We start from the raw sequence: 71,335 nt of genomic DNA, 5'->3' as shown, positions 1-71,335 counted from the left end.
CCTGACTAAACTCTTAGATGTTTGAGGTCATTTTTGTAATAGTTTTTGTATTTATTTGGGTTGTTAATTTAAAATAAATAACTAATTATTTGTTTTTTTAGAAAGGACCATATACATTAGCAAAGTATGGAGGAATTATGACGGTGTTAAATTGATAGACTTCCCAAAAATTCCTTGAAATTCCTTCAAAGGTAACAGGTCAATGCTTTTTCAGGAGCCTGGAGTCTTACATTGAACTAGTTTTAGACACCCACCAACAGTCAAACAGTTCAAAAGGCCATGATATAACAGTCCATAGTACATCATGGTATCTCAAAGGTTTCATTCCACAGGTGCAGTGTGTGTCCAGAACATACTACCATTTGAAAGAACTGCACCCATTTCTTGTAAGAGGTGGATGGAGGGGTGGGTGGGACTTGACGTGTGGAGACATGCCTCCTAGTTATTCCAGAGGGGTGGATACTATGAGAGAGGCGGTATTCTTTTCTTTAGGCTCAAGGTTTCAGTGCCTTGGCCTTGATAACATAACTTTTGAAATGATTAAACTAAACCCATGGGTCAAATTGGGATTGGTGAGGGTGGAGAGCCCTGGTCCAGTGAGGTCAGGGGTTAAAGACCATACTGCAGACAGTAGAAATAGGGACTAATTAGAGGTTACGATCAGAAGAGAGAGATAGAAGAGCAAAAACGCAGAGAAAAAGAGCAACTGGAGAGGAAACTGCAGGAAAAATATGAGAAAGAGAGGTAGGAAATCTAAAAACAACTCCAACAACAGAGAGAGAGGGAGAGGCATGAGAGAGGGGAGGAGAGGAAGAGGGAGAGGGACATGAGGGAGATGAGGAAGATGAGGGAGGAGATGGAGAGGGAGTGGAGAGAGGAAGATGAGGAAGATGAGGGACAGCAGCAAGTACAAGACTGCACAATTCTCTGATTTAGTTTTCCTGTCCGATTCTTTATTTGTGTGCCTGTTGGAACACAAATGTTGTGGTCCACTCCACTGTTATCACGTAGACTTTCAAATGTTAGTTGTATGAGTATACACACCAGGTCAGAGGTACTGCTGGAGCAAGACAGCTGCCCTCTCCAGGTATCTGTGACTGATGTGTGCAAGTCATTCAGGAGAGTGAATGTGCATAAAGCTCCAGGACCTGACAACATCCCTGGCCGTGTTCTCAAGGCCTGTGCTCCTGAACTGGCAGAGGTGTTCAGTGAAATATTTAACCTCTCCCTGTCCCAGTCTGTCGTCCCCAATAGCTTCAAGAGGGCCACCATCATCCCAGTCCCTAAGAAACCATCAGTGAGCTGTCTCAATGATTACCGCCCTCTCGCACTCACCTCTGTTGTGATGAAATGCTTTGAGAGGTTAGTCAAAGACCACATTACATCCTGCCTGTCACCTGCATTCAACCCACAAGAGTATAAGGTCCCGTACCAGCAGATACAGGGATAGTTTTTACCCACATGCCATCAGGATGCTGAACTGTCCTTGAAATATCTTTTTGCACTACAATTTTTTTCTCTTTTTCCTACCCTTTTTCTCCATTCATCAGTATTTATTTATGCTGGATACTCCATTCTCCATTTATTTATTCTCTAAGTTGAACGGACATTGAGCACAAAGAATTTCATTACTAATAAATGCTGTTTATGAGTAAATGATAATAAACTTGAACTTGAACTTGAACTATACTTTGCCGAGTTTGGAGTATGGAGAGCAAAATGTCTCAAAATGATTTGTAAAATGCACGGACCATGATCCACAAATCCACGATCATTTACAAATTGGTTTTTCTATCCACAGATACATAACTTCTTTACTTGTGACTCATAAGTTCTCATTTGATTAAACAAATTATTTTTTATATATATATTATAAATTATATATATATTTGTATAAAATAATGTCTATTTGTGAATATATGTTATTTGTAAAAATACATCATACTTTGAATGTGTATTTGTCGTGAAATGCCATTTTTCTGTATGTGAAGTGTTAAATCTGCATTTGTGGATCATCCAATACACACATTCATTCCAGCTTCCACTGACATCCACACACAAATAGGTCTTGATCCACAAAAAATGCCTCCTCCCCTCCAATCAAAGACAATGAATTGACCACTAGATGGCAGTCTTGTTCTACTCAGGCAGAAGTGTAGCCTTCGGTTGTGGCAATGTTTACTTTAATAACAGCAATTTTTTTATATCTGTAAGCCATCATGCAAAGCAATAGATGTATTTTCCAGCAGTTATTGCCATGTAGTTAACTTTCAAAGAGGCAACACCAGCTAGCTACATTGTTAAATTATTTTTTCAAAATGCAGAACTGAAGATAATTCATGTGTTCCTAGTAGGCTAACTGGTAACCAAGCAGTCAACTGTCAAGCTTTCTGATGTGTAGCACTGAACTGAAGCCAATACAAATCCTTGCAATTGTTCTAATGACATGGAAACTTTAACTGTTCAATACATTTTAAAAACTTGTTTGTTGGGTCTGATGGCTCCTCATTACTATTCAAAAAGCACAGGTTGTGCAGGGAAGGCACAGCAGGACAAAAACTACTGGTGCAAATGTTCATTTCCTGTTTACCCATGTACAGACACACTCTCCTTTACCATACCTATTCAGGAAGGACCAAATATCTCATGAGTGGTAGGGCATACATCTTGTCATTCTGTGAATGTTTAATTTCCATAAGCACATATGCATTGTCAAACATACATGTTTTATTTTCTTTTACTCAAGGGTCTTCAAGAAGATTGATCTCCGCTGACTAGGCGTCATCCCTAAGGCCCACTTCCCTTACACACCTCACCTTTGCCAGGTGTCTGTTCCTGGCCTGCACAACCTTCTGATCAGGCTCACTATATGGTGTCATTAAATAGATGAGGGAAGTAAGGCAAGAATAACCTCCAGATCCACCTCCAGATGAGTGGAATGTATTGCACATTTCGTATGAATAAAATAAATACATATAATAAATATGATTTGTTGGTGTAATTGTACAGTGGTTGTTTTGGTGATCCAGGGTTATTGCACAGTGCCACAGTGAGATAGCTGTTCATTAGTGAGACGGCGAGGGGGAAGAAACTGTTTCTGTGTCTGGTGGTTTTGGCGAACAGTATTCTGTAACGCCTACTAGAGGGGAGAAGTTGGAATAGGTTGTGTCCAGGGTCTGAGGGGTCTGCAGTGATTTTCCCTACCCGTTTCCTGACTCTGGAGGTGTACAGCAGGTCTTGGATGGTGGGCGGGTCGGCACCAATGATCTTTTCAGCAGACCTGACTGTCCGTTGGAGTCTATTCCTATCCAGTTTGGTGGCCGATCCAAACCAGACAGTGATTGAAGTGCACAGAACAGACTCGATGCCTGCAGTGTAGAACTGGATCAGCAGGTCCTGAGGCAGGTTGTAGGTTGCAGGTTTCCTGAGCTGTCGCAGGAAGTACATCCTCTGCTGGGCCTTTTTGATGATTGTGTTGAGGTTGGGTTCCCACTTCAGGTTCTGGGAGATTGTGGATCCCAGAAACCTGAAGGATTCCACAGCCAACACAGTGCTGTTGAGTATGATGGGGGGGGGGGGGGGGGGCAGTGCTCCTCCTGAAGTCCACTGTCATCTCCACAGTTTTGAGCGTGTTCTGCTCTAGGTTGTTGCGACCGCACCACAGGGCCAGCTGTTCAATTTCCAGCCTAAATGCAAACTCGTCTTCATCACGGAAGAGGCCGATGACTGATGTGTCGTCTGCAAATTTCAGGAGTTGAACAGATGGGTCTACTGAGGTGCAGTCGTTAGTGTAGAGGGAGAAGAGCAGTGGGGAGAGCACGCATCCCTGAGGTGCTCCAGTGACGATGACCTCGGACGGGGGACACCCACCATGTTGTTATCTCTGCTGACATAATGCTTTGGCGTCAGAGAAATGCTGACTTCAACCTATATAAACCTTGTGTGATGTGTTTAACTTTGCTTCTCTCTCATCTGCTGTAGTCTGGGAGTGAGCCCTGGCCTTTCTCGTCCACCGAGATGAGTGAGCCCGTGCTTCTCTCTTCTCTGTCAAGACATGAGTGAGCCCGATATGCATATTGAATGAAAAGATCGGATAAACAACGGAGTCCGAGGTTAACTTGGGTGTTAATTTTCAGCTAACAGGAACTGGTGACAAACACAAGGGACACAAATCAGAGGGTAATAAAAACAATAGAGGAAAACAATTACGAGACAAAGATTAAGTTGACAGAAATGTCTGTGGACCAGAAAGATTAAAGCAAATTCAATTTCCCTTTCCATGGTATCTCATCATGATATAACAGTTCATAGTACATCATGACATCTCAAAGGTTTCATTCCACAGGTGCAGTGTGTGTCCAGATTATATGACCGTTTGAAAGAACTGCACCCGTTTCTTGTGAGAGGTGGATGGAGGGGTGGGTGGAAGTTGACGTGTGGAGAGGTGACTCCTAGTTATTCCAGAGGGGTGGATGCTATGAGAGGTGGTATTCTTTTCTTTAAGCTCAAGGTTTCAGTGCCTTGGTTTGAAAAAAATCGTTGCCTTTAGAAATAGTGTTGTACTGGCACTCCCGCATATGCAGACTACATGGCGTCAGCACCTAATAATCAATAAAGTTACACACACACAGAAACACAGAAAAGCCATACAAGGTAATTATTAAAACAAGGCACTTGATTTATATATTCTTCAGTCATTAACAGTGTTTCAAAATTATCTCTATCATGCTATCTCATCATGATATAACAGTCCATAGTACATCATGACATCTCAAAGGTTTCATTCCACAGGTGCCGTGTGTGTCCAGATTATATGACCGTTTGAAAGAACTGCACCCATTTCTTGTGAGAGGTGGATGGAGGGGAGGGTGGAAGTCAGTGACGTGCGGTGAGGTTCGTGGCTGGTGAGGCACTGACTTTTTCAGAGTCAAATTTACAAATACATAAACCCAATTTAGTAACGGCGCCTATTAACGCCCGAAACCTATTAACAGACTCACGCAGGTACATGTTACTTAATAATGATTTCTATATCAACCAATGTTAATGGGTTCCACCTCCTGTATCAGCTAATTTTGCGTGTCGGTCTACACAACGGAGAAAAAAACTGAAAACACGTTTCAGTTGAAATCCAAACAAGTTACCAGTCCTAATCTAGACACCCACCGCTACTGAAATATGTAAGATTGATTGATTAAAGATTTTTCGATCTATAAATGTTTTTAATAGCTGGGGCATTAATAGGCGCCTTTACGATAGAGTATCTAAGATCACCATTCAATCGGCAGCTTTCACATTGACTACTGGTTGTTTTTCATATCAACATTCTTTACACACACATAGGTAAGGTGCATACAGTAGGCAGCTGCTAGCTTGTGATGAACTCATGTGTAAATATTAAGTTGCACAAGCACCCTGAGGGTTTCTACCTTTTCCCATTATAATTTTAAGAGTTAAATCGAGGAGACTATAACATCAGCTAGATAACCAGCTATCATTTCATGCAAATTGAACTCTTCCGATTAACTCGTAAGGTTATTAAGTGTCCTTAGCTAGCTAATTAGCTAACGTAGCAACAGGATAACCATTGCAACCAGGAAACACAACTTACCTACAATTTAAGTTTAATTTCTCAAAATCAGCTCACCAATAAAAAGCAGTCTTGGGTTCCAAGTGATCATAACCACTTGAGTGATGTTAAATGGCTTCACATAGACATAAAACAATCCCAATAGAAATAATGGGAAATCAACGGAGCTGCCGCTGTAAGTTCAAAACCAAATTTATTCTTGAGGTTCCAAACATGTTCAAAGCAATTTGGCTTTGAATGTGAGAAGTCGATCGAGTTATCTTCTGTCCCGTCGCTTGAAGCATACCTTTTAACTCCGGCATTGGTCTCCCATTATTAATCATTTCACGTTTGGACTGAAAGTCCAGTTTTGAGAACTGCTTCAGCTTAGCAATACAATCTTCCATTTTCGCCGTCAAGTAGAAGTGTAGAAGAAGAGCAACGTTTCCCAGCATAACCCCGACAGGTGCGCTCTCGCACGCCCCCTTCATTGAGGCAGAGGTACTGTGTGCCTCACCTACATGATTTTTCAATGCGTTTTGAGCTCAGCTCAAATGTTCTACGCATGCGCACGCATGCGCAAAACCCAGTTTGGAGCGATTGCGCAATCCTAGGTGAGGCACCACTGTGTGGGTTTTATACCTGCTAGGGTGCTCATATCTACTAGGGTACGTCATAGACGCCATTTTGTCTGTCGCGGTTTGACGTATCTGTAAGTAGACGATGGGTTGACTCAAAAACGATCCGCATACGGATGCAATTCTAGAATGTTGATTGGTTAAGATTAGTTATCAGGCAGGAACTGGCTAATAGCAGGACCTCTATTTTTTCGCTGAGCTTCAACGTCGTTTGCCTGACTTTTAAACGATCGTTTTTTATTTTTATTCTGTGAAGTTATAAGTTTTAATACACAGCTGTTTTGTTAACCGAATTTTTACGAAGTCATACGGCTAAACAAACAACCGACTTGTTAACCGAACTTTTCAAACGTGGAAAATACATAGCAGCAAGCTAACGTAGCTAAACGATGCGTTAGCTTAGCCTGGTAGTCAACCTGTTGACATCGTATCTTGGTCGCATCGGGTTTAATTAATTAATAAACACGTCTCTTACCTTGAACGTCTACTCCTCATGTCACGAAGTTGCTACACTAACTGTCTGTAACACTATGCGCAAATGCAAAATATATCCAAAACAAAATAGCACATCAATGCAGCAACCTAGAAATGCTGTGTTTTCTGTTTGTGAAAGTCAGTAAAAACGTCTTTTAACATTTGTATCGTCTTCTAGTTTTGTAAGACTAGTTTGCCAGATAACCTGCTAGCTAGCTACCTTGTCTGAGGTAATATAAGTCTGAGGAGTTAGTCGATAGCGAGCTATTGAGTGAACCAGCCTCATCACTCTCTAAATTGAAAAGACATAGCTAGATCATTGACATTGTACCCTTTGCAAAACCGCGACAACTTCGTTGCAGATGAGACTCATGGGCTTTCCATTAGTGAAACCGGGTAAGATAAAGGCAAAGTTGTCTCCATTTATCTTTATAAGCTCCGTTGTCAACTTTCCTCTTCAGCCCTTTTGACAAAGACATCGTATGCTTATTTCTCTCTGCACGCTATTTTCCTCAAATAATAAACAATATAACATTGTAAGGAGGCGCATCAACCAACTATTTCGAAATAAAAGTAGCCTAAGATAGACGCTAAGTAGTAGCCTAGGTCTAATTAGGAGGCTCAATGTTGAGAAAACTCTATCATTGCTATTCACAATAGGCGAGACTATATTGACAGAGGGGCATACGAGAGAGTTCGTTAAAATAATTAAATTATTCAAACAGACAACGAATGGGCTCATTCACATGGTTTATTATCATTAGGTATTTGTAGTAGACCTATCCATTCTCCATGTAGGCCTAGTTGTTGCGAGTGCAGGTAAGGGGCACCTATCGCAGTGTCTAAATAGGCAGTCATTTGTTCTACAAAACATCTAAATATGTGTAAGTCATGACATGCAAATGGTTTAAACCAGCTTTATGTGTCTACCATATGCTTCATCAGTTTCAGTGACAATGTGTTTTTGGTAGGTACAGATTGGCATTTTTTTATGTTTGTTAAATTAATTATTGTGTGTTTGTTTTCCCCCTCAGGTTTACCTACAGAGAGGCACACCTAGGAACCAAAGCAACATCCATGGACCCACACCTGGCATACTAAGCACCTGAAGAGCCAACACAAAGCCGATCAGGACATGCCCCCCACTTTACTCCGCTTTTCCCCCTCACTATGGCTCCCTTGAAGTATCCCTTAGAACAGGCATGCAATTGTTAACACATTTAATACCCATTTGTTTACATATTTACTACAAACATGTTCCTACCTAAACTGACATGTAAAAGAAGGGATCCTTGGAACTGGGGTACTCTTCTTTTTGCTGGACCACTGGTCAGGAACTACCATGCTTACTGTTTCAGCAATAGTGAGGTTATGGCTGCAATATCAGTGGTACACTGCTCTACGGTGTCCTCGACATCGCCCACGGAGGAGTGTAAATGGAAGAGACTATGCTGCTGAGGTAAATGTCCCTGTGATCCTGATTTTCATTACAATATTATGTCTGGTCCACTGTTTTAATATTGTCGCTCGGCCAACCTGTGCTTTTATGGATCCTGGGGTTAGGGCTGGCCCTGATAGTGTTGTTGCCCTAGCCAAGACTTTACATTGCCCCCCCCCCCCCCCCCCTAACTATGACACACTATGCTCTACCTCCAAATGATGATACTGATCTCACTTCTATTGAATACTAAGATACTAATTTATATTAATTGATGTTTGCATGCTCGTCCATGAAACATGACCTGTTGTATTTCATTTGATAGCTATTTCAATGTTCAGAAAGGGTATGGGTTGGTAGTAGAGTAGTTCAGTAAGAGGATGACGGTAGTGCCAAGTATCCCTTCCTTTTCACATTTGAATTTCAGGAGGACATAAAAATGTTTTTAGACGATTGTGTGTTTGCACAAGGCCTCACAGCTGCGAGCAGATTTTTGTAAATCAACCCATGGTAAGGAGGAGTGCAGTGAAGCAAGGGATCCTGAGTAATTGTTGGTTCATGACCTCAGCATAGAGACCCTCCACCTGAAGACCTAACTTCCTGCAATCACCCGACACTAAATGTCTTACATTGAAATAAAAGATAAAACAACTCTGTACACTGTCATAGTTCTGCAATGTGTATATGTGTAATTTTTTTCAAATGTAATGTAAGCCAAGTTGCATTGAAACAGAGGTGGTGACATGGTTCTGTGCAAAAGTTTTAGGCAGGTGTGAAAAAAATGCTGTAAATCATCAAGTCTGTCTAGGATTACATGAAGAGACAGAAGGATTTGAGGAAGCCTACATCCAAGAAGATCTGTGGTTAGTTCTCCAAGATGTTTGGAACAACGTACCAGCTAAGTTCCTTCAAAAACTGTGTGCTAGTGTACCTGGAAGAATCACACCAAATATTGATTTGATATAGATTTCTCTTCTGTTCATTCACTGCATTTTATTAATTGATGAAAAAATTAACTGTTAACACTTCCATTTTGAAAGCATTCTTAGTTTACAGCATTTGTTTCACACCTGCCTGAAACTTTTGTACAGTACTGTATATCAGAGACAGTTTAATTATCAAAGAAAATGAATTGATATTGGAGAAAGTATTGATGGCATACGTGTTGTAAATAAACCCAAGTGTTTCGACATTCAGAGCTAATTGTTGGCCAAGCCTCATATTCAGACTCACGTAAAAACACGTTAGTTACATTTTCTTAATCTACCCACCGATGTATTTATCGAGTGAATTATACCGCTGTATTTAAAATCAGGTTTGGTAAAAGGTAAATCTCGTAGCTACAGCCGCTAGCTAGCTAGCTAGCATCAGGTAAGTCTCGTAGCTACAGTCGCTAGCTAACTAGCATCGGGTGAATAAGCTAAACTTTATTTTTGTATTGCAACGGATGATTAGTTTGTGTCGTTGATTACAGAAAAAACGAGTGTTTCGTGACGGGAATCACCACTTTTCTGAATAGCTGAATCACTTAGCTATTAGCATGCTAAGTAGCTACTGTACAGTTCGCGATTGGTACTGTATTACTAGATACTGGTAATTAATTGTTTACGTTTACGGGGTCCTACCTACCCGGCAAAATAATCGGGCAGCAAATAAATTCTGACCAATGAAGTAGCGGAATGTAATACGGAATGTAATACTCCGTTGACAAATAAGCAGTCGAGACGTCACAATCGCGACAGACTCTATGACGTACCCTAGTAGATATGAGCACCCTAGCAGGTATAAAACCCACAACTGCCTCACTAGCTCCCATAGACAATACATGGTGCCTAACCTGACCGCACGTCCCTTGTTTTCTCCCGTCTATTTGAATAGGACATGCGCAAATTCAGCGAATTCAGCGATTTTGATTAAAAAAATGCTCGAAATGATTGGAATCATGCAGAAATTACACCTATACCACAGATTAGTAGAGAAATATCAATATTTATTTTATTTTATTTTATATATATATTTTTATTTACTTTTCTAGATGACAGGTGAGGCTCTGCCTCACCTGCCTCATAGGACCGCACGTCCCTGGTGGAAGTTGTTGTGTGGAGAGGTGACTCCTAGTTATTCCAGAGGGGTGGATACTATGAGAGAGGCGGTATTATTTTCTTTAGGCTCAAGGTTTCAGTGCCTTGGTTTGAATTGGTTTGAAAAAATGTTTTGTCTCTATAGATAGTGGTGGACTGGCTCTCCCGCATATGGAATTACATAACATAGCATTTTAAACGATTAAACTAAAGACATGGGTCAAATTGGGATTGGTGAGGGTGGGGAGCCCTGGTCCAGTGAGGTCAGGGGTCAAAGACCATACTGCAGACAATAGAAATAGGGACAATTTATTCAGTAGAAAGACGTTAGAGTGAAAACTCTACACTATGTGTTGTGGATGGGGACTGTCCATAGTACCATGGCTCTGCTTCTAGGAAGTGATGTTGCAGTTGGATTTTTCTAAATGTCATGTTTAAACTAAATTCCATTCACCTCCATGGCCCCTGTTTGAAAGAGGTCAGACAGGAGTTAGAGTGAGCTGGTCGAGAGCCCATTCATGATATCTCATGATGCAACGTTAAGGTCACTAATAAACAGTCTGGACAAAATACTGCTCTGTTTACTTTACATCAAGGCATTCCAAAGGAATTTAGCTCCAGCAGAATATACTACCATTTGAAAGAACTGCAACCATTTCTTGTAAGAGGTGGGCTCAAGGTTTAAGTTAAAGATTCACTCGGATTTTCACAGTGTAACTGTTTGTAGGTGTGGTTTGCTGCATGAAGCCATTTGATAAAGAGAAGAAGCAGCAGAGAGACTCTGAACTCTGCATCTCTACCACCAGCACCTGCTGTCTGCAACCCAAACATGGCCAGCACATACAACGAAGGTGAGTCATGATCCTACTGCACTCATGTTGTTATGGATACACAGAAACAGCACCACCAAATCCTAAAATGTGCCCTCAGCTCAGCATTAATACTTTGAAACTCGACTATCAAAACATCTCTTTTCATGTGAGCAGCAAAACAGTCGTAGGGAAAGGGCAAGGTGTGCTTGTAAATGTTATCTTGCGATGTCAAACATTTTTAAAATATGTTATGAGGAAACATTTTTTTAATTTTTTTTTTATTGACAAAACCTTCGTAGAAATGTGTCAGTCTGTCCAAGTGGACATTTTCCCTTTCAGCTGACAGAGGGAGTAATTTAAGAGTAATTTTGCCTTGTCCTATGAATGCTGAACTGAGCAGTATGTACTGTATACTGAAGACATTAGATCACGGAAGGGGAGTCAGAGAACTACTTACGTGCATGAATTGGTCTGAAATACAAAATCTGCAGAAGAACCTTACTGTGAAAATTGTAATTGGCGTCACATTGTAGACATTAATGAATTCACTCCCCCACTGCCACCTCCCTTTTCAGCTCTGTCATAGCAGCTGAATAGTTACTTATCGTTCATCTCTGTAGAAGCTGAATTTAGTACAATGTACGAACAACCTGATGTTGATTCTTAATCAGTCTTGCTCGTTTTTCTACACAGGATCTAGCAGGACAAATAATGAGCTGAGGATTGTGATAGTGGGGAAGACTGGAATTGGAAAGAGTACCTCTGGAAACACCATTCTGGGACGACACTGCTTTGAATCCAAGTTCAGTGCCAGGTCTATGACGGTAGACTGTTCTAAATCCAAAGCTGTGGTGGATGGGCAACAGGTTGCTGTCATTGACACCCCAAGCCTGTTTGACACCAGGTTTCACGAGGATAAAACAGCTAAAGATATTTGCCAGTGTATCAGTTACGCTGCTCCTGGTCCCCATGTTTTCCTGGTGGTCATCAGGCTGGGGAGATACACTGACGAGGAAAAACAGACGGTGCAAAGGATTCAAGAAATCTTTGGCCAGGCTGCAGACAGATACAGCATGGTTCTCTTTACTGGTGGTGACCTTCTTGAAGGAGCCTCTATTGAGGAGTTCTTGTCTGGAAGCCCAGACCTGCTGGAACTCGTGAACAGATGTAACGGCGAGTACCATGTCTTCAATAATAAGCTGAAGGATCCCTCTCAGGTCACTGAGCTGCTCCAGAAGATCAATATGGTAGTCCAGAAGAATGGAGGAGGCTACTACACCAACGAGATGTTCCAAGAGGCTGAGAGGGCAGTCGAAGAAGAGAAACAACGTATCCTGAAAGAGAAGGCAGAGCAAATACAAAGACAAAAAGAGCAACTGGAGAGAAAACTACAGAAAAAATATGAGATAGAGAGGCAGAAAATCCCAATACTCCAACAAGAGAGAGAGAGGGAGAGGAATGAGAGAGAGGAGGAGAGTAAGAAGGAAAGGGAGATGATGGAGAGGGAAAGGGAGATGAGGGAAAGGGAGATGAGGGATAGGGAGATGACTAAATTAAAGGAAAACCATGACAGAGAACTGACAGAAGAAAGATCGAAGCAACAGAGGAGAACAGCCATAGCTGATAATTCAAATTCAGTTTATGATCTGGTGAAAACTGGAGCTAAAGAGCTGGGAAAGGCAGGTTTGCGCTTGGCCGTATTGACGATGTTTGAAACCGACATTGTGACCGGTTGAGATTTTTTTATTTGTTTTATATTAAATTACCAATGTTGTGTAATACATTTAAAAACAAATTTGAACCATTGCACCGTTTTTTTTTTATTTTTTTTTTTTAATTAAACAGTTGGTCAGATTTCTTTAGGTTTTTTGTAGTCATTTAATTATTTGATTTTGTTTTCCTTTTGGTCAGAGTTTGTCATGAATATATTCATTTCATGGGTTATGTTGATTTATGCCAGTCAAGAACAAATATGCATCCATGTGCTGAGCTGAACTACAAATATAGATATTTAAACCTTGAAAAAAATGTTTGCCTCTAGAGATAGTTGTGGACTGGCCCTCCCACATAAGGAATTACATAACATAGCATTTTAAATGATTAAACTAAACCCATGGGTCAAATTGGGATTGGTGAGGGTGGGGGAGTCCCTGGTCCAGTGAGGTCTGGGGTCAAAGACCATACTGCAGACAGTAGAAATAGGGACTATTTCATCAGTAGAAAGACATTATAGTGAAAACTATACACTATGTGTTGTGGATGGGGAATGTCCATAGTACCATGGCTCTGCTTCTAGGAAGAGATTGGACTTTTCAAAATGTTTAAATGATGTACCACAAGCTAAATTCCATTCACATCCATGGCCCCTGTTTGAAATGGGTGAGACAGGAGTTGAGGTGAGCTGGTGTACATGATGTATCTGTATCTCATCATGGTGTAACTTTAGGGTTACTCACAAACAGTCTGGACATCCAAGACATTCCAAAGGAATTTAGCTCCAGCAGAATATAATACCATTTGAAAGAACTGCAACCATTTCTTGTAAGAGGTAGGCTCAAGGTTTAAGTTTCACTATGATTTTCACAGTGTAACTGTTTGCAGGTTTGGTTTGCTGCATGAAGCCATTTGATAAAGAGAAGCAGCATTGAGAATGCTGAGAATTCCCTCTGCAATTTGATGGACAATTCCATGGAAAGGTTTTCAAGGGCATCAATGATTCTTCTAGAACGTGGTGTCAGTGTGGATAAAAGGGGAACTCTATTTAAAATGAACTTTAAGATATGTTTGATAAAAGCAGCATAACATTTCATCCTCTGAAAAGTATTTAAAGTATTACAAACATGTTTAATAAATGTGTATTCGATGGGGTGACATTTCTTGCTGCTTTTCAGAAAGGACATTGACATTGTATAATCCGCCAGTCAGGTATCGGAAAATAAATTCCGACGGGACGAACAGGACCCCAACGTGCAGCAGAGGACTTTACATTATCCCTTACCTAATTACATTTTTAATTCTGATAGAAGTCTGATATGACAATTTACTAGGTCCTTATAGGAGTGTGATAAAAGAAAAATTAACAGTGCACACTGAAGTCTACTTAATTTAAGTATACTTCATATACTTGCATGCACTAATGACTAATGTACTAAAAGTGTGCTATTGTTGAGTACTAATGATATGTCATTAGTGCTAATAAAGATATACTTAAATACAACTAAGTGAACTTCATTGTACTATTTTAAGACACCATTAAGATGCATTTGGATATACTTAAGTACATCCTTTTTTTCTGTGCTTTGCTTTTTATAAACTTTGTTTCAACTTAGAGCATAATTGAATCCACCTGTCAGATAACTGTTAATATACTTACTTAGTATTGAGTCTATAAATCCTTTGACAAACAACTGTTCCTCCATGCACCTAATGTAAAGTGAAGTTGTGCCAGAACCCCTTCTTAATGAACGAAACAATAAAGCCATGTTATTCCATGTTGTGTATAAAATAAAGAGCAGGAAACCAAGGGGAAATATAATCCTGTATTGTTGCATAGTGTTAAACCACAGATTGTCCAACCATCATAGTTTTACACAGACAGTATACCCTTCTATAGCCATTTCTATAGACAGATATAAGGAGGTCACACCTTTACGATATTCATGCAAAAATGCTCCCATTTAAGGAGTGATATTTTTATTCACAAAACCGTTGATATCAACATTGTGAGCATAATCTTGTGAAATGATAAATTATTCTTGCCTGGTCTGTCCTTAAATAATATGGCATGTGTGATTTGCTCTTGCAAGTACTTTAGAAGTCATAATGAAAGACTCAAAACACACAAAAATAGGGTAGGGGTTCTAAAGGATAATAAACAACAGAAAATATAAAAGCAGGTCCAAATATGACTGAAAAACTATGATGCCAATCCGATCAGAAATCCTCCAGCAAATCCCCCCATCACGACAATATTGTTCTTCACAAAAATTTGAACCTATTGAGAAAAAAGTAAAACATGTGAAATACAACAATGACCATTTTTGATATAAAAGACATATAGTAGAAATCAAGTTTAAAATAAAAAGAACATAAGTTTCTCCACACCTCTTCCACCTTCGTGGTGACTTCTCTCGGGGGCTTGTCTACATTGAGCTTAAGCTGCTTCTTGGCTTTGTTGACATCCCGTTCCACTCTCTTCCAGTCCACTCTGATGTAGCCCGTGTGATTGGCAATCTAAAACAGGAAAGCACAGCAAAATGATGAAAAACCCTACTCTGTATACAAATAACGGAGTGCCCTAATTTCCCGACAATTAACCGCGGTATAACCCTGCGGTTACTACTTGGATAGGCCACTCCTGGGTTCAGAGCAATTCCAACCACTTGTGGATGATGTTAAATATCTTCACATAGACATTCTGAGAAAAATAATGGGACATCAGTGGAGTAAAGGCTTACTCTGATACCAGTGTAGTGAATAAAGGGGGTGAAGTCCCCCCTGCCCTTCTCAAACACGTTAATTCAGTGGTTGCCAGGGGATCTTTTAAGGACTGGACCTAATAATTTAGTGTCCATTCCCACACCAACACCATAACCATAACACTAAATAAACTCTTAATAAACGCGTGGTTTTCACTGTGAGTGGGAATGAAGTAGCCTATGTGTGTGTGTGTATGTGTACGTGTGAGGAGAGGATATAACATTTTTGCTTGAAATGCCCATCCCTAATTCACACAACTTCTAAATGGCTAGTAGCACTCGCACTACAACTACATGGCATTTATTTTTACGTGACAGAATGACGCAACACTGAATAAACAGCGGTTAATACACGGGTGTAGTCAATACACCGGTTTGTTTTATGAAATTACATGAAATACTGTAATGCAGTTTATATACGGTGCAGTTTATACTGTAGAAATACTGTAACACTAGACTGAATCTAGAGGTATGCGTATGTAAACCTCTGTCATCAAAGCACAGAGCCTCTGTCTTTCATGCCTGAAGACATAATGCAGTTGACAATGCAGGTTCTATTGGTGTCAGGACCCAGGCTTGGGAGTGGGGCTTTATGGGAAAGAGTGCAGAGGCTGGGGCATTATGGGCAAGAGTGCAGAGGCTGGGGCGTTATGGGCACGAGTGCAGAGGCTGGGGCGTTATGGGCACGAGTGCAGAGGCTGGGGCGTTATGGGCACGAGTGCAGAGGCTGGGGCGTTATGGGCATGAGTGCAGAGGCTGGGGCGTTATGGGCATGAGTGCAGAGGCTGGGGCGTTATGGGCATGAGTGCAGAGGCTGGTGGTGGGGCGTTATGGGCATGAGTGCAGAGGCTGGTGGTGGGGCGTTATGGGCATGAGTGCAGAGGCTGGTGGTGGGGCGTTATGGGCATGAGTGCAGAGGCTGGTGGTGGGGCGTTATGGGCAAGAGTGCAGAGGCTGGTGGTGGGGCGTTATGGGCATGAGTGCAGAGGCTGGGGCGTTATGGGCATGAGTGCAGAGGCTGGTGGTGTGAAGCTGTGAGATGCCTCATGCTTTAGTTCAGGTGAATACAAACAATTGCATCAACTTAGCATGAGCAGAGGGGATTGTGGGAAATGGAAGAAATGTAGCTTTATGTGAGGGTAGTAATGTATATTCATTCAACTTTCCTTATATTGTGCCACTGTGTACATATCTGTAGATATCTCTCTGAGAACTGTAACCCATGCCTCTCATAATGTCCTGTATTTTCTCTTCTTCCAGCTATCTACTGTATGTTTCTGTACACCATCTGCAGCCCACCATGTGGTGTGTGGTTTCAGGTATGACAGCATCATCTTTGTCAGCTAACTCACTTGATTGTCATGCTTGTCCTTTGGTTCACAACAATAGACATTAAGGCAACTGGAGTCATATGATCCCGAATGCGATTGTGAATAAGAAGAGTGAGTACTGATGGTTCTACTAAGGCATTGATTTATATGTCTGTCCATTTCAAAGGTTAATGGCTGGGGACTAAATACTCTAAGGGTACAACCCAAGGTTGGATTGATATAGCCACCTAAAGATATGTGTAAGGCAAGGGTGATCTGATTGTGATCTAAGGACCATCATTCTGACTAAGAAGTCAACCACTGTTGTATAAAATAAAATAAAAATAGTGATTCCCACAGTGAAACTACATTATTGAATGCAATACCTTCACAGACCACCGAGGGGCAGCGGAAAAAAAACCTGGTATAAAGGAACCCACATGTTTATTTGAAATTGTCTTACCTGAAGCAAGAGGAATCCTCCACCAACAGCTGAGGCTGCTAGCTTTCCAACTTTCTGGAACAGATAACCAGCACACCTAAATGGAAAAAAAGGAAAATTAGCCCTGTTTTCCACAGTGAACACTAACATATTTTTTCTTCTGCCAGTTTCATCCCCACACACACTGCAACATCAAAATGATGGTCAGGCATAAATAGACATGAGGAGAACCACTGTTCTTCCGAGCTAACAGCCTCAAGACCCTGAGCATTGGCATTGGGTCCCTGAGGTTGAGGACTTGATGTTCTTACACAGGCAAATATGAATGTTTAGAAAGAGAAACTGAATCAAGACCAACCAATTTGATAAAGTTAAAGTTATTTGGTAAAACTCACCAGCCAGTCAGTCCTCCAATTGCAATTTGTCCACCAACTGAATACTTCTCAGCCAAAGGCCTTGAATTATTTTTGCCAAACACCCGATTCCACCATCGCTGCTTCTTGACATAGTCTGCCAGTTCCTCAAGGGTTTCCTCAACTTCTGCAAGAAAGATCAACATTGTAAAGGCTAAAATTATATGTTCAAAACCTTTCTGAAAGTTGTTGCGATGAACATAGTACCTGTTTATGTGTTGAGGGCCTGGATGGATAAAGGGTGTTAAATTGTGCTCAGCAATTTTCTACAGAAATCGGGATTCATGATCAGTATCAGTATTCAAGGTCTTACAAGAAAGTGACAAAAAGTGCAAAGTCATTCTTCAGCTGGCAGACCCAGGTCTGCAATGGTTTGAAATCTGGCAACACCATTCGTTGGAGAGATTCGAGGTTTGAGGCAGATTAATAATAATTTCATTATAATTTCAATATGATTCAATACAATTTCATTTCTGATTGTAGAAGAATATAAAAAAGCATTTAGACTGAAGAGGGGTTTAATACATTTCCCTGAGAAATGTATCCAGATTTACTGGGGGATAGGTGAGAATGCAGAGTTCCCAGGCTCGGCCTATAGACAGACCTCACAGGTGAGTGGAGGATCACTGGACACAAAGGTAAGAAACCCCCCCTGAAGAGTGGCACAGCTGCAGGACATTCACCTCTTTAAGGAGAAAGTGAATGAGCAGACGACTGTACACTGTTTGTAAGCACAGTATATGTAGTGCCATAAGGCATTGATGTGGCATGACAAAACAATTCATTAATGAATGACCAACAGGGTTTTGAGATCAATCATGACGAAACGACACTAACAAAACTGAAACCTTGCTTAGGACAATTTAGTCTCATGTAAGCAATCTCTTGTTCAGGTCCCAACCGTGGGGACAGCCTAACAAAGACCAGTGATACTGTACACTACACCAATAAAGCTTAAATTAAAGACCAGTGATACTGTACACTACACCAATAAAGCTTAAATGTAAGACCAGTAATATTGTACACTGGACCAATAAAGCTTAAATTCCCAAGCCTTGACAGGCCAGATGAGTAGTTTCATTTTGGCTTTTTGCAGAAAACAACAAGTTATCTAATATTGACCTAATTTGCGGAGAAAACAAAGGCTTATGATTTGCATACAGTTATCACAAGATTATGGACAGAGAGCTAACTTTCATGTTATGGAAACCTCTACCTCCACCTAAGGGCCAATCCAGTTACTGGGGATTGTGAGTGGGATATTTACAATATTAAACAAGGCTGCATAGTCCACTTTTACAATGTGACATGTACATTAATCAAATGTCAGTGGTTTGTGGTCTGTGGTCTGATGCTAACTCATCTCTAAAAATCGAAAGGTTGGTGTGTGTGTGTGTGGTGCCAGCCATTATGAAGTGGTCACATGCTTATCCTTATAGTGTCCTGCCTTCAAACCAAAAGAATCACTTTCCATTATCTGTGTGCACAAAAATCTAACACAACAATGTTACATTGTTACTTAGCAATCAAAGGTTTGGTGTGCCTCTTCCAAAGATTTCAGGTTCTGCTGTCATGTGCCTCATGTCTACACAGCCCCAAAACATGGAATAGAAAGTTGGCAGACAGTAGCCAGGAAATACTAATTACATTTAAACAGCCTTTCCTCAGCTCCAAATGTCACTCCGTTTGCGGGGGGCAGATTTGGAATGGCATCAATGTTTACGTAAGTGTTTACTCGTAGTCAAGGAATAACTGGTGACTCATTGGAACACAATATCCCCATTTGCTCCTGCCAAAAAGCCTAGGAAAAGACACGACTATTCGGCAACAGAGCAAATAGCCTCTGTAGCAAGTAGAAAAAGCAACTTAAAATATTACTGCCGTTGAAATTATATAGAACAGTTACATTTGGTGCTCATCTATGGATTAAAAACGTTCTTTCAAAAACTGTCAGAGCTAGCTATGATTTTGACCCTGCAGGCCATGACCTAGCAAAGTTATTTCTTAGCGTTAGCTATGGTCAAACGATAAACAGCATTGGCCAGAGGCAACGCCAGTTCTAGTACTTCCAAAAGTTATACTTTCTAAATCGAAGTAAAGACAATGTGGGAATATAGGCGTGTTTACTAACCTTTCTTATCAGCCATAGTTGTTTTCACCTGCGTGTAACCAGCGACAATAACTAAAATTTCAATATGGCCACCATTCGTCATTTTATCAAAATAAAAGTCGAAACCTTATTATTAGAAGTGACGTAGAAACAGTTGGAGGTTGGAAAATACAAACTAAGATGGGGAAATGCTTTTTTGTGTTTTGCCGGGAAAGCAACCAATTGTGCTCCCTTGACATGGTGAAATAAACATGTTCTTTTACTAAATGTATAGCTATTGAGGCCTGATTCGCCTTTGGAGGTATCAGGGCATCAATAGCCCCAGCCGACTTGTAGGCCAGTAGTCTTCGCCTAGAGCTACCATCCCTATGTCGCCTTAACTAATAAGGAATCAAAGGTTACTGTCAAAGTGTAATCATCATGCAGTTCCATAGTGGAACAAGTAAGGAGTAAAGAGTGTGTGTTATGACTTATGAGCAGTATGAATACAATAATTTTCTTCGGCAATAAGGCCTTTGGTGTAAGATGCAACTTTGACTTTTAATAGATTAAATGGATAAATAAATCATAATGAACAACAAACACCTGAATGTTGTGTAGGGAGACTGGGTACAGTCCACAAAAATCGACAAAGTGTCGCTTTCATTTGAACATATGTGCAACATACACCTCGTCTCTGTATTTACCTCACCAATTCAAGCTCATGCCCATTTTTCTCTAATGTTCACTAAATGCAGGAGTGCCATTGGGGACAGTTGCAACTGTGGGCGAGGACAATTGTAGCATGTCAGTTCGAAAAGGTAAAGTAAAATGCACAGCGACAGTCGTGCATTATTCAAACCAAAATAGTGGTGGATAAAGGTTCTTCTGTAAGTTGTAGATTTTACAGTTTTTTTTCAAAATGCCAGCTGTTTATAAACTAAGGGCGTCACATTTTTTTCAATATTTTTGCTAGTTACCTTGCTGTTGCAACCAATTGTATGTAATGCATGATAAGATAATTGGAACATAACACATGTGTGCAGCTAATAATTATACTAGCATCTAGATCAGAATTCACTGCACAACCACTGGTTACTTGTGTTCCTGTCAACACACATCAATTGTGCAGTTAAAATGTTGCAAAACTTAAAAAGTTACAGATTTTGCCCTATAACCTTTGACAGAGATTGAGAGACAAGCTGACATTTGGAATGTAGCATGCTGGTGCCATCATACATTGTTTGAGTTTCATCGCATTACATTAGACACTAGATGCGAATTTAAGAATATGACTGTCCTCTAGTTAATGGCTCACTTAATCATTTCATGTCTTCATTTCATACTTGAGGAGCCTGCTAAAATAAAATAAAAATTGTAGATGCAACAGTCTGCACTGTATTTATCTAGGGTAGTTAGCAGCACAGCAGGCATATAGTATGTTGGCAATAAGTTGAAACTGAACTTTGAAGTGGGCTTTTATTTTGACGCTTTTTGCCGCCTATTGTCGCTAGCTCCACGGAAACTGTCTTCTAGCTGCTTCGTACTCGTTTTTTGAATGACGTTCACTCATACGAGCACTACTGCCACCTGCGAGAAAGACTAGGAAACTGGCTTTCTCACCCTTCAGCCACCTATGCTCACCTGCTACCCTCCAAGGTTCTTATAGGGGGGCGACTATTATATTTGACCTAATTCGGTATCATGAAGGGATTAAAAAAACACTACGATTCCACAATCCCCTTTACTTACCTGCAGAAAGATGTTTCACCGTTACTGGCCTACTCTTAAAGACCTACTTAGCCTACTTGCTTCAACCCATTAAACACCACACACCAAAAGTACTTAACTACAGTTTGAGGAGTCAAGCAGACATCACATTAGCCATTTCTATATTTACTCATGACATTCAAGGTAGTCATTCTGAGTGCCCCAATTCTACCTGACCTGAGTCTCTTCCCTTCTATCCCTCAGAGAAAGAAATCATTTTATGATAATATAACAATTCCTCCAGTACCAGTTTGTCCCTGTTTTAGCCACAAGGGTAGAATTGGTAAGGATGTTCAGAGTAGAATTTGGAAAACTACACATATCAACTAACTGGTGAAACGATAAGGTAAATGAGGTGGTGTGGTTTTCTGCTCACCAACCTGCATATGAATTGAACTCTAAACCAACGACAGAACTACACACACAAAATACAAAACTTCTCATACCTCTCGGAAAATAAAGACCTTCAAAACACTCCATTCATCTATCACCACCACATTATAGAATAAATGTTTTGAATGAAATGGTATTTATTTGATTCGTTTTTATAAATTAACTACTCACTATTGTGTAATATCAAAAACACTATTTTCTTTGTAGGCTTCTGTGGTATTCTGACACACAATTGTTACAGTGAACTACCATATATAGTAGTTTATATCCCAAAGTTTTCCCAAAACACTATGGACGGAGTGTTGCATATACTAGACAATATACCAGAATAATCTGCTGAAAAAGATCATTAAGATCTCATTCAGTGACCAATCAAATACAAGCCCATTAAGGGTGCTCAGGGGTGACGAAGCCCTTTGACTACTGAACGTGGTGAAGCCCTTTGACTCTACTGAACGTGGTAAAGCCCCTTGACTCTACTGAACGTGGTAAAGCATGCTGTTGTGGCCAGCAGACACATCACTTATGGTACAGGAAATACGATATACATTCATTAATGGTACCCCTCTGTATATGACATATACAAAATACAAAATTGCCTAAGGCTAATAGTGGCCAAATGTATTACTCACTGGAAAACTAAATCAGTGATGTCATGGTCAACAACACTCAAAGGGCACATGCACCCTCAGATTTATTTACATGCATTTACATTAATGTACTTCTTGATAGTATTTAGTTTGGGTTTTTTGTATTTCTTGAAATCAGGTTGATAATTTGAGGTCCAAAAGCATTTTAGGTCATTGATCGATTTTCATTCCAAATGTGTTGTGTCTAATGAACTCCACAAGCTACTTTTCTTCACTTCACTAGTAACACTTGAATTATTTCCCTGTAAACATAAATGAGCATTGTAAATAAACGTGTATGTATACACTACTCTGTCAATTGTTAAAACTGTCATGGTTATTGAATGTGACTGAATATAAAATGCTGAATAGACTAAAAGTCTAAAATATCATAAGTATCACTTGTCATTGAACAGAAAAATGACCGCAGTAGTTACTCCTTGAATACGCACACGCACACACCTCACTTTGACACATAGGTCATAGCACTTGAAAGGTGATGACATTTACTTCACCCAGACTGTACAATTTGGTACCACAGCACACAACCTTTCTATGTTGTGTATACGTATACACATTTCCTATGCACAGATCCTATTCATTTTCACAATCAAAAAATGCCTTTCAATAAAACACATATTTGACTAAAGATAAAATACAAATGAATGACTAATTACTCTGCAAGCTCTTGAAATTGTATTCGTACTTGATTTTTACAAGCTGTAGTTCTGCATGAGAAAAAAAATGGCAGACCTCTTGATTATGTCTTGCTGAACAGAGAGCCCAGAAGAGAAACCACTAAAACACATCACCACACAGACAAAGGTATCAAACACTTGTACAATTCAGATTAGTTTTTAATACCAGTAAGCACTTAATGTGCATGTACACTCAAAATACATTTATAGACAAAAAAAAAACCCAAACCCACTGGTTTCTTCATGGGTCCAAGAGGTGTCCATTTGTTTATGAGGAGTTATTGTCCACCTTACTCATCTGTTTTAGATCAGTTTTCGTCATTTTCATTCCAGTCCTAAAAAGTAGTTAATTGCTTGTACTAGTCCAATTATTACTGGTTGCCATGCAACCAGATAGCGAAGCCAGTCCAAGAGCTGTCCATACATAACATGTGGCCTTTCCCATCTAAAGCTCAAATTAAGGAAACAAAATATGCTTCATAGTATTACAAATACTGTCACACACACACACACACACACACACACACACACACACACACACACACACACACACACACACACACACACACACTCTCTTTGGGTAAACCTTGGTGGATGGAGGCCTAAAATAATGCCTGAATAGAACACATGCCCCTCCATATATTTGAAGTGTGATTAAATGTGACATCGCCTACATCTACTGGCCTTTAGACACTGAGCCTAATTCAGACACAAATTGGTGCGAGGACCCCAAAAGATGTTAACAGTGAAAATAAAGAAGGTTATGTATAGCGTGACTAACCTATAGGTCTTTACAGACACAGCCATGCTCCATGTGCTTCATGAGACGTCACATGGCTCAGAGAAAAACAAACAATCCTGATCGTACGCCAAAGTGTTGAAAAGTAGAAATGAATAGTCTAACCTGACCTTTGACCTGACAAAAAAAGGTTTGAATGCGTTCCTCAACATTTATAAAGAGATGCTCACTAGTTGAAATGATTCAATTATTGCACAAAATGAATACTTACACCATAATTATGAAACCCTCTGATGTGGGCCAACACATAACTGAACAGGGAAAAGACAGGGAAAGGATACGGGTTGCTGAACATTCTTTTCAGGTCCACCTTCTCTTTGCAGTATGGGCAGGTCTGTTTCTTCCCCACGATGCACCAGCCTCTTATGCAGAACTCATGGAATCTGGTGACAAGGGTTAAGGGTCCAAGCTATAGTTCAGGGCAGAACATCTTATTCACTTTAGCTCCGTATCTACAGCCAAGTTTAACTCAAAACTTTTTGAAAGGATACACATGGTTGCAGGACAATCTGTAGGTGTTTTCGATAATGCCCTCTTCGCTGACATCCACCAGGATTGGCTGTCCGCAAACGGCACAAATGTTGTCTGACAGGTGTTTGGTAGGCATACCAGATGTTGTATAGTACTGAAGAGAGTGGAGAACAGAAGCGAATGCACCCCTTCAATTTCAAACAATTAAAAATTGTATAACCTTGCATTATTTCTACTTCTTCTTATCAGCGCCATTTTGTGAGTAACTCATACTTTATCTCAATCTGCTTCCCAAAGCGCATATCAAAAATGGGAGAGCTTCACAACTATCAATGGCCTCTTAATTCTCATCTAACACTGGACAATCATTTGTAGGTTTAAAATACAGCCAAATCTTCAAAAGTATCTTATGTTATAGTTCGTTATCACCATCCCTTGACTCACCCCAACGGTGGAGGCCATGAAGTCGGCACACATCTCTGCAAAGTCCCGGCCAAGGACCCCGTAGTAAAGACCATAGAAGAGCAGAGACACACCAAAATCCATCGCATCTTCTGGCTTTATCCTGGGAAAAGAATGGAGGAGCCCATGACATGGGGAATTTGAACAGGTAAACCAGGAAAACATTCACTAGTGCAAACCCAAACAAAATGCTTCAGTATGGTTTAACAGTGTAACTGACAATTTACATTTATTTTAAGATATAGTATCCCTTACAAAGATGTATTTAAGCAATATGACATGGGTGGGTGAGGTTAAGTACAGGATATCCCCATGACTGTGATTACCTCATCAATTCCCATAGTTACGGATGCCATTAAAACAATTGTACTGCACAACTTACCTAAAAAGCAGGTTAAGGCCAAAAAGGGTAAACATGATGACGGTATATCCAATTATCCCTGTGGTGTAGCTGATCTTGTACAGCAAGAGGAACCACTTATATACAAGCCTGTCCAGGGACACAATAAGGTTCTTAATCACACAGTTTACAGAACTGATAACAGAAGAACTAAAGGAATTAAACATCGCTGTGTACATTAACTGAATATGAGTAGAAGTGACATGATTTCCACTCAACAGAGCTTTTTCCATAATCAAGCTAGTGTTACAACTGGCCATTCTGCATGGAGTAAATGCTAGTTGAGAATATGAATAAGTGAGGTTATCTTACGCGGACTCATCCACGTGGATAATTCATGTCTGGATCAAGGCTGGATCCATGCTTTTAACTTGGGTCTCTCTCGGTTAAGGCGGGTTTACAGTATGACAAGTAACATCCCATTACAACTAACTGATCAGTGACAAAGAAATTAGTAAATTCTATACGAATATACAGGAAGTAACGGGGAATTCCAATACTCTACACAAGCTTACTTCATTAGATACAAATAGAACAGACACAAGTAGAGCAGCACAACTGCTTAACCAAAGTGCCTCTGAGTCGGAATGATCAGTGCAGAGGTGATTAAAGGGGTTCTGATGATCAGTGCAGAGGTGATTAAAGGGATTCTGAGTCTGAGTGAGCAGTGCAGAGGTGATTAAAGGGGTTCTGAGTGATCAGTGCAGAGGTGATTAAAGGGGTTCTGAATGATCAGTGCAGAGGTGATTAAAGGGGTTCTGAATGAGCAGTGCAGAGGTGATTAAAGGGGTTCTGAGTCTGAGTGAGCAGTGCAGAGGTGATTAAAGGGGTTCTGAATGATCAGTGCAGAGGTAATTAAAGGGGTTCTGAGTCTGAATAGACAGTGCAGAGGTCATTAAAGGGGTTTTGAGTGATCAGTGCAGAGGTGATTAAAGGGGTTCTGAGTGATCAGTGCAGATGTGATTAAAGGGGTTCTGAGTCTGAATGAGCAGTGCAGAGGTGATTAAAGGGGTTCCAAAGTTCTGTGTGTGTGCGTGTGCCCTGTATGCACCACTCCAGCCACACATACATGTACATTAATAGACAGTGTCTCTCTGTGACGATGTGCCGTCATTACATATGTGCTCTGACTGCCATGCCATTGAGCCTGGCTCTTTGGCATTGCAGGTTTGGCACCCTGTAGACCCGGGTGTAAGTCCAGGTTGGGTGACTACGCTCTCCCTTCGCTACACTCTCTTTAGCTAAAATGTTAGCTGCTGTTTGTAAATAACGACTCGTACTATGTGGAGACACAGGCTCTAGGACACAGTGCCTCTTTCTTGCTCTTTGCTCAAAGTCTTGTCAAAGTCAGAAAACCCTTTGACCTATTTAGATAACTCAAGGTGGATAACTAAGATAACAGGTTCACTTCAAGCAACCAGCAGCAGCTCTGCTATGAGCCAAATTTGAATGGCCTGTTTCTCTCGTCACAAAAGTGCATAGCAGTGGCTTAGCCAGTAATGTCCCAAATTGAAATACACAATAATTCAATCGGCTTACAAACAATTGAAGAGTTTCTGCGGCTGAGGGCGACTGATGAAGATGCAGGAGCAAAAGTTGAGAAATTGAGTATTTCAGACCCTTTGAATGTTCAACACTAACAGGAAAATGGACGGAGCACGCTTGGTTAACCATGGGCTGTGGGTCCGTACGCCACGCCACCACCGGAAGCCTCGGAGGTTGTGCTTAAGGCGGGCACTGGGCTTAAGGGTTTAAGGGTGCTTAAGTCTGATTTGACTGAGGGGGGGGGGGGGCGTGTGCACTGGAGGTGGTCCCACTTAGGTGTAGGCTGAGGTTCCATGATCAGGCTCCAAAGCCATATCTATAGGCATGCGTTCAAGCAAATATGCATCAAAATTCATTTTTAGAAAATCAGAAATCTGCCATCCCTTTGTACAGCCTTGTGAAGACACTGAAATGATTAAGGGATTTTGTCCCGGTTAAAATTTTGAGGACCAAACTCTTTTTAAAGACATAAATTACAGCGCAAGAATGGTATCCATAAGGTTACAAGTTTGTCTAAGTTTGTATTAGAAACTTAACTCCACATTTAAGATGTATCCTGATTTACAAATCTTTTTCTACACCAAGGTTATTAAGTATGGTTTTGTTTGACTTAGAGCAGGTCTCAATGTCATACAGTGGTTTTGACTCATAACATCCACTTTCTTTGTGAATAAGGAAGATTTTGCAACAATTCAACCTTTCACCTTGTAATAATGTGTTAGCTAGTAAGCAAGCCAACATGCATCGTTGTGAGGTTACTAACGTTCATGGAGATCATAGAGTGATATTTGTGAAGTAGAGTTAGATATTTGCTTTGTTTTAATTGGTTTTCATATGTTTGGTTGAATGTAACAGGAGGCAACCCATTACTTGGACATGTCTGGTGACCAGTGAGACGCTATTAAAACACGTGGTGAATACATCTGCCCACTTGACTGCCATCTTGGAATTATATCAGTCACACAAAACTAAGCTCCCATCTACTTGAATTGGTATACACCTCACTGTAAAATTGGCGACCAAGATGAAATGTCAAAATGAAAATCACCAGTGATATCCACAAGAAATGCTTGCCTAAGTTGTTATATTTGGCTCCAATAAAAAAAAAAACATATTAAGAAATAAAAGCCAAATTTGTTGCCGGCCACTACACATGCGCATATTGCCATAACGAGAGGGGTAAGGTTTGACAGCACCAACCTCTTTTACGGTTCTGTCTATTGTGGCAGTGACAATAACCAGACCCAGGTTGATCACACCATAGACCTCAAGGGGTCCGTGTTGCCATTTTGATGTACTTTCTGTCCAAATAAGGAAATCTGGATCAAATGAAAAGTGAATGAAATTGAAAAATGGATTTGCGATATCATTGAGGTCGTGGTTTGTGTTTAACGCAAGCTTTTCAATCTTCAAATCTACATTTCTCTTTAGAGTTTCAGTGTCAACACTTGAAAGTTCATTAACAGCTTCTGTGGCAGTTCATCTGCTAGGGCGACAGTGGTACAGGAGGTAGATAAGTCGTTTAGTAATCAGAAGGTTGCTAGTTCGATTCCCTGTCGAAGCGTCCTTGAGCAAGACACTGAACCCCTAATTGCTCCTGATGTGCAGTGTGCCATCAGTGTAAATGTAAAATGTGTATACATTGTAAGTCGCACATATGTAAGTCGCTTTGGATAAAAGCATCTGCTAAATGACTAAATGTAAATGTATATTGACTGTAAATTCTTACACAACAATACCATGGGTTAGCGTTAGAATGTTAGCTAACCAATAAGGTGAACCCATGAATACCAAACAATAATGGAGAAATTGATGAACTCTGATGATGGGTTGACCCCTACCTGCTCAGGGCACTGGATCTGTCAGACATTAGCTGCAGTCGGGAACCCTTATAAAAAAGAACTTTGTTATATTGGCTAAAACGGTTTTTGTCCTGAGAGTAGTACATGAGACAGATTATCTGTAAAATAAATAAATAATCAGGTTCCTCTGCTTCCACCTAGTGAGTGCTCCTAAAGTCATTTGCAAAAATCCACCACGACCAAATCAAAACAACCAATCAGAACTCTGAGGAGTGTCTATAAGAGTGTCAATCACCACTGTTGAACACGGTGTGGGCAGCCCTCTTCCCCCACACATCCTCTCACTTGGTCAAGCTCAATAGCTTCAGTGAGCAGCGGAAACTATGGGCCTACAGGACCTGAAAGGATTCCAAACTGATGCCGAGTTGGCCACATTCTGCTTGACAGGTAATCAGCCCTGCTTGAAAAAAGTTAAGACTTTAGACTAAGATGGTAATGGTTACTGTTACTGTGACATTGCAGTTGGGCTAACATTAGCTTGTTTCTGATGCTAAGGCTACTGATTAGCGTTGTTTTATTTGAAAGTTGCTGAAAATATCTTTGTGAAGTGCCCAGGCATTGGTTGTATGGGTTTGGTGTTTGTCCTGATAATTATGTGTGCCTGTGCTCAAACAGCTAAAGTGGTTTACTGCTTATTTAGCACGAGTTTCTGTTACCAAACGAACACCTAAGCACTGAAATAAGTGTGTGCTAGTTCTTTTACTGAACAGATATTGCTGTAGATTACGCGTCACGGCAGCCTCCTCTGTGGGGAGGGGCTTTGAAGGCGGGGCTGGAGTACAGCGCAGAGGACAGGGAAGGGGCCTGGAAGTTATACTCGTTCTCATTTCCAAGCTGCAGCGTGTTACTGTTACTGTAACCTGATCTTTTCACAGAGTGTCCGTCTCATCTACTACGGTCAGGACATAGTTAACAGTTTGAGCAAATATGAAAAAAGTAATTTTTTTTAAGGGGTCCCTACTGCGGCTTTAATACTTAGCGTATTTAATGTAGGGAAATAATATGAAGGCTAGTACATTGTTGCTGTTGTGTGTGATCAAAGCAAATAAACAACAAAAGTCATGGTCATAAAGTCTTAAAATATGGTGGAGGAGAAGGCTTATCAACTGCATCAAAGCCCCATTTTTAAATCGAATTTGAAGGGCAGATTTCCTCCGCCTCAGGGCTTTTGGTCCAGTTTGGGTACCATGGTTACCAGAATGCCACCCAAACTCACACTGGGGTGCACATGACTTGCTTGCATGATATATCTTCAGAAGGGAATCCAGTATCAGATAAGACTCATTTATTTTGGTGTATTTACAAATCAGACAAAAATACACATAACATGGTTAGCAAACCTAGCTACAGTTGGCAGGGCCTTTTAGGAGGAGGACAAAGGAGTTGAAAATGAAAGGAAAGTTGTTTAAAGAGGAACAAATAAAGGAGCAGTGATGGTTTTGCCAACAAATGTTTGCCAAAAGCACGTTTTTGGTCATATTTCAATTAATAATAATTCTTCTTGAAAAAAAGATAACACATACATATGGGAGATGGTTCTCATCTCATTGTGGTTTAAAAGTGAAGGCATTACCTTGGGGTGGTAACCACCAACGGCTTTCGTGTGGCACGGAAGGTAACAAAAGCCGTCACCATGGAGAAGATGAACCAGGTTATGAGAAACCGCCACCAGTGCAATTTAGTGGTGAAGTAGAGGGGTACTATCCACATCTGGAATAATGTTATCATCTGTAAAGGAGTAAAAAAAAATTAATAAAAAAATAAATGTATTAATAAAGCCTTAACGCATTACTGCCATAATGAAAATGCCCTTATCAGTCACAGTCTGAAGACCTGGAGAGAAATGTATCAATGGCATACATATATATGTGCACATAGACGCATTCTATGCCCTTTGCTCCTGTGGTCCATAGAAATCCAGTTTTGTTTGTAAAAAGAGATTCCTGCATCACAGAAGGCCCCCACAAGTGTTTAAGGAACTTTAAGTTAGCTAACACTCTGTAACTTACTGATGCCATCTGCAGATAGTATTCAGATGATTATTAATGACCAAACATTAACTTATGACCTACAACCAATCAGTTAATGAAGCAGATTGACATGAAGACAGTCAGGTTTATGATAAGTCATAAACAAGATAGAAGAAAAGAGTCCAAATGGCATATGTCTTTTCCAGTGTGCACATTTCATTTCTACTATGAACTGGATCTAAAGTATCAGACTTCCTGTGGCAGGGAATGGTGTGTGTGGGGACAGGGACGTGTGTGTGGGGACAGGGAATGGTGTGTGGGGACGTGTGTGTGGTGACAGGGAATGGTGTGTGGTGACAGGGAATGGTGTGTGTGGTGACAGGGGACGTGTGTGTGTGGGCACAGGGAATGGTGTGTGTGGTGACAGGGGACGTGTGTGTGGTGGGTGACAGGGAATGGTGTGTGTGGGGACAGGGAATGGTGTGTGTGGGGACATGTGTGGTGACAGAGAATGGTGGGTGTGGTGACAGGGGACGTGTGTGTGGTGACAGGGAATGGTGTGTGTGGTGACAGGGAATGGTGTGTGTGGGCACAGGGAATGGTGTGTGTGGTGACAGGGGACGTGTGTGTGGCGGGTGACAGGGAATGGTGTGTGTGGGGACAGGGAATGGTGTGTGTGGGACATGTGTGGTGACAGGAATGGTGTGTGGTGACAGGGGACGTGTGTGTGGTGACAGGGAATGGTGTGTGTGGTGACAGGGAATGGTGTGTGTGGTGACAGGGAATGGTGTGTGTGGTGACAGGGAATGGTGTGTGTGGTGACAGGCATATCAATGGCTTCATCATACCCCTGCACAACCTTGCAACACAAGGCGCCACCATATGGACAGGAACTGGTGGCAGAACCCTACTGACATCATAGTAGTCATCTCAAAGGGCTAGATCATTCCCCAAAAGACCAGCGATCACAAACAGCAGTTTAGTTTGTTAAGGCTGTGCCACTGTGACATTTGCATATAATACCTAGCACAGCATCGACACACTTTAGTCCCAGAGAATGTCCGGAGAATGACTTGGAGGTAGTTCTAGAGGGGGGCCTCTGGATGTGATCCAATAGCATAGAGAGATGTCACCACAGTCAGGTAGCCAAATCTGTTTAAGTTACTCTCTATGTTTGTAATTCATTACATTGTGAATGTCTGTGAAGCATTTCCCTCTCTACCAACTGGGTTTAATGGGTATGGATTCATTTCATGATATTATGCTGTAATATCCTCTGATTTAAAGCAAAACTGCCAAACAAGCCAACAAGGACACTATGTGCACCTGGGAGCTGTAGACAAGATTATTTAACCACAGTTTCGTAAAACAACTTGGCAGCTATGGAAATTAATATCAAACATGTTATGGCTTTGCTTGGTTTCAAATGGGGCAAATGGGTGCAAAGGGGCAGAAGAAGGGCAGAAGGAGAGAAGAAGATTTTCTGCATCACATTCACATGAAAGAAATGGTCCAAATATTGACTTACGTTGTAAGATTTGGGATGTCTCTGCTTCCACTGCACCAGCACGAGTTGAGCGATGACGAGTGTGACGATGAGGATGAGGACCATCTCAGCATGCATGGCCTCGTGCCCCTTATGCTTGGCGTGCATCCTAGCATGCTCTAACCTGGGACGCACAAGACATAACATATTATTATCATCCTGCAAAGTAACTCATTTGTATTTGCTACAAGTTTGAAGCACACATAGAGTGAACATTTTGTCAGATACAGACCTCCACTTCTCCTCTGGTGAAAGCTGGGACATATCAATCTGCTGCGGGGATGGAGAGCATACATATTAATGGTTTCACAGAATATTTTACACTTGAATAGATGGGATAAAATGAGACAGCACTGGATCACTTCAATTAAGTAATTTACTTAAAGGTCTTAACTATATTTCTTGAATTTGTCTAAAGATAGGGTTTGTCTTGAAATAGTTCCACTGAAGAAATAAAATTGGCACTTCCAGTGTTATTGGTATGGACCCTGGCTGGTCCACCCATTAATAAAAAGTTTTGTTTTGGTTTATCTTTCCCATCTGATTTGATGACCAGTAAGCCAAGTGTTAACCCGATTTCGGACAGCATGCAACCTTGGTCACCAGCAAACCGTGACCAGCCCACGGTATCCTATCAGTAGCAGATTCGTGTCATGGGCTGACTCGTAGTGTTGAGGAAATAGATATGTAACACTCGTGTTTTACACTGATTCAAAATAACTTAAAATAAAATCATGCGACACAATTACAAGGCCGAACAGGAGTTTAATAAGCTAACATTGGCTGATGCTGTTATCATTTGACTGACATTTCGTCTAAAGGTAGACTAACGTTAGCTAGCTATGATAACTGATTAGCTAGCTAGATGGCTAGCTAAGGAATACATGCACCTAGCCAGGTAGCAATAAGTAATTTCATTCATCACGGACATATAGAGTATGTTATATGCCTACCACGGGCTCTTCGTCGTGATGTCCATGACCATGATTGTGTTCTACACCGTCTACCTCCACTTCAAACACCCCCGCCATCTTCGCAAGAACTAACAACTAGCTAGCTAACTACCTTAGAGCTATTCAGTAGCTAGCTGTGTAACGTTATGTACAGACAGATCTTTTCGTTGTGTCGCCGGTATGATTCATCAGCAAATTATTTTTCTTTCCTGGTTAAGTAGTCTTGTAGTGGACGTTGTGTGGTTCATTGTAACAATTACATCGACGGAACCTTGCAAGCAGTGCACTCAATGAATAGTGACAACTGAAAACCCTCCTCCGTGTGTTTTCTCGGACACCGGAGTAATATAACCAGGATGTGAAGGAGAGACCCGAGTGTGCGAGTGTGCGTCGTCCGTACACGAAGCCAACTGGTAATCCATGTCGTCCATGATAGTAGGACCCAAATTAGTAGATCAGGGTTTGAGTAGGGGTTTAAATATGAGTTACCCTAAATTCAGTCATAAATGAATCTACAAATAAATAATAGATTATGGATTATCTTTCTTAGCTCAAACTAACTATCCTTCAGGAACAATGTTGTTGTCATTTTGGACAAAATTATTCTAATACAATGTTATATGAATTGGTCTTGAAAATGCCTGTTGTTCAGTCTGTGTTTTTTTTTACAATGAAATTGTAGTCCGTAACTCATTCGTCTTAAAATAATTACCGTGGTGTTTAACATAAGGACTGTGATTACACCTAAAGTCCTTATCTGTTGTACCACCACCTTCAGCTGACAGCCAGGTATACTCCAGACCAGCAGTGGCACAATAGAGAATACCCTACCTCTCCTTCCAGTCCTTTAACAGCTTCATTTATTGTCAGCCTCTACTTCCCTATCCTGTGTTCACCTTCTCTTAACTACACTTTAATTAAAATGAAAAGTGACACATGCATGTTTAATGCATAATCAACTGTCATCATTAGGTTACGATTTATGTTTACATATTAGTAAACCACACTTATGCGTATCAGTATATATCTTGAACATCCCTGTCCAGCCCCTCTCCTTTGCCCTACCAACAGCCTATGATCTTCCAGTAACAGTGATGATCTACCAGCCCTTTTTTTCTGGATATCTTGCCATCTCAACCTTAGAGAACCCAGGCGAGAGCTATATTAAACCCCATCATTTCACTGGCAAAAAAAAAACCTTACCATCTCTTAACTTAAACTCCATCTTAAAACTGCCAGAACTATTAACATGTTATGGTAGATCCCATATCCAATAATTAACCAACATGAGACATGTGCAATATTACTGTACCTGTAATGGTCATGGCAGCTCTCAGAATTGTAGATGCCATAAATGTTGTATTAATAACATGACACTAAAGCGTGCCATCTTGGATGGGCACCTGAAAGACCAAAGGTAGGCCTACTCCTGGTTTTATGACCGATATGGGTTGTTCCATTTGTCCAAGTTCATGGAAATGACAAAGAACATTTTCATGTGAAGGCGGACTCAGCCACACAATCACACACCCCCCCATCTTTAGACTGAGTGATAGTATAGTAGCCTAGTTATGATCCTCCACCAAACATCTCAGGACACCATGGTAGTTGCTAAATATTTATTTCAGGTCACTGAAATGCAGTGCAAATGATCTATACAGAGGTAAGAGTTAATGCAACAGTTTTATTTATTATTCATCAGAAAAAAAATAGTTTAATAAAAAAAAAACAGATGACCATTAAAAAAAAGCACATGACAGAGCTCCTGTATACAATCAGAAAATGCACCCACGTGCCAAGGATATGGTTGAATTTATTGCAAACGATTGTACAATATGATAAATATGAAGAACACAATGTGAGACAGCCTGTATCTTACACATACACCTGGTGACGTGGTAATCAAATGTCTACAGTATGCTGAAGCTCTGAATAGCTGAGCCATCATAAAAAGGTGACTCGTCACAGGGCAGGGGCAAACTGGCTTAGATATGAGAAAACTACAGCTGGGCCACAATCATTTACAAGGAAGGTTTAAGAACCACACATCACACAATCATCACGGTTCTCTAAGGAACACACCATAGCTGCCCTGTTCCTCTCCGTTGTGTCTTCCTCGGTTCTGTTGGGGGTCTTCAGGTTCTCTTTGTTCAGAGTAAACTGGATTGGGTTGGCTGCAGGCTTGGTCCTCAGGTAGTACATGCCAGTTTTTAGACCCTGTATTAAAGATCATTGTGAATTAAAGAGTTTCATTTAAAACAACACTCCGGTTCAATACCAACCATGTTGGCCTGTACTTTTTTGTGTATATTTAATCACAAATGACTAGACAACACTTTTTACAACATTGTAAGGTATTCAATTTTAAACACATTTGTGGAAACAGTCTTAAACCACACAGAATAATGTTTGCTAAAAAGCTGTTAAATGTGTCGTCGCAACCTATTTAAAACCCTCGGAATCAAAAATGCATTGAAACGTGTGAATTTTTACATTTGAATCTCCAAGAATGTCCATTTAATTAGCACAAACCTGTTTCCAGCCATAAAAGTGCATGCTCGTCAGTTTTCCGTAATTAGGCTCTGCTACGTGGATGTTGAGGGACTGGCTCTGGTCAATGTAGGCTCCTCGGTCAGCTGACATTTTGATGATGGTCTTCTGCGAGATCTCCCACACAGTTTTGTAGAGCTCCTTTATATCCGCTGGGATCTCTTCAATTTCCTTCAAAAATATTGACACAGTACCAATTTTAAGGTTCAATGTACAGTACATCATTTTCTTTTCAACAAAATTACATCCAAGACCATTTACTATCAGAGTCTCCCATGAAAGCGGCAAACACGCATGTCCATCTAGTGAGTGCTTTCACCATTGGACTGACAAGAAGGACGCAAAAGTTAAGTGGATGATAAAGAGGTTACTGGTTGTTCATCAGACCTACCTGGATGGATCCATTATGGGAGATGAGCTGGTTTTTCATGTCCTCGTTCCAAAGGCCTCGCTCTGTCAGGTCTTTGAGTAGGTGAGGGTTCACAATCTTAAAAATTAAATCAGAGGAACAATGATCAGCTATGGCACTTCTTTACAGTGGATCAGACATAGTTCTGCTTGTGGCTCACACAAGAATCATTGACCCTTGCTTAATAAGGGAGATAAATGGGTTAATCCAGCATTCTATTAACTGAAACAACATTACAATTTGAACCCATTGGTTAATGTAAACACCAAACTGGCTTAAGAACTCAACATGGTGTTGACACGCAGACATCAACGTCTGTGTGACACCTTAGACCTCCGGTTGACCAGGTGTTGGCAGAGAACAAGGTCCTATTTGATTCATTTTGTCCAGCTTTGTCAAGACCAATTATTAATATTCTTGCGTTATGGACCAATGGAATTCTCAAAACACAAGCAGTAGATGAAATGTACTCGTGCCAACAACCTCTGAATGTTAAGTAAGGCAGTGCCAGGTGCCAAGTTTGTTTCTTCCTGAAAGGTCCAGAGGTATAGCTTATTGTTTTAGCTTACAATAGAGCCTGACTGATAAATCATCGTGCTGATATCAGTGAACAGTGGATACATTACTGAAAAGCTGAAGATTGATCCTTCAACTACATTAGCAGTGTTGTCATTGCATAGTTTGTCCATCAGAGGGCGCATTGCAACTGTCAACACACTTGGTTCACTCACTATGAATCTCAGCTGGCCCCTGAACAGTACAATGGAGTCGTCTCGGTAGGGTCATAACTATTTGATAATAAATTGCAAAGCAGTATATTGACATTCCTGCTTAACATAGAAACTTTGGTCAAACTTTGCCACATAGGTCTTGTAAATTTCACTTAGGCTACGTTTCAATTTTTCTACACCTTATACTTAAACAGGTTCAAAATTCCCAATGGAACAAACGGTGGAATCTTTGCGACTTTTTATAATTTTCTACGGTCAACAGTCTCTGCTACAGTCTCTGCAGCGCTCTCCCTCGGCTTCATTTCTCATGTAACCATCTGTTTCTTTATCTCCCCATATCTCTTCAAAGTTTTAAGATAGACAGAAAGAAATCACCTTCTTTCTGTCTGTCTATCTTAAGTTCTTTGTGTCTGAACTCTGTATAACGCCTCTCTTTCCCTCCCGTTCTCTCCATCTTTCTACATTTCTTTATTTGTCTCACTGTTTGGTGTTCATCACCCTCTCCATCTCAAAGCTATGTTTTTCTCTACCTCCCCTTCTCACGTCTGTCTCTCTTTCTATAGACAGGGCGAAGAGCTTAAAGATGGAAAGGGAGAGAATGGAATGGAGAAAAATCTGTCCAATCCATTTCATTTCTCTGTCTCTTAAACTCTCCATCACTCTCTCCCCCTCCCTGTGTTGTTTATGTGTTTATGGTGTGCTGTTCAGTTCTTCTGAATGGAGTATTGACACCCTACCCAAGTTGACATTCAGAATAAATGGATTCTCTTCACATCGAGCTCCTTGTCTACTCCATCACCACATCCAGCTAACTCAAGTTGAATCAAGAAATATAGCATAGGCGCTTCCATCCGGGATTCGCTTCCAAAAATACGTCACTTTCACAACGCTTTAAGCCCTTACAATCATCCATCTGAAACTCATCACCCTATATCTGCATCAGACATTACCTGGAACTCCCCAGACAGGACTCGACGAGTGTAGATGTTGCTTGTGTATGGCTCAATGGACTCGTTGTTTCCTAGGATCTGGGCTGTAGAGGCGGTGGGCATTGGGGCCAGAAGCAGGCTGTTCCTCACACCATGCCTACAAGAGAGGTGGAGACAACAGATGAGTATGGGAGGTGTCTGGCTTCATGCACTCTCCTACAAACTTAGTTTTCAATTCAGTCTGCTGAAGGTTTTCTGTCTGTTTTGTACTTACTTGGCAATCTTCTCTTTCAGAGCCTTCCAATCCCAGAGGTCTGTAGGAACTTTCTCCCACATGTCATGCTGCAAAATCTGCGATAGAAGGAAGAGATATTTCAATGGAAACGGTTCAGGATTCAAGCCTGAGCCCTTTGCTTGCACATTTTACCAGAACTGTTCTTTATTTTGCTTTATTTTTATATATATATATATATATATATATATATATTATATATATATATATATATATATAAATAAATAAATCAAACAAACAGTATATGCGTGTGAGCCACCAGGAAAGCCATAGAAGAACACTGCTTTGTGTTATATTTGAAGTATATTAGGGATTCAGACGGTTGTTGAAATATAATGAATAATCTAGTCTATTTTTTAAACCTCAAACATATTTTTTGCTACTTAATTAAAAAATAATACATTTAATACACTACCAACAGGTTAAACACTTGAAGTGCAAACGATGATGGGGGAAACACAGATATAGCAGACAGATGGCCCGATGTCATTAAGGACATAGGTGTATCCTTACACACATCATTCCTACTAAAGAGAACCGGAGGGAGGAAAGAGGTCAAACTCACTCCTTTGCTGACAGGTGAGCCTGGATAGGTCTCATAGGGGCCAAGCTTCTCTGCCAGCTCACAGCTGGACTCCAGCGCTGCGTAGTAGATGGTCTCAAAGATCTGGATGTTGAGGCGCTGAGCATCTGCACTTTCAAACGGGTAGCGCATCAGGATGAAGGCATCAGCCAGACCCTGAACACCAATGCCAATAGGCCTGTGTCTCCTGTTGGAATTCTCTGCCTGTGGACCAAAAAAAAATTCTAGTTAACATCCCATTTCCATTACAGGTGGAGAGCAGTCTCACTTAAATACACGTTATTTCAAGGACATCTGTGATAACCTTAAAGTGAAGATTACCAACAAAGGAAAGAGGGAAAAATGACTGAATATTACTGCAATTACAACACAAAACAACAGATTTCAGGAGTATATTCCCACCTCAATAATGGGGTAGTAGTTGACTTCAATAATCTTGTTCAGGTTTTTGACGATGACCTTGGTGACGGAGGCTAATTTTTGGAAATCAAAGGTTCGTTCTGAAGTGACGTACATGTTCAGGGCGATGGATGCCAGGTTACACACAGCCACCTGCAGACATGGATTCAGAAACAGTTCTGACTACTGATGCAGTGCCTGTTATGCGTGCAATTACATAACAGATGTTGATAGCAAAGCCAGTGTGTCTAGAGAGAAAACCGTAAATTTGTACCTCATCCTTGCTGGTGTATTCAACGATCTCTGTGCATAGATTGCTGCACTTGATTGTGCCAAGGTTCTGCTGATTGCTCTTGCGGTTGCAGGCATCTTTATAGAGCATGTAGGGTGTGCCCGTCTCCGTCTGAGACTCTATGATGGCGTACCACACCTGCTGTGCCTTAACCGTACGCTTGACCTTGCCTTCCTTTTCATATCTGATGACAGAATGGAACAGACGGCAAGACTCCGTTTAATGACTAAAATCAGGCCATTATCTTTGAGCATTTTATTTAGGTCCTAAAAAGGTCAACACACCTGGTATACAGTTTCACAAACTCGTCACCCCAACACTCATCCAGACCAGGGCAGTCACTGGGGCACATGAGAGACCAGTCCTAGAAATGAAACAAACACCGTGAGCTGATGACATTCTGTCACAGATTATAAAACATGGATTCGTTGGCAAACTTTGCTCCCAGTTTCTTGACCATTTTAGATCCACACACCTGATCTTTTTCCACCCTCTCCATGAAGAGATCTGGGATCCACATGCCATAGAACAAGTCCCTCGCTCTCTGCTCTTCCTTTCCTGTGTTCTTCTTCAGCTCAAGGAAGTCAAAGATGTCCAAGTGCCATGGCTCAAGGTACATGGCGAATGCACCAGGTCTCTGAACAGAGGCAACACACAATAACAAACTGTTATGGTAAGGGCAGCAAATTACTAGGGATGTGACTTATTTAAATATTAAACTCTATATACAATAAAAGAAAAATGTTCTTTGATTGCAAATTAGTTTGGTATCGTCATTAAAGTAATATTCCAGATACACACACAAACGAAAGTAACCCATCTCTTTCCTCTGCAAATATGAATTCCTAACACACATGGTTAGTGCATAACGGGTCATTTCTCTCACCTTGTTTCCTCCCTGGTCCACATAGCGGGCAGTGTTGTTGTACACACGGAGCATTGGCACCAGGCCATTGGAGTTGCCATTTGTCTGAAATAATGTGTACAAATAAAAACATGAACAACTTCTGAAACAGCTGATCTAGAGTAGTCCCCATCTAAGGATTTACTATCACCAATAAAGCTTGATTTTCTAACAAAAAGCAACTAACAGTAAATGATTTAATAAGAGTGCAAACAGAATATTTGTTGAACAAGGAGCAAACTGGTTGATTTTGAGAGGAACCCCCTAGTGTCTACACAAGCAATGATTCCAGTCATCTGTGTTCACACTTTTAAGACACTCACCCCTGCAATGTAGCTTCCAGTGGCCCTGATGCAGCTCACTGCAACACCAATACCACCAGCTGATTTGGAGATGAGGGCACACTGCTTCAGTGTGTCATAGATCCCCTCAATGCTGTCATCTTTCATGGCCAGCAGGAAGCAGCTAGAAGCAGCACGATTGGTCGTTAAAACACCTTACTTCTCAAACACTCAGGCTATACATTCATCCATACACGAAGACATGGGACGGAACTAATAAGACGTTGTACCTTGAAAGCTGAGGTCTGTTAGTTCCGGCGTTGAAGAGGGTCGGAGAGGCATGGGTGAACCACTTCTCTGACAGAAGATTGTACGTCTCTATGGCGGCGCTAATGTCTTCCTTGTGGATGCCCACGGACACGCGCATCAGCATATGCTGCGGACGCTCCGCCACTAGAGATGAGAATTTTAGAGTTACTCTTGTTGGAGCAAACAAACTAAGCAAGGAAGTTCAGTCGAGCTGAACCTAATTAACAAGGAACAGCAGAACTGTTCCATTCAGCTAATATGGAAATTAAAATGTACATCACAAATGTAACTGATCTGTAAGCAATACAAAAATGTTTACCTTTCCCATTAATCTTCAATAAATAGGACCGCTCCAGTGTCTATTCAGACAAACACAACCATCCGAAACAATTACACTCATGCATTACAAATTGTAGGGGATACATTTCTAACTCAAATAGTTTTTATTTGAAATCAATAAAGTAAAAATCAAAAGGGAATTGGTCAACATGAACTTACTTTAAATCCAAAGAAATTGTAGGAGAAGTCTCGGTCATAAATGATGGCGGAGTTGAGACGCTGTTTAAAATTAAAATGTGAATAAAAACACAACAGCCTCATTAGAACGTTCATTTAGTACAACAATTGTATCAAAGTATCCAAACCCTGCTCTCGATGGTGCTTATGTCAAGAATGAATGCCTTACATCTTTATTGGCAACAACAAGATCAAGCGTCTCCTTAGATATCATTGGTGAATGGCGTTCGTTCCGTGGATTCACATAATTGTACAAATCTTCCATTACATCTACAAAAGACATTAAAATAAGATATTACTCTTTTATTTAAGCTCTTTTTTTGTGTAGAAAAAAGAAAAGAAAAGAAAAACAAACTCAAACTTACCGCTGAAGACCTTCTTCGTCTCCTTATGCAAATTGGACACAGCAATACGAGCAGCCAAGATAGCATAGTCAGGGTGCTTCGTGGTGAGAGTAGCAGTAATCTCTGCAGCTAGTGTGTCCAACTCAATAGTGGTGACGCCACTGTACAGGCCCTGGATTACCTTCATGGTAATCTGAGTCTAAAGGAAAATGCAAAAAAAATAAGAAAAAGTAGTTCAAAGTGAGCAAGACCACATTTTCAGTTTGGGCCTATGTATTTTAATGATATCTATTCTAAATGTAGCATGTCTTAACACATGCAACATTTGACTAATTTGACTTACCGGATCCACAAAGTCAGAGTTGAGTCCATAGCACAGCTTCTGGATACGTGATGTGATTTTGTCAAACATGATGCGCTCCTGGCGCCCATCTGAAACAGACACACTCCATGAACACTGACCAAATGTTTTAAATAAATCCAGTTGCATTTCCTCAGGTTCAGAAAAAAAAAACTATTTTAAAACAGTACCAGTTATTTAGTTGTTGGAGCCCTTAGGGATTTTAAAATAATTAAACTAAAAAAAAAAAACCCTGTGGCCACTTTTCACTGAAACATAAAGAATATCTCCCTAATTGATCTCTGATCAAATAAGATGGTCATAATCAGTTCCTTTCAGTGTTGCCTCCATTAAAACAACAATGTCATATAGCATGTCATAAATTATGAAAGTGGATTTGTGGATTAGTCATAGATATTGCCTAATCCACAAATCCACTTTCAGAACCCAAGATGATCAGTAGTCTATAGTTCAAAACTATCTGAGAACTACTAACATCTACCTAATAAGACGACACACATTTTTACTACATACACATACTTGTACTGGAACAAAAGAAACATTGAGTAAATAAACATTAAACCTTAAAACTGATACCTAAATAATGGTTAACCAAACTACATGTTCACACTGGAAATAGGTCATCCATAATGATGCGGCTGATGTCATATCCTGCAAGTGTATAGCAACTGAATATCCTTTAAAGCGCAACTATATTGTGGAAACTTCAGTTCAGTCTTTGCAAACTTGTAGAAAGTACATGATTTAGCACATACATATTACAAAAAAGCCGACATTTTATAATATTCGTGCAGTTGATGGACATTAATTCGGAACTACAATCAAACCAACATGAATACGGGGAGTTAGCTAATTAGCTTGTGAAGGTTCAGCTTCAAGAAGAAAACATTTCAGGCGTACCGAACACTGACATAAAATTACAACCATGTCAACTGCACCAAAATTATAAATTGTCTATGCGTTCATTAATCGAAACGTCAAGATGACCGATCCTTCGGTCCATCAGTTTCCTTTAAATAGCTTGGTTTGAAATGAACGTAGCAGTCAATCTCAATATTTGGCGCCAAGTTTGAGGGCGAGGTTAATGTCAAGTAGGTTCCTTTCTAAGTATTTACATTAGTTCTAGGTTTCTCATAGCTCAAAGTCAGATGGAATAGGTGGACAACCCGGAGGCAAACTGAAATGTCACAAACAGCTCGATATTGGGCCAGTTCGGTTTATCACAACATAACATGGCTAACTTCCTAGCTAGCAAATAGCTGTCTAACGTTAAGTTACTGGGCTAACTTACTTATCGAGGGATACCTAGAGCGTAAAACCTTGTTTCTCAATACTTCGGTAGTTTGCTTCTTTGTACCATCTCACTAACAGGCGACAAGCGTGAACTAAGTTAACTTAAGTTAGTGTTAGCCGACTACCGATGCAACCTTTGCTGGCTAACCACCAACGGAACCAACAGCATTTGCAGTTTCCGACAGTTACACAGCCAACGTTAAACAGCAAATGTATGTTTATGTCTGTGCTAATTGGCAGACATGTTGGTAAGATACCTAGCTAAAGGTTAATGCCATCTTTAACTAGGTTTAAAAAGCGACATTGCTGCCAACGTGCTAGTTAACGTTAGCCTTTCGGTAACACGGAGAAAGCTAACCAACTAAGTTAAGACACTGAATAAGGTTTCAGAAAAATAAACAGGAATTATCAGTCAACTGAATTATTACTAAACTGATTAGCTAAAATGTAGCTAGTTCATTTAGTTGGCTAATGTTCACTGAATTCAGTAGCGCAATCAGTTAATATTACTGGTTTTGCTACAAGTACAATGCCTTTGTATATTCTTGTACCTACCTCGCTTGATCACATGCATCTTTGTCTTATTTATTTCAAAGAGCAATACCCGATGAAAGACAAGATAGACAGATAACCCAACTGCAACTATCAGGTTCCTGTTAGTTTTCTGTAGAAGAAAGCGCCAAGTGAACCAAAAGCGCGCCACGAACTCTGAACGTATCAGAGAACCAACCAATCCGAGAAAACTAATGTAACGTTCAAGCGATCTAGGCCAATAACAATGCACTTCCGTTATCCACTATTGACATCGCGCGAAAAGGCATGCCCAGACAATCGAATGAAATTGGCGCGGTGTTTTTGATTATGTATTATGCTTTCATTGAAAGTTACTGACAAAACATATTACAAATTGAAAAAATAAATTGAAACTTTTGGCTACGACAAAAACAGCAATCACAACAAGAACAGCAATACAAATATTTAGGCTAATAATAAATAATATTTCTTTAAGTGGAGATTCAAAGGAAGGGATCAAGTAAAGAAACACTGATGAGTGAAGGAGGAACTGTTGTGTAGTTGCCGAAGACATCAAGTCCATAGAGCTTTGTATTTGTGTCCAAACAGACTTACAATAACAGCTTTTTAGTGGGTTGGGGGTGACTACCTGGCTCCCTCCACATCAGAGTTCATAAGGATGAAATAACTACAACAACTGCTCCTTGAACCTGTAGACCAGCTTGATTAAATGACAGTCTTTAGTGTGCAAGGTTTAACCCAGTTGCAGCCAATATGTTTTCTATTATTGGAATGGTGGTAGTAGGCTAATCCCTTCTGGTATAACTCCACCCTGAGCCTGAATAACAATGAAAGCTTTTAGCAGTGGCAAATTACTTTTTAAGATCTTTAGTTCTTTAAATGTCTCAAACTCCTCTTTCTAAATGAACTTCTGAATTACACTTCAGAATAATGGCAGGCCTATACAGATGGTTAATTGTACAATGATTAACTCTGCCTATAATTGAAGATTAACAAATTTGTGGTGCCATATGTACTTTGTCCTAAAACACTGCCTTGAAGTTGCATTTCTTTATATCAGAGTGACAGGTCTCCTTCACCAACTTCAGAATGTAACAGTATCGGCTCAGAGTTGCAGTGTAGGCTAACTTGTAGACCTGACACGTTAATGAAAATATTCACCCATCGCACTCAAAAATGTAGGCATAATTGAAAGCACAATTTGCTACATTCTGCGTTAGATTCCTTTTACTTTAGGTATAAAGAGCACTTTGATATTTTGTTACAGTCTTCTAAATTTTGGTACACTTCGACATGATTGCATGTCACTTTATTCAGCCATCCCATCAAAAATAAGTTTACAGACCAAGGGTATCTAAAGAAATCAGTGACAAAATATGATGAAAGATATATAAAAGGACGTCAAGGTTGCTGCAGTCTTGTACAAAAATGGTGATGATTAGTGGTATGACTTGCCGGATATTGCTGATTTGTTGAACTATCATCTAACGAGGTTGCGAGGCAGGTAACACAGGTATCACATAAATGTGCATTCTATGTGTCTCCAAAACACATCTGATTTTTGTTAATTAATACATTTTATGTATAGGCATGAGAGCAATCTGTTGGTCTATTTCTGTATATTCTGTTGAACAAAGTATGTGTGCATGTGGTTTGAAGACAGATAGGAAAAAAACTTTGATGCTATCAAACTGTACCATCAATACCATATTAACATGATATAGGAGTTCAATGCATAAAAGAACATAAGAGCAAGGTGTTTTGGTCTAAAACTAGCGAGATATACCTAAACGCATGGACGGATTAAGAAACCATGGGCCCCTGGGCCTGGACATGTTAAAGCCCCCCCCCCACCCCTCGCGAAAAAAATTATTGTGCGCTCGCAAAACACGCACGCACACACAAACATCATTAGGCGTATATATATATTTTACCAACATTGTGTTGGATTTAACGGTCGAATTAGATACTTTGGCTATTGTATTGGGAAAGTAAACAGGTCAAAGTTAACTCCGTAACATCCACCGTCGGTGCACTGCCCTGCTATTGTTTCTGACAAACCCATGTGACAGGGCAACAGCCGAGTGATTCTTTTCCAAATTGAAACCGATTAGGCCTTAGACCAGGGGTGTCAAACTCATTTTAGTTAAGGGGCCACACACTGCCCACTTTGATCTCAAGTGGGCCAGACCAGTAAAATCATAGCATAATAATGCATAAATAACGACAATATTTCTTTATGTTTAAATCATTGGTGAAGGTTTTTGGATGATAAACACTATTTTAAGGTCTTTCTACAATAAACTAGAAAAATAAAGACCAAAAACAGCCCACTGTTTATCTGCCTGGGCTCTCCTTAGCATTAGTAAAGTCATCCGGCGGGCCGAGCTGGACCCACTGGTGGGCCTGATCCGGCCCGCGGGCCGTATGTTTGCCACCCCTGCCTTAGACCTACCTGAGCAGCATGGGGCAGGAGAGGCTGAATGGGCTGGCTGTCCTGTCCATTGAAAGAGCAAATCATGCATTACCACTTTTATGTTTGAAAGGCGTCGTTCGACAAGTGTACTGTGCCTCTGACTGTGCTGTCAGCTTGTAATGTAGGTCTTGACGTTCAGATTTTGCGCCTAAACGAGCTATATCGTATCGTCTCGTCACATGATCAAATAGAGACTTGACATTGGCGAACACGATACATATTACCCAGCAATCATCATTGCATGTCTGTATATGACAAAAATAACAAATTAAATTAGAAATTATTCATTTAATTGAATCGGCTTTTTAATAGTTTCTATAGTGTATGTACGATAAGCATATAATTGTGTTATAGATTGCTACTGACGATTTCCCCCTAAAAATTATAAAAACATGACAGAGACAGGTTTGACATTTTGAGGGAATATATAGCATACAATCATCCTTGATCACTGTCGCATTAAATAAGTGACACTTTGACATCCATATGTTCGGAAACATTTTGAAAGCAGGGTCTGCTTTGCCTTCAAATCTTCAATGCTGGCTGCATTGTCTACGCCCCTGGCGCACATGCACATTTTCTAACACAGCACAGCTACACTCAATTAAAGCCATTAGCAAATTAACAAAATACACCTTTTTTAACCACAAATAAGAGATACATAACAGCGACTTCACGCATTCCTGCCTAAAAGGACAACAGCACAAGTGACAGTGATAAAAGCTTGCTAGGATGCCAGCTGATGTCTCTTTGCTAGCGATGCTGTGCTGTAAAAGCTTTTTTTCTGTGGTCTTACCCAGAGCACAGAACTACAGTACATAGTGTACAGCCTGGGTGGCTAGTGTAAACATCAGGACTGTTTATCTGTACTGCACATAATATCAAAATGAGCTAAAGATGCTTTTCCAAAAGAAATTGTGAATGTGACTGCCCTGCAGCAGCAGTTGGCTGTTGCATACCGTAACCAATGCAATTAACACATGCTAATACTTAGCCCAACAAAAGAAAGGCTAATTCTCCAACCAGCTGTTAAATGAACAATAGGTATAATCTAACAAGGCACAAGGCAGTGATTCTCTAACACCAGTGACCCATTGACCCACACAGTCTGCTATTAAAACATTACTCAGTCCATGTTCAAAATTAGTTGAAGACATCTCTGCATTACATTTCATTACACAATACGTTGGTTCCCGAAATGCCTATGAAAAAAACCCTCATCAAGTAAAGAATTCCTCCATACTGTCCTTTAAATAGTTTAACTGGAAGTGGTGTTAAAACTGTGGTTCCATTGTATTTCCTCTAGAGGGTAGTAAAGTACAACTTCAACAGCTGTGAAGTCTCAGATGCAAAGATGACTCAAGGATAAGTGAGTAGAGATGACATTGTCACATCCCTTTGACCAAAAAAGTGGACCATTTATTTTGAGATTGGAGGTGGAACATAGAACATTGAAAAATGATGACAAAACGTTCTAAGGGATCATGGTGATGAGATTAATATATGTCTTAATATTTTAATATTAACTTATGAATTGTGAAAATGCTCTCTGATTCAGAAGTCAAGATCTAAAAGTTTGCTAAACTGCACAAAGAAGGAAATGAAAACATGGTATATTTGTGCTAAAAGTGTTTATAATTTGGGTGAAGTAGTGATTGTAAAACACCATGTCATCCATTAACTGTAAGTAGAAGTTGAAAATAGATTTGAAACATGAATCATATAATGACTCAATGATATCCTAGAGGAAAACCCACTTTTGAATCATGGCAAGTTACAGTGTTGATTGATATGAATCAAAATGCCAGTCACGCTCATGCTAACAAAATAAGTCCCCACACATTCTTGCAACAAATCTCTCTGTATGGTATTCTAAATGTTTTAAAGAAAATGTTCTTGCTATTTTATGTGTGTGTGTGTGTGTGTGTGTGTGTGTGTGTGTGTGTGTGTGTGTGTGTGTGTGTGTGTGTGTTTGTGCGCACAATGACTGCGCATGTGTTTATGGTGGGAGGTTGAGTCTGTTTCCTCAGGAAATAGCATCATCCTTGGTAGAATACACAGGACCTTGCAGAGCGTCTGGGTATGTCACACCACGGAGGAACATGTACTATCCCTGCTTAAGTGCCGGCAGCCGATTAGCATTGCCCTTCGAAACTGGACTGCAAAGCGCATCAAGTTATTAGAGGTATGCTTTTATCTTCACTGTAGATTTGCTCACTGTCAACACAGACATGATTTCTTTTTGTGCTGAAGGAATTGAAAATAGAAGGAACATTTTGTACAGGATTAGATGTCGGGAGTATAAGTTACAAGGAACTTGGAGTATAAGGAACAAACAAGTTGAATGAATCTCTGAAGTGTGAACCAATCATTGACTGCCCACAGGAAGGTTAAAGGATATCTATGGGTATCTGAATTTTCTATTTGTGATTTGTTGTGTGATGTAGGAACTTGTGTGGAGTAGGAATGGGAAACAGCGAATAGGATTTGACACAGTTGCGGTTGCCCTGATATTTATACATTATGAATGAAGTGCCCCATAGTTACTATAACGTTGTTATGGTATTCAAATGTCTTAAAATAAATGATGATCCTGTTAGAAATCTATCAAGCAAAGTAATCTGTTGGGACACAAAAGAAAAAAAACCTTTCCCCAAGATTCACATGGGGGGTCATAAACAAATCAATTTATGTTCATTTGAATTTTGAAACTTTTTTATGGTAAAATTCTCTACAGGACTGACATAGCTAAACTGTAAACATCTAACTCACAGCCTGAATTAAGTGAACTGCTTTTTCTGAGTGTTATCTTGTTAAGTTTAGTTGGTATTATAAAGTTAATAATGAAATCATGTAAACATGTGAATACACAAAAATATAATTGTTTGGCTCTGGGGCAAACTACTGAATACTTTTTGTCTAGGTCACTGCTTATTAAGGACAAAGTGGTCAAAAGAGCTGTCAAATTTCAAATGGTTCATGACAGTGTAAGGGTGTTCAATGCCAGTTTTGCTTTTAAAGCGGGGAAAGAACAGTTCAGATACAGAGAAGATATTCAGTGGCTTAACAGATCATCTTTTCTTGTGTGCCTCTGAACTTTCCTTGAAATATGTCTCTTGAAATATTTTTCTGTAAGGGCTGAAATTTAGTCACAGTGGTATTTTAATGTTTTAGTATGTATCATGCCATTTCAAATTTTTTATAGCCATTGACAAAACATCAGAAATTATATATTTTTAATTTTATTATATATATATATATATTATATATATATATATATTATTATTATTTTATTTTATCTTTCATGACTCCTAAGACTGCAGCATTGCTGCAATACATTTTACTTTAAATGTTACACAGTTTTGTTACCTTTTCATGAACCATGACACATATAAGCTCTCTTAAATGTCATTATGACTTTCATGATAATGTGACACCTTAAGATTGGGAGAAAATAGTAAGATAAATTGTAGACAGTTATAGGATCGACTAGGAATTCAGTGGAAATGAGAACATGAATTTAAGGCCTCAAGACAACACAAATCATTTCATAGCAGTTAATCCATCTGATCATTGTTCGTTTAGGAAAGGTTGATTCATTAAACTGTGCATAGGAAGAAGACTTCCAACAACCAACAACAAATCAATCTTAGTGTGTCCTGATTACCACTGTATGCCACCGGTCAAAAATGTGATTTAGGCTGAAGATGTATGCAATCATTGAGTAAAACACTCATACAAAATTACCATTGGATTTATGACAAATGTGTGCGATGAAAGATTGTTCACACTGTGGTGATGAATATGAATCAGCATCTACCCAGTCCTTAGTGTAATCCATGCCCAGATGTATCCATAGGGACATATCTTCAAGGGCATGAGCAGCATACCTCAGGTAAAATATCATAAGTCCACGCCAATTTTACAGGTTTAAAATGGCTCTTTTCATAATAGATATCTTAGAATATTAGAATCTTTTTTCCTTGAATTCTGCTGCATTATACTAGTCTTGGTTCTTTTCATATACCTTTGATCTCTGTTAATGATCTATTGTTGCTATTGTGAAATAGTGTCGTTATTGTGATGTATACAGCTTTTCTCAAGTGCACTAATGATGGAAGTATTTTCTAGAATAATATCACTTATGTATAATATAGTAGCACTTTCCGAAAAACACTACACAGCAGACTTTTTTCGCTGTGCAATTTCAAACCATCACACCTACAGCATGGCATTGTATCGGTTGTATCTGCAAAGCTATTATTCAATCATATTCCTCTTGTGCCACTTCCTACTTTTTCTATATGTATTGATCAACTCTTACTATGGATCCTAATTCTGTCCATCTGTCAATACTGTTCTACAAGCGAACTCTGAAGCATTTTAAAGCGACTTAACCTGTCTGTAATACAGTCAGTATGAGCTCTGCTGGAGGTGGTGAAGTTGTTTACAACAGCGGACAAAGTTCTTCCATGTTGTTCTTCGTTGTTTAAATAAGGAAGTTCAAGCGCATAATGCATCTATTTTTGTCTTTTCAGATTAAGGAAGACCTCCGAACCAGAATGCCCTTTCTTAAGAAGCTGCCAGGACGGTCAAAGGGTTGCCACAACAAAGGGGAGCTAACCATGCCAAGCTGCAATTTAAATCCATTTGAGGAAGTGGACCAACAGTGCCAATACTTTCCAGAGGAAGCTTTGGCGTTAGAGAGGTCCCAACAACATTGTTCCTTCGAAAGTGAGGCAGAGGAGAATGGAACCAATTACGGAGAGCGACAAGTGGGTTCGAAGGGCAGTCAGCCTCTTAGGGGGACACTGGTGAAACTATACAGCTCCTCACCGCTGAAGACATTGGGGAAACTGGGCAAGGAGCTTCGGAATACAGCTCGCAGCAAGTGGGGAAACAATGCACCCTCCTCACGCAGCTCGACTCTGCCGTCCGAGAAGAGGAGAAACAGTCGGAGGAGTTCAGAGGAGATTATGACCTTACTGCGCTATAGGTGTGTGTGTGTGTGTGTGTGTGTGTGTGTGTGTGTGTGTGTGTGTTTTTTTTTGTGTGTTTTTCCTCTTTCTGTCCATAAATCACTGTTTAGGTTTAGGTCGGATGACTTGTAAGTCCCACCCGAACTGAATTGTAATTGAGTGCTCTTTAAACGGGAACTTGTTATTCCACGTGAACTTGCAGTTTGTATGTTATTCCATTTTAATCTGTTTTGCTTTGGGCCCCTTTATTAATTAATCAGAGTTATCTTTTAGTTTGAATATAGAGCAAAACGATATCTGCATGATCACGGCACTGCCTCAGCATAACTGTAAAGCTAGGGCTGATCATCTGAAAAACACTCAGCTACGCAAAATAATTCCCAACAAGCTTTGTTGTACAAAGTTTTTACAAAATGTATTGACAGGATTAACTGTGTTCTGCTTGAGCCAATACTGTATTGTGTGCTTCCTTCCATGTGTTACATTGTTGGAAATGACAGTTGGTTTCTCTGCTGCAGTCTATTTGTAGACCCTTTTCAAGAATTGGTTCTGTTTTAAGCTAACACTTGTAACACCAATGTCTTTTTCTATACCACTTCCACCTATTTCAACCGTACCTCGTGCTCCAGTTTGGCAAGCCTACGCAAGGAGTCTACCTGCAGAGAAAGCCTCAATGGTGGAGAGTCTAATCTCGAGACAGATGATGATGCCCGCAGACGCCCATCCTTCCTGCGCATCGTTAGTCTTGGCAAGCTTCGGAGGGAGTCGATGGTGGACCGCATTTCCCAGGAGGCCGAGGAAGAGAAGGTGGAGGAGCCACCAGTGGTCAAACCAAGAGAACCTCTCTCCGGTACAGACAAGAGAGTTAATATTGTTTTTAACATAATGTGCTAGCCATGCAGTGTAACATTAGTGTATTACAATAGGTTGACATGGGCCTTATCCTCTATTTGTCTCTGTGCAGTCTTAGAAATCCTGCGGCTTGTCAACCAAAGGAGTCTACTGTTAGCTGACACTCACATTCAGGAGCTTGAGCGTGAGTGTGAGCTTGACCATTCTGCTCCCAACATGGCGATACCAACCACTCGTAGGTCCAGCGCGATGTCTGCAGGACACCTTCCTGAGACAATGTCCACCTCTTGCGTCTGGGACGCAGGCCGGCGCAAGGCTAAAGATGTGGAGCTTCTGTACGAGGCCCTGCAGCAGGAGATGTGGGACGTGGTGCGAGAGTCACTCCGCCAGCCCTGCGCCGGCCCACAGCTGGGCCTGGTGGTGCTGGTGATCCAGCAGGAGGAGCAGGCCGACTCCGCCTGGGCCCAACGAGAAAAAGACAAATCTCTGCCCGACGAGGACGAAGAGGACCTTCACGAAGGGCTGTACATGACCCCCAGTGAAGGCCTCCTCCAGCCCTGCTGTCGGCCTCGCCGCCTCATGAGGCGCTGGGAGGAGGCCGTGGGAGAGGCTGCAGACTGGTCACTGCCCCAGCCTGGGGGCATCTCCGCTGGCCAGCTGGCCTCATTCCTGGAGCGTCTCAGCGGACGTGTCCTGGAGGATCTGGATGCAGCGTGCAGAAACGTGGTGGGCATCTACCCAGAGGACTTCAGTGCTTTTCAGGTGTATGTGCAGAGCTACCACAGGGCTGTGGCTCAACGCCTCAAGACAATTACAAGTGGACCACTCCAGATAACAGACACATACTCTCTGCTGGACTGGATCTACAATATCTACAGCAGGTATTGTCCCGGTTCAGGACCTTCCTCCCATAGACATAGGTTCTAAAGGTCTAGTGAGAACTCTGCTGATGATGATGATAGAATTTCTGTCAAATTCTCTCCAATTTCATTTAACTGCAAGGGCTTAGGCAGTTGTTCTTCATATTACTTTGTGTGGTTTGCACGTTAAATGTTTTTTAATGTTGTTAAGGAGGAATTTGTTTCTGATAACATTGTGTGCTTTGCACATTAAATATGTTTACTTTGTAAAAGACAATGATATTAACTAACTTTAAGGTCCAGATGTGTTGGTATAACTAGGCATTATTCTGTTAGTGGGAGTTAGTAGTGCATGACATTGATATATGTTCTGTGATGCAGGGATGTTCTAGGGCCAGTGGGCAACATGGCAACCCTTGACTGTACCCAGCTAGAGCCACTGTTAGCATCAAAGTGTGTCGACAGACTGGAACAGGACTGCATCAATACCGTTAAGGTAATAAGCCCTATTTTGACAGCGAAAACGGTTGGCGGAAATGGCCTATTCCGCCTGGGCGGGTTGTCTAAACTCTGGTGATAAACAAAACGTTTGAGGTGGTTATGGATAGGCGTGGTGACATATTCTTCTCTGGCAGAGAACATTTGAATGCACCAATCACCAACAATCTCTTCCCAAGTCTATCTCAATCTTTCTGCCAAAAAAAAATCAAGTTACCTTTATAGGAAGAGTAGCACATTGTACCTACTTATTCCTGTATTAGCAAAGAAACAGGAGCAAACCTGTGTTATGGGTTAATGCAATTCATCTATCTTGGATATCCTCGACGCTAACACACATCCTGGCAGGCTTTCGAAAAAAAAAAATCTTTGTTTCAAAAGGTTAAACTCCTTGAAAGACTTGAGCTTCTGGGAAGAGGTAGTCTACTTTGTCTGACTTGAATTAAATGCTCCGTCAGCAACAATCAAATGTCATCCATTATGTAAATACACAATAATGACATTTCTTGTTATTTCTATTCACATATTGTAGTCTAATTTGACCAACACAGAAGAAGAAATGCCTCACACATTTTCCACAAAAATTGGCTGCAATAGAATACAGACAGAGGTTGTATTCATGTTGGTCCAGGTGTTTTATCAACATAAACTTAGCTCATAACCTCCCATGTCTTATTTGGCTTTTGATTTTTTGACTTTTATTTCCATAGAAAATAAAGCCGACCTCTTCTACTCCCACAAGTTGCACCCCACTGCATTTAACATTAACTGTCGTCAGCCCGAAGGGATGTGGCTAGGGGGTTTTAAAACAGGCCTAACAAGCGGCATATATGTGTCAACAAATGTAATTGTTTTGAACAGAAGAAGCACTATGGTTTATTTATTTCTATTGTTAAAGTGCCCCTGGTGAACAGTGACCACAACCCATAGTGAAATTGCCTTATTCTTCAGTTGAAAGGGTTTGCTCGACAATGCTATCGGTTGGCATTGACCAATTAACTAATTAACCAATCCCTAATTACCCTCGGCCCACTTAGTGCCTTTGACCACTCGTTCTGAAAGGTGTCCTTTTTGTGCAACAGTGCACAGAAAAGTTTTCTCCAGCCATTTTAACCAACAGAAAAGAGCCTAATGTGTCTTACTGTATACCTGAAGTGTGCATGAACCTTTACTTGAACATGAACGTGTGTTTGTTTGTGTGTGTGTGTGTGTGTGTGTGTGTGCGCATGTGTGCGTGTGTGTGTGTGTGCGTGTGTGTGTGTGTAGGACAATGTAAGCATAGAACTCTCACAAGTACTGGAGGATGAGGAGAGAAGATGGGCCCAATCTATGCACATTGAAGAGTATCAGTCCAACCTTGCACGCTCAGTTATTCAGGTCAGTAACTCACACACCTAACATGAAACCGATCATCTTAATAACAAGAAAGACTTTTTATTGAGCAGTGTCTCTGAGTATTCATGCATATGTATTTCTGTGTGTTTAGCGATTGAAAATAGACATTGACAGGTCAACAGCTATCAACCAACAGCTAGGAGCTCGAGTAGCTCGCTGCACTCTTAGTGGCCTGGCGGACTTCTTGCAGAGGTAAGGTGGTAAATAAAGAGTTTTCACCTGATGATAGAGCTGAAATTAATGGTGTTGATGACGGTGGTAACAATCATTGCTTTTACTGCAGTTTCAAAAGAAAGGTGGAGCTGTTTCATGAGACGCAGGCTGATTTCGGGGACAGAGGGGATGGATATATCTCCAAGACAATCGCTCTTGTTAATTGCATACCTCCCTTCAGGTAAAGACATTAAAAGAGGCAGATTAATAAGTATTTTTTTGTAAGTGTGAGATGTGGATAATGGAGTAGTACTGTGCTGGTATATATCTTGTATAATGTCTAGAATGTTTTTATTTATTTATATACAGCATGGACTTATATAACCTATAAAACATGCTATGCATAAAGGCTGCCCTTGACATACTGTATGTGTCTTGTTGGTTTGGCAGGAACTTTGTGGAGCGCTGCCGGCAGTGTGATTCCCTCGGGAGCACAGACTCTCTGGATCATGCACACTCGTCACTTGAGACCATTGTCAACCAGTCCACCAAAGTACTGACCGACAGACTGTTCGACAACATTAGGGTGAGAGATGTATTCAGTGCCGCTGCTAGTCATTTTGGTGCCCTAAGCATAAGTCCTTTATGATGCCCCCCCCCCCCCCCCCCCCGAGAAAAAAAGTTTGTTTCTGCCAGTTTAACATTTTATTAAAACGAAAAAGAACAACTTCCTCAACCCCAAGTGAGGGACACTTTCTTCCAGGTGTGCGCGCGCGCCAACAGCTGACCAACAATAATGAAAATCGCAAGGTTTCATTAGCCATACCATAAACCTATTAATTTCAGTGTAATTTTGGCAAACCACTACTGTACTTGCTTGGATGTATTGTTCATAGTAATAGTCATGACAATTATTACAAGTTTCTCTCAAATTTCATGTTGTTTTCTTGAAATAGCATTAGACCAAGGCTGCCCAATTTGGGGCCCGCGCTCCGATCAGAATCAGAGTCAGAACGTCATTCGTTAATCAGCATTTTAACCCATTTCGAACAGGGCCTCTGTCTCAACGTCCTATGTAACTCAGACTGGTTGCAGTTCACTGCCTGGCCATAGTTTTAACATTGTTTTAGATGGGTCAAGGGGGGGCGCTATTTACCTCTTGCCAGATCCATAACTTTGCAGCTAAAGTTGTAATTCCTGGTTGCTATGGTTATCTAGCTAAGGCTATGGTTAGCTAGCTAAGGAAACTTTTAATAACAAACGATTTAAATGGAAGATTTCCGTTTGCATGAAATGATAGCTAGTTATCTAGCTAATGTTATAGTCTCCTCGATTTAACTTCTACAATTATAATGGGTGCCTGTGACACTTCGTATGAACGAATTCATATTCATGAGTTCATATTCACACATATTAACACCAGTTCATTATGTGTAAAGAATGCTGATATGAAATATGAAAACAACCAGTAGTCAATGTGCAAGCTTCCAATTTAATTTGATTTAAGATACTCTATTTGAGTTGGGGCAGTCTGTCCTTCAGTCGAGGCATGATGTTCTCTCGCTACAAGTTTCACCTGTTCGTGTTGGCGTAACAAATGCTTGTGGAGTCAAGTGCAGTTGAGAGGCGCTTGTCTCCAGGGCACAGATTACACTTAACTGTTATATTTTTCTCTTTTCACGGATACAAATAAAAAAGGCTGTGATTGGAATACGGGACTGGAGCTGTTCCTGACGGGACAAATCAAAATCACCCATAATATTTCGGGATGTCCCGGACAATTCGGGACGGTTAGCAACCCTACTTGCACCTAACATATAACATATTTGAGTGTGCTAACATTAGCAATAACGTCAGCTAGTTCGAGGTGTATGCATAGCCTAACCATTAAATTAGCAGCTCATTTCCCGTATTTAACAATGATTACACATGGACTTACCTGAAAGTGATGCACGGGCATCATCTCGCAGTTTATTTCTCTTTCTTTTGTCTGCCCCTGACTCCTGTTGTCTTTTTGAGGCCATTTTCGAAAAGCTGACCTAGCCTACTGTCAAAGTTCGTCAGGCCACTGAGATAGGAAAGGGCACCCACGGCAAGCTTGGGAAGTTGAGTGTGTGGGGGGGCACCAGCGTAACTTTTTTTAAGCAATTAAATATATCTCTTGTTCTGCCTGTTTTGTGATATACATGCCTAAAAGGTCCCTAATATTTCTATACTGAAATTATATCGGCATTATAATTATTATAACTATGATGATTTTTCAGTTGCCTATTTTTTGGTGCCCCCACAGGAGTTGGTGCCCTACGCACAGCGCGTAGTGTGCGTTATGGGAGCGGCGGCACTGGATGTATTCACACGCATCAGCAGCCCTGGTCACTAGCGTGTCCTTGTTACTGGTCAGATATTCCTTGCTGTATTATTCTTCAGTACTTCAGGGTGTTGTTCCGGGGTTTGTCCCTGGGCCCATTTTATCCGGTGTGTACATAGAGGAACTGGCGTATATCAGATTACATAACTCCAGAATGCAATTTCCTTTAGCTTCCCTGGTGCAGATGTTGAATATCTTAGTGCAAGTCCTGCCCAGACAAAAATTCAAACGGACCATGGTTGTGCAGTATAGGAAAGTCAATTACATACATGTGTTAATACTTAAACATTTAGCTGGCTAGCTATAGTTGCTCTAATGGTAGCAGGACCTTGTGTCCTAGCAAGCTTTCACCCCTCTATCTGAAGGCCGACAAAGTAGTTGCTCTGTGTGAAAAGACATGTTTCTGTAAGGAAAATAACATGCAGAGAATAATATGGAACAGATGAAGGATGCAAAGTCAAAATGAAAGTCTCATACAAATCTGAATTATATATTTGGAACTGATCGACTAATCATTTCCATATCTTTAAGTGTGCCTGTGTTGAGTGTTTTTGAACTCCTACCCAGTAGTAAATCTATGGCTTAGAGCCATAATGAGAAGGAACAAGAGAACTTTTTGAAAAGTACGCCCTGATGCATTTTTTAAACGGATCGTGTCATCACAAATCAGCTGACGTGTCAGGTCATTGCTAACCATGTCTGTGATGTTTTGTAGGAGCATGCTTTTAAGCTTTGATCATGAAATAAATGTAACTCGCTTCAGACGACTTCCATGTTGTCCGGGCTTTGTCAACTGGTGAATCGCATATATGTGCTTTCGAGAAATAATGAACTCTGGCAGTAAGCAGATATTCACCTTTTCTCAGCGAAAGGGCAGGTGTAGATCTCCTTGCCAGCTCTTTGACAATAACTTGTCTGTACTGGTTTTCTCTAATGAGGGATCCAGGCTTCCTGAATGAACACGTGTTAGCACACAATCAGCCGGACACCTTGGGTACTTTCCGCCCTCTTCCAATAATTCGGGTATTGCTGAGCCATATTCTGACAACATGCCATGTCCCGGCTCTTGAATAGTCCACCACTGCACAAGTGTCAAGCTGTGGCTCTATGGGTCAGCCATAATGAATGTAAAGTTACATGCCATCTGGGAAAACAAAAAGAAGAGGATGTTTGCAATTGCCCTGTCGAAAATATTACACATCAGTTTAATAGTTTGAATTAACACCTTCCCATTCTTTACTAAAGCTGTTTTAAAAAACAAAACAAAAACAAAAAAACAGCTGCCTTTGAACTTCACACATAATCAGCCAGGTATCCACAATCTCAATATGTTAGTAGTCAATACCAGTACTGGTGTAACTTAACAATTCTCCATACCAGATAAATACCGCAAGAGACAAAAAGTCAAGTATTTAACCAGAGTGTAATTATAATAAGTTAGAGTTAAGTAGATAGTACTTCAAGTATGTTGTAGAAATATTTCAAGTGGCCTTTAAGCTGCATCCTTATTTTTCAATATGATATAGGCTACGTTTCTATCATAGATCTTGCACAAATATGCAAAGGTAACTGAAAAAACAAAACAATACTATAGGTGACATTTTCATTTTGTCTGTTTTATGTGCTCCAAAGCTAAGATGGGTGGGATGCATGGGTAGGCATGAATAGCCTTGAGTTAGGGAAGCCAACACTCGGTTGGCAAATTGAATGATCTCATACTAGTACTACTACTACTACTACTAGAGGTAATAGTAAGTAGATATTTAATTCCTCTTCTGTGAGACACTCAAACACTTTGTTTTATTTCTGTTACAGCCATTTTTCGACAAGCTGGTGAAGCGAAAATGGCTGAATAACACTGAGGCCTTTGAGAATATTGAGATTACCATCAAACAACACTTTAAGAAGTTCCGTCGAATGGACTGTCCTCCATATCAAGTAAATATCCATTTGTCTTTACCACTCGTTCTTGTCTTCTTACCATACTTTCCCTTCAGTTACGTGCTGTGAATTAATCTGTTCATATTTTGAAATCCTTCCTGTCTGATTGACAGATCCTGGTGAATGAGGTACACAGGCGGGTCTTGATTGAGTACGTCCGGGCAATCATGAGAGGCCGCATCATCTGCACATCGCTCAAGATGAGGAAGAGAGTGGCTTACAGACTTCAGGATGAGGCCAAGCAAATAAAAGCACTTTTCAAAGATCTGGTTAGTAATGTGTTTTTGCTAGAACCCTGTCCAACAATTCTTAAGAGATATTAAGGGCGTCAGAAAGGCAGCAGTAAATTTCCCCCCATGTGGAATATTTGTTTCGTTATTTTTGAATTGGAATATTGAAATCTTTTCTTTCCATTAGGAATCTGATTGCTCGTGGTTAGACAGTCTCATTGCACATCTGGCAGACATCATTCTTCTGGAGGACATTCCATCAATACAGATGGAAGTTGGAGTACTGGTGAAGGAGTTTCCAGACATACGGTGAGATATTCAATTCAATTCAATTCAATTCAATGTTATTTATATAGTGCAATAAGAATACAATTGTATCAAGGCGCTTAGATATAGCCCTGAACAATTAAACATAAGTAGAATATAAACATTATATTCATTGTAGCAGCAAAATTGAATAAGATGTTGTAACAGTGGGGCAGAATTCAAATGAAATCCATGTCATATCATATCCAATCATAAGGCATCAGAACACATCATGGAAAGGGCAGCAAGACTCATTTAGAGTCAGTGTCAAATGGCAAACAGATCACAGACAGATCAACTAGTTGGTCATGAAGCTGTATGCTACTGCTCTATCGAGACAATTAAGATCAATTAAGATCAATTGAGATTAAGCCCATGGATGCAAAAGTTGGACAAAACTCCAATCTACCCACCACACATACCATACACACATGTTCTGCTACAAAACTGGGGTAACGTAGGAGGGCTACTAAAAATGTGGGGGGTTACTCATTACACATAATTAAACAATGCAACAAACATTTCAGATTACGGTAGGCTAACTGACTCATTTCAGATTACGGTAGGCTAACTCACTCATTTCAGATTACGCTAGGCTAACTCACTCATTCCAGATTACGGAAGGCTAACTGACTCATTTCAGATTACGGTAGGCTAACTGACTCATTCCAGATTACGGTAGGCTAACTCACTCATTTCAGATTACGGTAGGCTAACTCACAAATTTCTGTGGAAACTTCTCCAACACGGCAAGAATTTTTTCGAACAATACAGTGCCAAAAACAGGCGTTCAAAGGAGGATGCCACTTGATATACCTACTTGTTTTTTGGCAGGTTCCAGAGGTTTCTTCAAGGTCATGATGTCCGAAAATAGTCTAGTTGGTAGATGTTATTTTAGCCTTATTTCCACTTCATCCTGCCCCGGGCTCAAAGGGCACCAGTGCCTGGGCATAGATATGTACGGCGATAAAAAAAAAAAAAGGCAAAATAGTGTAGTCACGTTGCCCTGTTGCCTTCATGATAGACAAAATTGATGGTCCAAGGGGTATTTACAGCTAGCGTGTTTGTGTATTTATAAGAGATGCAGTGGAATTCAGGAGAATAGGTCATTAGCTGAGTGGCAAATCTCCTGCTGACGCACAATTCAATGCGGCTGACAGGAAATAGCCGCCAAGGACTTCCTGTTCCTGCCATCCCAATGGGAGACTGGCTGGTGCCTCACATGAGATCAAAGAATGGGGCCCCAGGCTCTGGACACATGTTAAGTCACTCAAGCAAAACATCTCTTATTTTTGGGAGGCAGTCTGATGCTCTGCAGCTTGGCCACATTGAAAACATTTTCTGCTTTTCTGCAACTTCTGCCCCAGACGTGTATGGGAAAAAGTGATATGTCAGTTTAGGTTTTTTTAAACAAACCTTTTGTAAATCTGCTCCACGGAAGCCAAATTCATATGTATGAATTGAAGAGGGCCAACTCTAATCAATCATGAATTATCTCAGAACAATTTCTGCATCACAATTTCCAGATAAAAAAGCCCACAGCCCAAAAAACTTAATACTGTACATTTTTTGCCATGGGCTCATCCTACCAGAACTGAGTGCCAATATTTCACTGGCAAACCCCATTTACAATCTCTCTTCTCCTATCAGGGTCTTGTCTATACGTAATCTGTACATCTCCTAACTCCAATCTCTCTTCTCCTATACGGGTCTTGTCTATATGTTATCTGTACATCTCCTAACTCCTGGCCATCTGCTCTTCCCTCTCAGGAGGAGGCACATCTCCACCGTACTGAACATGAGGGGGATGATGCAGCAGACTCAGCGACAGGTGATCCTGGGCATAGTGTGTGACCTGGAGAACAGCGAGAGCCCTGTGGAGGTGCCCCGGGACCATGCCCTCTTCTCGGAGATCCCCGTGACCAGTGAGGTCTCTTGTCTTGGGCTGGTGGTGATTCGCGTAGCCCTTACTGTATCTTCATGGGTCTCAACCATGTGGCCCCACCGTAGACATAGATATCGTCATCGCCGTGGGCACACATGAGTCATCTCCGAAGCTGCTTTAGGATTCCATTTGTTGCAGTGATTTCATTGGATTCAATATACACTCCCAGTGTTTCATAAGGTGATGGATACAATGTGCTTGTAAAACGAAAAATAAAATTGTACAAAAGGGCTAAGTTAAAAATCAAACTGAGATATACTTCTTTATAGTTCTTTGAACTTTTTTTTGTAAAAATGTTGGTGTAAATAAACATAATCATCAACACAGTCATGATTATACAAACTGATTTCATTTGTCTTCTGGCCATAAACTGGTCTATATTTGCAATACTGTGTATTTATGCATTTGTAACTATTTATCGTGCTATTTTTACACAATATGGATATTATCTGTTTCACAGTTAAATGAATAAAATGCTGTTGCAAAGTCAGATATTCAGTTATAAAATGATAATTCCATCAGTTTTGTAATTTATGTTTCAAATTGTAAGTGAAAATAAAAAACAATTTAAGAATGAGTTGATAACCTGTTGAATTGCTCTGGATCATGGCTAAAAGTGTATGTGTATGTGCTGTAAAGAGTTCAAATACAGACACTCATTATTGTAAATTCCCAATCCCTGCACACATTTTGGCTACATGTGTTGGTCTGGTTGGGGAACTGTATTTACCAAATCAAATCATCTGACAGAAATGGCCACCAACAGCTGAAAGTTTTTTTCCCCCACTGTGAACGTTGTGATTGTCAACAATATTCACGTTATGAACAGAAACTATTTGGATTAAAAAAACATGTGGCTCCTTTTCAGAAGTTACTGACATAAAACTATTTGAATCTTGGCCCATCACCACGTAGAAGTTAGGATATTGGAGAAAAAAAATCCCATTTGGTAGGTGCTGATAGTTGTTGTTAATATGCTACCTGAAGTAATCTTAATACTAAATCAAATCTCTTGGAAAATATGAATGCTCTTGGAAAGATTTCCAGGAATTTGTTTTTTTTATACTTCCTCTAATTAAAGAACAGTGTGGCTGGAAAAAAACAGATTGTTGTTAATCACCTGCCTGATGTTTATTTTAGGAACCATGTAAGGCAGTGTCCTTTGTTTGTGTGCTGACTCCCACTCCAGCATGTTCTTCCTTCAGTTAGTTTGATTGCCTTGGAGACTTCAGCCTCTCGCTCATTGTCAAAGTGAGGCACATTGTACATACACACATTGTACACACACACACACACACACACACACACACACACACACACACACACACACTTACACACACACACACACACAGACACACAAGCCTTACTTTAGAGAGGTATTATTCTTCATCTTAGTTCTAACCATACATACAGACACTGTGAAATCTATCTCATTTGACTTTACAATTAAATGGAATCTTTCCTTGACATTGCAACAGTTTTGAAAGTGAAGGAAAGAAGGTGATACATCTGACTTACCTCTTTAAAGAGTACACACAAATGTACAATGAACCAGGTGACCCCATAATCCCCTTACACAGTATCACCGTACACAAATGGTGATTTTGCTTTAGACATGGCACATTTCCAAAACAGTTGCTCTCTGGGGCTTGATATAAATCTGTCAGGCGAGAGTCTGAGGAAGAGTTATTTAGCTAGATTGTGGTAGTATTAATTTCCTTGCTTCCTGAAGCTTTTTTTTCCCATCATATTTTGTACTGATGTACTGATGTACTGGTGTACAAGAATCACAAAGCCACAGTTCATACCTCTACACATTACATCATATGACTATCTTCAACAATCACTTATCTTATTTTTCATGACAATGAAACCTCTGTCCTTTCAGAAACGACAGAATAAAGAATAAATACCTCTGTAAATATTTGCAGTCATGACATAGGCTATGATGTCACTAACGTAAACATCCATGGAGACAAGGAAATGTATTTTCCATAGTGTAAACCTTTCTGAATGTCTGAATAACAGGTAGGAGAAACAGGCAGGAATAGTGTCTGTATCTAGAGGGCATTCATGGCTGGTTTATTTATATAAACACATCCCCAGGTCTCAACCTCTCCACTCCAACCTGTCCAACAAACCATAACAACAACTGCTGAACTATAAATACAAATGTCCACACCCAACAGCTTTGCTGGTACAGTGAATATGAAAGTAATATTAAAGTAAATTGTAAAATTGGTTTCATGGTGCACGCTGGTGTTCTTCAAGCGCCTACAGGCGAAGTCTGTATTGGTATTCTTAGGATGGCCAACCTACATAGCCCCTGGTGTGATAACTTGGAATTCATTTAAATCTACATGGGAGAAGCATTAACAGTATGCATATTATGTTGGAGAGATGCAGCCTGCAAAACCTTCAAAAATGCTTTCATGTAGTGCCACTGTTAGCTGAGTGACTCAAACCATTGATAAATGACAGAATATTATAAATGCCTTTAGAGACTGCCCCATATCATTTAATAAATGCCTTTGGAGGCTGCCCTATATAATTTAACAAATGCCTTTAGAGGCTGCCCTATATGATTTAATAAATGCCTTTAGAGACTGCCCCATATAATTTAATAAATGCCTTTAGAGGCTGCCCTATATAATTTAACAAATGCCTTTAGAGGCTGCCCTATATGATTTAATAAATGCCTTTAGAGACTGCCCCATATAATTTAATAAATGCCTTTAGAGGCTGCCCTATATAATTTAACAAATGCCTTTAGAGGCTGCCCTATATGATTTTTGTCCTGCTTGACATAATAGATCTTGGGAGATTTCCCTAAACAATATTTTTTAAACTTTGCTTTATGTAGAGACAGACTTCTTGTGCCTCCCTTTCCTTCCCTTCCTGCTTCACGTCAGCAGTTAGTGGTAAACACTTTTCTATGTGCATGTGACACTGCAAGGTGTCAGAGAATTCCTGGAGGCTTCTCAACAAACACAGAGGCTACCCAGGTTGCTACCGACATAGCTTAGAACAAACAATGAAATGAGGTCAACAAAAACAGTTATGCTCTAAATCTTAATGTTCCATCACAAGTGTAGTGAAAACAAATGTGGCTAAGGCTCTGGTTCATTCATCATGGAGTCTATTGTTTACTTTACAAATATTTCACTTGTGCCAAAACAACTTTCTCTTTACCTACTGAGTGTGTCTTATGTTTAAAGAAAACTATTGAGGCATGAAGATATTATGCTATAATGTTAGCACATATGATTCATTAGCACATTTTCCAGATCATGAATTACTGCTCAGCAGTGGACACTAATTTATTTTGCAACTGTGTTTTACCTGAATCTCCTGGCAGCCAAACAGTAATCTTTGTCAAAGCAAATAGCTGCAACAAATTTATTGGCACAACTTAATGCCCCGGAAAGGAAACTGTTTTGCATGGTAGAATAAAGTGTCTATGGAGAACAATGGCGTCTAAGTGAAATACAGAAGTGGGAGGCTCACCTTTGGCCTTTGGTGGGCCGTGGAGGTACTGTTTACACAAGAAAGCTGAGAGCATACGGCTGGCCTGCTCAAGGAGGAAGAGGTGTTGCAGGAAACACAAACCTGGATCGGGTCACAGCATGCCACCATGCTTCATGACAGTGACGTTTATTACAGAGTGTGCGAAATTGTATGTTGAATTGTTTTTTTTAGTTGTTGACATCCGAACGGTTGATTACATTTTTGTTTTTGAAAATAGCTTATATTGTCCCCGTAAAATCAGTTAGAAGTAGAAGATTAGTTAGACATGACAGTGTTTTAGTAACTGTGACTACTGTGTTTGCTCAAGATCATATTTTCTGTGATTACCCAAGTTTATATTTTCTGTATTTTGTGATAACTGTGTCTATAGCCAAATAAATAGCCTAAGTGAAGAAGCTGTAGGTGAATACATAATGTAAATAAATGTAGTTGTGAAGAATAATTCATAATACATGAAAGTATCATTTTGATGTTACAACAAATGTGTCCTGGGCTATGGCCAGAAAGTTTATTACGAAGACATTTGTTCTATAGTGCCATCAACAGGCTGATTTGTATCTGTCAGGTTTGCATGCCCAGTGTTTTTTTTACTTTTATCCTTAAGGATTCACTCCACAATTCTGGCAAAAGGTTGTGGATATTTGAGCTCAACAGCCAATCAAATTACACCCCTCCCTTCTGTGCTCCTGTGTGAAATGAAACATTAGTATTTCCATCTTAATATCACTGAGTCATCACAAGCATGTTAAATTGAAAGCAGAAATAAAGCAATACAGCAAAGCTGTTCAGGCTTAAGACAGAGTCCTGAATGACAAGATCAAACATACTGTATATCGGAGATGATTCTAGATGAGACCTGTGAAAGTTTCCATAGAAATCTAAAACAATCCAATAAAGTAAACAGGTATTGAGCAAAAGACAAATGCTTTACACAAATATTTTTTTTAATAATCAGCATTATCCAGATTTTTTTAATCACATTTCTTGCTATCCAGCATAAGACTGGTCTATCTGATTCTGAGTCAGCTCCTCACGGAAATGTAAATGGATCATTCCCATCCACATACCACAAAATGACGATGGCAGAATCTAGACATGTGTGCTGAATAGGCCTCTATGTTGCCATCTGTTGGGTGAATGATGTTACAATAAATCAGATCGGACATGAAAAGGTCAACAGAAATGCCTTTTCTTTCCACCTAACACTCTGTTTGCTCCTACATAGCTATTACTACAAGGAATACGTTTCAATGATTAGGGAGAGTTTCCGGAGCATTTATTACTTCTTCAAAATCCCAAATGACAAAAAGATCATTAGATCTTACCCCACCATCCTTTAGTTTTGCTTGACAGTTTTGTCCCTTCCCATTTTGACAAGATCACCATGACCTGTTTTTCTGACTTCTCACTCTCCTCAATCTGGTTGGTGTCTTTTAACATGACAAAAGCAGCACATGTACAAAAAGGAAAGGTTGTAGTAAACTTTTTTCAAAGGAGCTTTGAATTATTGGAGTGTCTTAAAAAAGAGCAATGGGGTGATTAGGAGCTAATTAAAACTGCATACAAATTTGGTTTTACATATTGCGTCATAAATCCATTCTTAGCACTGTGATGTTTTGTAATTTTTTTTATTATAATTATTATTTCATTGAATTATAATTATTTGTGGTCGTAGTTTTAAGATAGATAGATAGATGGATACTTCATTAATCCCGAGGGAAATTTAGGTAATCCAGTAGCTTATACACATATACACTTATACACCTCACCAACATACGTACATAAATCACATATACATACACATAGGGAGAACATATTCACACAGAGTGTTTCCAGATACAGGAAAGGGTCTGACCCTATTGTACAGAGTGCAATGATTTTGACAGTGTCGGTGTCCAGGAGGAAAGTGATCTTGTGCTGCTGGTGTGGATAGTGCAAAAAAAATATATAATGTTCTTGTGCTTGTGAGGATGGGTAGTGCAAGATAGTGATATTGTGCTTGTGTGTGTGTGTGTGTTTGGAAAGTGCAAAGAGCAAAGTGATAGTGCAGAATATGTAAGTGGTAAAGCACATATTCTGTGCATGGGGCTGAGATGAGATGAGCAGGGGAGGGCAGACTGAGGTAGACTCATGCAGAGAAGTCCATCTCCCTCCCCCTCCCCTTCTGCGTGGCGTTAAAAAGCTGAATGGCCCTGGGGACAAAGGACTTCCTCAGCCTGTCCGATGAGCATGACAGTGACAGGAGTCTGCCACTGAATGTGCTCCTCTGTCTGTTGAGAGTACTGTGTAGTGATTGGTGGTCATTGTCCAAGATGGTCAGCAACCTACTCAGGGTCCTTCTCTCCGCCACTGTAGTGAGGTAGTCCAGTTCAGTGCCAACAACAGCTCCTGCCTTCCTCACCAGCCTGTCCAGTCGCCCTGCATCCCTCTTCTTTATGCTGCCTCCCCAGCACACCACAGCATAAAAAAGGACGCTGGCAACAACAGACTGGTAGAACATGCGCAGGAGTTTGTTGCAGACATTGAAGGACCTCAGCCTCCTCAGGAAGAAGAGTCGGCTCTGACCCTTTTTGTAGATTGCATCAACGTTAGCTGACCAGTCCAGTTTATTGTCCATATGAACACCTAAGTATTTGTAGGTGTTGACCACCTCCACACTGACCCCCTTGATGGAGACTGGTAGCAGAGGAGGCTGGGACCTCCTAAAGTCCACCACCATCTCCTTGGTCTTAGTGGTGTTCAGCTGCAGGTGGTTATTCCTACACCACTGCACAAAGTTATCCACCAGGTTCCTGTACTCACCTTCCTGTCCATCCCTGATACATCCCACAACAGCAGAGTCGTCAGAGAACTTCTGGATGTGGCACGACTCCGTGTTGTAGGTGAAGTCTGATGTGTACAAGGTAAACAGGACAGGTGAGAGCACAGTCCCCTGTGGAGCGCCGGTGCTGCACAACACAGTCTCAGATACGCAATCTTTCAGCCTGACAAACTGTGGTCAGGTAGTCAGTGATCCAGGATACCAGGTGGGCGTTCACACCCATCTGCACGAGCTTGTCACTCAGTCGGAGGGGCTGGATGGTGTTGAAGGCACTGGAGAAATCAAAGAACATGATTCTCACAGCACCTTTCCCCTTGTCCAGATAAGAGTGTGCCCTGTGCATTAGGTAGACGATGGCATCTTCCATGCCCACCTTCTCCTGGTAGGCAAACTACAGCGGGTCGAGTGCATGGCGTACCTGAGGTCTGAGGTTGTGAAGCAGCAGTCGTTCCATGGTCTTAGATATGTGTGATGTAAGAGCGACTGGCCTGAAGTCATTCAGCTCACTGGGGTGCGGCTTCTTCGGGATGGGGATGGGGCAGGAAGTTTTCCACAGAGTAGGCACCTTCCCTAGTTGGAGGCTCAGGTTGAAGAGATGCTGCAGAGGCTCACCCAGTTCCACAGCGCATGCCTTGAGGAGTCTTGGACAGACTCCATCGGGGCCGGCTGCTTTCCTGGGGCGCAGTCTCCTCAGCTCTCCTGTGACCTGATCCGCCGTGATGGTGGGGGGGAGGGGGGGGCTCTGTGTGGTGGCCTGGGGGAGGGGTGCAGCTGTGTACTCCTCCTCATCTTCGCATATGGACAGCCGAACTTTACCCACTCACTCTGTCTCTTTCTTCCTCTCCTAATCTAGACTATCTTCGCTATCGGACGCTGCTGTAGTCACTCCACCCGATCTACCTGTAGAAACCCTCGGCCCACATGCACCCATCACCACCTTACTGTCGGACACTTACTCTACCCCATACCCTATGCTAGCATTTATGTGCAATATATATTATTGCCACCACCGACATGTTTTTCTGTTTCTACTCTTCTTACCCCTGTAACAGTAACCCACACAGCACACTGTATACCCACTAAGCTGCTTTTGTATGTACTGTATCATGAATATACCATATGATGTTTGTACATATATTATGTACATCTACCAAATGCATGCTGTGTATATCTACCACTTGTTGTTTCCCTTCCCCTTCTGCCACAACCTGCGACCTCAAGCAGATGGGTCCCCCTTATGTGCCGTGGTTCTGCTTAAGGTTCCCTCCTGATTAGCAGGGAGTTTTGCCCCTGTCACCATTGTGCTTGCTCTGAGGGGGTCCAGGCCCTGGGCTCTGTAAAGCGCCTTGAGACAATTTTATTGTTTTGGCGCTATGTAAATAAAATTGAATTGAATTGAATTAAATATCTTACTGACACATTCACCTGAGTCAGGTATTTCACCAACAGACACAGATGGTCTCCCGGAAGTGAATAATACACGGCTAATTCTAGCGCCAACAAATTGGGAGAGATTCCTGTCCGAATCTTAGGATATTAATGTCTTAATTATTCTACTCATATGCCTTCATGTTTATTCGAGTTAGAAGTAGGGTAAGCAAATATCTGTGTGTTCCTGAGTGTGCCATTTCTATACGTGTGCCATTTCTATACGTGTGTAATTTCTATACGTGTGCCATTTCTATCCGTGTGCCATTTCTACCCGTGTGCCATTTCTATCCGTGTGCCTCTGTGTTTTCCAGTGATAAGGAGTGGGATGTTTTGGTTATGCCTCGAAGGCCCTAGGGTTGCTCTGACTCCTGAGTGTGTATCCTGCGTCAGTTGGTAGCTGTTCTACATCACACGTCAGAGCTGGATCCAAGGTGCCCCACCTAATCCGAGCTCTGTGATTAACACCCCTCTCTTGTCAGACCTAGGATACTTAAACAGAGACTTTCTCTGTTCTAGACAGAGAAGCTGGTGAATCTTTGTGTGAAGCCATGCTCTCTCTCCCGTGAAGCGCATCATTGTAAATAAACCCTTGTTCCTGATTTTTCTACTATTGCCTGACTGAGGTCTCCTTTCCTGTGGTATAAAATTTGTAACAAAATGGAGCTCTTCTCTCTTGCCTTTAATCGTCATCCAAGGATATACACTATGCTAGGGGTGAGTGGGTGCTTCACTTTCCTTCACTGTGACTGTAAGATTCATGTCATTCATGATCAGCTTTTTTTAGCTAATCTTTGATGTGAACAATGCACCTCCATGCACTTACTGGTTATTTTTCCAGAGAGACTCATATGACTCATATGATCAGGAATGAGATATTTCATTCTCAACTTTAAACATTACACCACCTACTGGTGTCATTAGATACTACAACACCTGCTGGTGTCATTAGATACAGCCAGTACAACAATGCAACAAAAGAGGGATCTGATCCCAGCCACAAAGACTCCAGGTGTGAAAACGAGACATAGACTCATCATTTAAAAAATTAAATCCAATGAAGGTTTGCAATCGAGGATTTAGGACTTATAAGTGTGATTTTTATGTTAACAAATATGAGCATGAGTGTAGCGTGAGTCTACTACGATAACATTATTGACAATTCTATTGATGCTGGTTGGTTTATTTGACCTAAAACTAAAACATTTTAACTTCATCAAGACACAAAAGGTCATCGTGTTTCAGGTCTGTTTTGTGTGACATCCAGTATCAGTCTGAATGTGTAATTTGGCTGAACATGCTCAAAGGACCAGTGACACTCTGTGTTTCCCCAGGCCCTCTTTGCATAGAGTAGAATGTTTACATCAACCACTTTGTTTTAATCCAACATGGTCATTAGTCTTTTCTCTAACTAATAGTTAGCAGGTGTTGGTAGACAACTTCAAACTTCAAAAGAGTGCACGGCTATGTAGCCACTTGTACATTTCCATTTTCGTAGACTAGCATTAAAGGAATTATCAGGCAACTGAGAGGGCTAGTCAGTGCTTTTCACCTCTAGGAAACTCTAGGAAACTAGAGGTGATGGC

The 71,335-nt window shown here is 40.6% G+C and overlaps 5 protein-coding genes across 6 annotated transcripts; 2 read left to right on the top strand and 3 right to left on the bottom strand.

Moving 5' to 3' along the window:
* The first annotated feature begins 10,910 nt into the window (after positions 1-10,910).
* LOC105893697 (GTPase IMAP family member 4-like) lies at positions 10,911-13,660 on the top strand. The gene is made up of 2 exons (XM_031586255.2): positions 10,911-12,500; positions 13,614-13,660. The coding sequence occupies exons 1-2, from the start codon at positions 11,666-11,668 to the stop codon at positions 13,658-13,660; spliced, it is 882 nt and encodes a 293-aa protein (XP_031442115.2). The 5' UTR covers positions 10,911-11,665.
* Positions 13,661-14,537: 877 nt separating this feature from the next.
* fundc2 (fun14 domain containing 2) lies at positions 14,538-19,886 on the bottom strand. The gene is made up of 5 exons (XM_031585723.1): positions 19,787-19,886; positions 17,638-17,782; positions 17,264-17,339; positions 15,117-15,245; positions 14,538-15,006 (listed from the first exon to the last, which is right to left on the bottom strand). Exons 1-5 carry the CDS (start codon positions 19,866-19,868, stop codon positions 14,929-14,931), a joined length of 510 nt encoding a protein of 169 aa, XP_031441583.1. The 5' UTR covers positions 19,869-19,886; the 3' UTR covers positions 14,538-14,928.
* Positions 19,887-23,375: 3,489 nt separating this feature from the next.
* rnf121 (ring finger protein 121) lies at positions 23,376-33,642 on the bottom strand. 2 transcript variants are annotated; one of them, XM_031585722.2, is made up of 9 exons: positions 33,243-33,642; positions 32,522-32,559; positions 32,272-32,413; positions 30,347-30,501; positions 25,349-25,456; positions 24,949-25,069; positions 24,525-24,658; positions 24,315-24,416; positions 23,376-23,679 (listed from the first exon to the last, which is right to left on the bottom strand). In XM_031585722.2, exons 1-9 carry the CDS (start codon positions 33,318-33,320, stop codon positions 23,559-23,561), a joined length of 999 nt encoding a protein of 332 aa, XP_031441582.1. In that variant the 5' UTR covers positions 33,321-33,642; the 3' UTR covers positions 23,376-23,558. The 2 variants fall into 2 exon arrangements, with proteins under 2 accessions (XP_031441582.1, XP_031441581.1); XM_031585721.2 differs by having other exon boundaries at positions 32,522-32,562; positions 33,243-33,639.
* Positions 33,643-34,846: 1,204 nt separating this feature from the next.
* On the bottom strand, positions 34,847-44,162 carry rrm1 (ribonucleotide reductase M1 polypeptide). The gene is made up of 19 exons (XM_012815522.3): positions 43,991-44,162; positions 42,125-42,213; positions 41,803-41,980; positions 41,607-41,707; positions 41,420-41,479; positions 41,241-41,280; positions 40,903-41,065; positions 40,655-40,796; positions 40,314-40,397; positions 39,903-40,064; positions 39,712-39,791; positions 39,410-39,611; positions 39,139-39,288; positions 38,719-38,940; positions 38,136-38,212; positions 37,883-38,018; positions 36,184-36,279; positions 35,775-35,963; positions 34,847-35,459 (listed from the first exon to the last, which is right to left on the bottom strand). The coding sequence occupies exons 1-19, from the start codon at positions 44,007-44,009 to the stop codon at positions 35,277-35,279; spliced, it is 2,373 nt and encodes a 790-aa protein (XP_012670976.1). The 5' UTR covers positions 44,010-44,162; the 3' UTR covers positions 34,847-35,276.
* Positions 44,163-48,517: 4,355 nt separating this feature from the next.
* On the top strand, positions 48,518-62,546 carry exoc3l2a (exocyst complex component 3-like 2a). Its single transcript, XM_012815504.3, has 13 exons — positions 48,518-48,630; positions 50,984-51,441; positions 52,054-52,274; positions 52,389-53,157; positions 53,518-53,632; positions 54,901-55,011; positions 55,121-55,221; positions 55,313-55,423; positions 55,633-55,768; positions 59,366-59,488; positions 59,605-59,760; positions 59,909-60,030; positions 61,798-62,546. Exons 2-13 carry the CDS (start codon positions 51,008-51,010, stop codon positions 62,069-62,071), a joined length of 2,673 nt encoding a protein of 890 aa, XP_012670958.2. The 5' UTR covers positions 48,518-48,630; positions 50,984-51,007; the 3' UTR covers positions 62,072-62,546.
* The last annotated feature ends 8,789 nt before the right edge of the window (positions 62,547-71,335 follow it).

Source organism: Clupea harengus, chromosome 19 (assembly GCF_900700415.2).
Source record: "Clupea harengus chromosome 19, Ch_v2.0.2, whole genome shotgun sequence".
NCBI lineage: Eukaryota > Metazoa > Chordata > Actinopteri > Clupeiformes > Clupeidae > Clupea > Clupea harengus.
Note: the sequence above shows the minus strand (reverse complement) of the source record. Positions and strands in the feature narration are given on the sequence as shown.

Excerpts from the sequence above, each read along its gene's own strand:
- LOC105893697 (XM_031586255.2), top strand. The coding sequence starts at position 11,666 with ATGTTGATTCTTAATCAGTCTTGCTCGTTTTTCTACACAGGATCTAGC. Across the intron at positions 12,501-13,613 it reads GGAGGAGAGTAAGAAGGAAA|GTTTGGTTTGCTGCATGAAG; the intron begins GGGAGATGATGG and ends AACTGTTTGCAG.
- fundc2 (XM_031585723.1), bottom strand. The coding sequence starts at position 19,868 with ATGACGAATGGTGGCCATATTGAAATTTTAGTTATTGTCGCTGGTTAC. Across the intron at positions 17,783-19,786 it reads AACTATGGCTGATAAGAAAG|AAGTTGAGGAAACCCTTGAG; the intron begins GTTAGTAAACAC and ends TCTTTCTTGCAG. Across the intron at positions 15,007-15,116 it reads TCACCACGAAGGTGGAAGAG|GTTCAAATTTTTGTGAAGAA; the intron begins GTGTGGAGAAAC and ends TTTTCTCAATAG.
- rnf121 (XM_031585721.2), bottom strand. The coding sequence starts at position 33,320 with ATGGCGGGGGTGTTTGAAGTGGAGGTAGACGGTGTAGAACACAATCAT. Across the intron at positions 30,502-32,271 it reads GACATCCCAAATCTTACAAC|ATGATAACATTATTCCAGAT; the intron begins GTAAGTCAATAT and ends ACTCCTTTACAG. Across the intron at positions 25,457-30,346 it reads TTGGTGGTTACCACCCCAAG|GCTTGTATATAAGTGGTTCC; the intron begins GTAATGCCTTCA and ends GTCCCTGGACAG.
- rrm1 (XM_012815522.3), bottom strand. Across the intron at positions 41,281-41,419 it reads ACAATTTCTTTGGATTTAAA|ACACTGGAGCGGTCCTATTT; the intron begins GTAAGTTCATGT and ends TTGTCTGAATAG. Across the intron at positions 39,792-39,902 it reads AGAGGGTGGAAAAAGATCAG|GACTGGTCTCTCATGTGCCC; the intron begins GTGTGTGGATCT and ends TTTCATTTCTAG.
- exoc3l2a (XM_012815504.3), top strand. The coding sequence starts at position 51,008 with ATGCCCTTTCTTAAGAAGCTGCCAGGACGGTCAAAGGGTTGCCACAAC. Across the intron at positions 51,442-52,053 it reads ATGACCTTACTGCGCTATAG|TTTGGCAAGCCTACGCAAGG; the intron begins GTGTGTGTGTGT and ends CTCGTGCTCCAG. Across the intron at positions 53,633-54,900 it reads ACTGCATCAATACCGTTAAG|GACAATGTAAGCATAGAACT; the intron begins GTAATAAGCCCT and ends GTGTGTGTGTAG.